Source organism: Rattus norvegicus, chromosome 16 (genome assembly GCF_036323735.1).
Source record: "Rattus norvegicus strain BN/NHsdMcwi chromosome 16, GRCr8, whole genome shotgun sequence".
Classification (NCBI taxonomy): Eukaryota; Metazoa; Chordata; class Mammalia; order Rodentia; family Muridae; genus Rattus; species Rattus norvegicus.
Genome location: NC_086034.1, coordinates 74151704 through 74223249, shown reverse-complemented (window position 1 = coordinate 74223249; position 71546 = coordinate 74151704). Strand labels below are relative to the sequence as shown.

The 71546-nt window shown below is 46.4% G+C and overlaps 1 protein-coding gene and 1 long non-coding RNA gene across 7 annotated transcripts in view; one reads left to right on the top strand and one right to left on the bottom strand.

Moving 5' to 3' along the window:
* The window catches only part of LOC134482409 (uncharacterized), an 11258-nt gene extending 11097 nt beyond the window's left edge, over window positions 1-161 (top strand). For both annotated transcript variants that reach the window (XR_010058468.1, XR_010058467.1), the window contains exon 3: window positions 99-161. This is a non-coding gene — a long non-coding RNA (uncharacterized LOC134482409). The remainder of the gene's footprint in view (window positions 1-98) is intronic.
* Window positions 162-22598: 22437 nt separating this feature from the next.
* Window positions 22599-61489, bottom strand: Ido2 (indoleamine 2,3-dioxygenase 2). Of its 5 annotated transcripts, none has more exons than XM_039095215.2 (10): window positions 61278-61489; window positions 49449-49544; window positions 44904-45023; window positions 42366-42448; window positions 40409-40423; window positions 38516-38615; window positions 37545-37662; window positions 31687-31738; window positions 26218-26366; window positions 22599-25045 (listed from the first exon to the last, which is right to left on the bottom strand). In XM_039095215.2, the coding sequence occupies exons 1-10, from the start codon at window positions 61374-61376 to the stop codon at window positions 24696-24698; spliced, it is 1182 nt and encodes a 393-aa protein (XP_038951143.1). In that variant the 5' UTR covers window positions 61377-61489; the 3' UTR covers window positions 22599-24695. The 5 variants fall into 5 exon arrangements, with proteins under 5 accessions (XP_038951143.1, NP_001406603.1, XP_063131794.1 ...); NM_001419674.1 differs by having other exon boundaries at window positions 42366-42484; window positions 61278-61470; XM_063275724.1 differs by lacking the exons at window positions 49449-49544; window positions 61278-61489 and adding an exon at window positions 45802-46819.
* Between the last annotated feature and the right edge of the window lie 10057 nt (window positions 61490-71546).

Below are 71546 nucleotides of genomic sequence, written 5' to 3'. Positions count from 1 at the left end.
GAAATTACCCAAAGTATGGGCCTACTTTCCCTTCTTATAGTAGCTTAGTAACATGTATGTGTGCCAGGAAGATTAAATCTTTTCTCCTGTGTTTATAGGGCGGTTGGAATCCTGGATTCATGCTTTTGTCTTTAGCTACAGAGAATAAAAGTTTTGAGCTGAAATGTGCCCAGTTCTTGAGAAACGAATCCTATCCCACCTCACTGGGGGGCTGGCGGGGGGGGGGGGAAGCTTACTTCAAAGGAATTCTACAGAATACTATGCAAGTAACACCAGATTAGGCTACGCAGCTTTGCTCTTAAACATAAGTTCCAGTTGGGCATCAGGAACTGAAATAATAGCTCTCTGGTCATCCTGTGGGGCGGCCAAACATGTGGCAGAGTACTGGCCAGTCGCACTCTCAGAGTAAAGAAGAGGCAACAATCAGGGACTTCTGCAGCCATGTAGACAAGGTTGCTTTGAAATGTCACTAAATACCTCTGAAGGTCACCCTAAATTGGCTTAATCCTTTCAGAAAATAGTACCTGTAATGTCAGGGATGAGAGCCACGGAAGAGCTCGGCCACACCATTCCCCCTTGCCACACTTGAGGCTGCATCTGGCCACTGCCAAGTTTCCAGTAGTCCCTGACTTAGAAGTATTCAGTGCACACTCACCCCATAGAACATCTGCCCCACATCAGTGAACCAGTCGTCTGCAGTCCCTTCGCTTATAAAGGTGGGTGTGTCTTGATTTCCCTAGCAATGGCTCAGCTGTGTTGTTTCCCTTCTCTGTATTTGACTCCCCGAGTTTGGCTTTAAATGAAGCTAAATTTTAGCAGTGCCAACTTGACTGGCTTGATGGGGATCAGCTCTGGGGTTCTTATTTAAAATCCCCACGCAGCCACAGAAGGATAGTTATTGTAAGCCAAAGAAAGAAAGACAAAACCGTTGAGAGAAAGCAACAAGCGAAAAGCAGAATGAAGCCTATCCTGCCAATAATTGCATTAAGTGCGATTTTTAAGTAAATGTATCTTTATCGAGTTAAGCTACAAATAGGAGCATCTTGCAGATTATTAAGGAAGCCCTTCAAATAAACTCCTGCTCAGCCCCAAACTATACACCCCTGTGAGCTTTTGTACCGTTAGAATGCTCATTTGGAAACAGTGCGCTCTGTTTAGGCTTTTATACTCTAGCTGAAATTACCTTTTTATGCAGTTATTCATCTAAAACCCACGTACTCATTTCTAAATATACTGATGAAGAATGAACAAAGTTGACTGGTTTTTAAATGCAAGGCCTCACCATTGCCTCTGTGCAGATACAATAGCAGTCAGACAAGGCTCAAACCTAATGGAAATCGAGCACTTGAAAAGATAAATCAGAGAAAGCACTGGCTATAAAAGCAAAAGAGAAAGGTTTGGCTACTAGGAGAAATGGCTATGCAAAACCAAAACTCAGAGGGAAGAAAGCTTGGAGAGAAGCACAAGATGAAAAGGACAAGCTGCCAATCAGAAAAACTAATTATTGATGCCTCACAAGAAGACTTGCAAAACAAGTGAAGAAGAAGAAAAAAAGAAACCTCCTGGAACTGAACTGAAAATATCAATTCACAGTTTCGGTTGGAGGTTCGGCTAAGTCTGCATATAAACTGAAGTCTGCGTGTCACCAATGAAAGACACACACACACACACAAACTCTACACGAATGGAGACATGCTGCCTCTGTGTGTTCAAAGCCTCGATTTGGTAAAGGTGGCCACTCTTCCCAAAGTGACACATAGATTTAGTAAAATATTTATCGAAACCTGAGCCAGGTTTTCTCTGTATATACAGATAAATTTATTTGAAAATTGTATGGGGAAGAAAAGGAGATAGAATAATTTTAGAGCAGTTTTATAGAGAAGTGTAAAGTGGGATCTAGGCGTGAAGATGCATACTTATAAAGCCAGCATTTGAGAGGTTGAGGCAGGAGGATCATGGGTTTAAAGTTAGTTTGGACAACATAGTGAGTATACAGTCACCCTAGGATACACAGAAAAGCTATTTCCTTCTTTCTTTCTTTTTTTCTTTCTTTCTTTCTTTGTCTCTCACCCCACACTCCCTCCCTCTCTCCCTCTCTCCCTCTCTCTCTCTCTCTCTCTCTCTCACACACACACACACACAAGCAAACACAAATACACACACACACTCATTCAAACACACTAAGACAAGTGCATATATACACATCACACACAAAAAGTGAAATGCTTTATTTCTTAACATTTTCCATGTCATAGATCAACTCAGTGGGAGCGAGGAACAGACTAGAGAACCTAGGATCAGCCTTGCACAGTAGGACCAACTGATCTTCACAAAGCTATGAAGCCAGCTCAATGAAGGGAGGATTGTCCTCTCAATATACGATTCTGCAATCGTGAGACTAGGAGGGAGACAGGAAGTGTCTTAGTTACGATTTTATCTCTGTGAAGAAATGTCACAGCCAAAGCAACACCTATAAAAGAAAGCATTTTATGAAAAACTAAGCATTTGAATATATTCGCCGGCGGGGGTCATCCTCATTAAAACCACTACATTCCGTTCCCTGGCCCCATAGGCTTATAGCTGGATCCGAAGGCAAAATGCACTTAGCCCAACTTCAGATGTCCCCATAGTCCTTTACTGTCTCAACTCGGTCTAGGTCCAATCTCCTAACTCAGTGAGATCTCCTAACTGTAAATCCACACATACTAAGTCACATGCTACCAACATATGACGGCACAGGTATGGCGCATAGGGAGATAGTTCCAGACCAAAGCAAGAATGAAAACCAGTGGGGGAAACCCGCAACCACTCCAAGTCTCTGTCTGATGGTCAAGAGTTTCTTCCTTCCTAGCTTTGTGGTCCTCTGTAGGGTGATGTCATTATGCAGCAAGGCGGATCCAGGATAAGGAATAGCCTATCACTGGATGAGAAGGAAGGGTAGGCGGGGGTGGGGGTGGGGATGGGGGTGGGGTTTAGGAAGGAGGGAGGAGGACCCGGAGCGAGAGGAATCAAGATGGAGACGATGGAGGAAGATGATTCCGATCCAGGTGCTCTAGGTCGCTTTTATCTTGTCTAGGTGGGCGGTTTCTATCTTTCTTAATTGGCCGTGAATTTATTCTGTGGATGTATTGTGGATTGGGAATTTAACATATAAATCTACTTGTTAACCTACAAGTTTCTAGAGCTTTGATCTTACCGGGCTACAGGGGATGTGAGCAAGGTTCCCAGCCAGACAGCCAGAGAGAACGGCTCCTGCGGGCCTGCGTGGAAACACTTTATTTAATTTTTACCTCAACAGTCCTCAGCAGTACACTTCTGTAACGTGGGCTGGTTCTACTTTCTTTTAAGAGCCTTAACTTGGCAGGTAAGTGGTGTGGGAGAATCGTTATGGAACGTGGTTACAGCTTCCTGAAACAGTAAACACACGTTTGCCCTCCCTTTCCACCTTGTTCCTGGGCCTTATCCCAGAGAACCTTGTTCACACAGAAATCCACACCGCAATTTTCTCCAGCAGTTCCATTTGTAACAGCCCCAAGGTAGGAATGATTGACAGGCCCACAGCAGGAGCATGATTAAAACCGATTGCCTCCCAGTAGCACTGAATACTACTCCAAAGTCCAAAAGAGTGGACTATTGATAGGTCAGCAATACCGTGGCATTTCCAAGGCATTTTGTTGAATGCGAGGAGCTGATCTCCTACAGTCAAAGGCTGTGTGGTATAACTGCCTTGGTTTCTAGAGGCAGAGAGTCACCCAACTGGATCGAACCCTGGCCAACAGGGCTGGGAGCATTTTATCTCTTTCAGAACAGAGTCATTGAGAAAATACACTTTCTGTGGATCACCTCTCCTTTTTGTTTTACTTAAATGGCTTTGTCGTCCTATAATGCCCTTCTTTCAAAGTGACCTCATAGCCTAAGAGAATTGGGTCAAGCAGCACGAACCCAGAGCCATTATGCGTTGAGGACAACAGAGAAGCAATTTCTTTAGAAATCTGAGCCCAGCTGAAATGGAATACGCCCTGCTTAAAGAACACCCAGAAGGCTCCAAAGCCCTGAGCTGCCACATTGTGTGAAACCCCATCTACATTTCTCTTTAGCTGGAACACCATAGAATCTGTGTACAGTGAAGGGGAAACACCCACGCGGACGAGCCGGCACGGACGAATTTTGAGAGTCATTCGTGTGTTGCCTGGATATCTATCTAGTCTCCGCTGCACACCTGCAAAATGGTACTGAGCTTTGAGGCCAAGTGGGAATGGAGTACAAAGAAGGAATAGGGTGTTAGGCTGGAACGTCTTGATGGCTAATCAGAAGCAAGACTCTCGATAGCCAATCAGAAGCAAGAGTCTCGATAGCCAATCAGAAGCAAGACTCTCGATAGCCAATCAGAAGCAAGAGTCTCGATAGCCAATCAGAAGCAAGACTCTCGATAGCCAATCAGAAGCAAGACTCTCGATAGCCAATCAGAAGCAAGACTCTCGATAGCCAATCAGAAGCAAGACTCTCGAGCTCTCTTAAGCAAAAAGATAACCAGCGGTGTGACTAGCAGGAGAAATACACTGTGTCTCGGAGAGTTATAAAACCCAGGAGACTATGAGCATAGAAGGCTTAATAACTTTGAGGTCGCGTTGCTCAGTTAAGCAGGTGCACAGCCTGAGCAAATGCAGATAGAAGTTCATTGTATCTCAGTTATATCTGTAAATAAAATATGGCTGCCTGGCTGCCTGGCTTGGGTAACTGCTGAGTCTAAAGGCCAAGTTGGCTTTGGGAACAGCGATTCGGTAAGCGTCCTCTAAGTTGTCTTTCTCTCTCTCTCTGTCACTCTCCTGACTCGGTTTCCCTGTGTCTTGACTTTGTTCTCGGACAGGCTCCTTTTCTAAATGAGTTCAAACTTTATCAGCCTAACTCCAGCATCCAAATTTCCCGAGTCCAGGAAGCTTCCTATGCCTGACTGAGTCTGTGATGGTTACTGTGCAGTGGGTTCAAATGGAGTACTCTTTAAATGCAACCGACTTATGGGTCCACACCGACGCTCAGAAGAACTGGATTGTTCAGCGCCTGAAATATATGGAGCAGGCAAAAGCCATGCTCAGCCTGACTCTGAGGGATGATGCAGTGGGTGGTACCTTCAGTAAGAAACCACGGCACGTGCTGACCAGGAGCTGGGCGCCAAGCGGTGGGATGTTTGAGTTGGGAGCGTGAAGGCAAGCCCACGTGATAGAGCAGATTTAAGGAGTGTGGGTGGGTCCCACAAAAGAAACAACTGGACACCCAGCTACAGAGGTCAAGAGGGAACCTGGAAAGACTGCATTCCTCTAGCGCTACACTGGGCACTGTGAATTCACACTTCACAGTTACCCTGACAATTTGCTTGCTGGGAATGGAGAGTTCTATTGCCCAAGAAGGAAAGGGCAGGAAGGAGACACCCGTACCATTCCCTCCATGGCAGCAAAGCTAGTGCGGGTTTGAGGGAGCGGAGTAGTCATTGCTACCGGGAGTGCAAACTGCTGAAGCTTCTGTGGAAATTACTGTGGCGGTTCCTTTAAAACTAGAACCTAAACCTAGAATTACGGTAGGATACAGCCAAACCACTCCTGGACAGATTCCCAAAAGACTCCAAGTCAACACACCAGAGACAGTTGGACATCCATGCTTCTCGACGCACTCCTCACAACACCCAGGAAATGGAGCCAGCCGCGATGCCCGGCAGGAGACAAATGGACAGAGAACATGGCGAACATACAAGTGGGGTTTACTCCCCTGCCGAGATAAACAAAATCCTTTCATTTGGATAGAACTGGAGATCATGAGGTAGCCCAGAGTCAGAAACGTAAATATCACAGGTTTTCTTCCATATGTAAAATATTGACCTATGTATGTAAATGAACATACACGTATATGTATATACATATAATCACACCGACACATATGTGGCTTGAAAGTATAAGGGGAGTATAGGATAGAGGAAGTGGAACTGTGAGAGAATGGGGGAAACTTATGTGTGATGGAGTGGGGGGGCGTGTGTGAGCAAAGTGTACAATATTCACATACAAAGAAAAAAAACACAATGAAACGTATTCTGTAGAAGACATGGCTGAAAAAGAATCGACACTCAAATTTGTGCACGCTGGAGAAAGAACAGAGCTGCAGGCATCAATACCTTACCTTGTCTGGTATTATCCCACAGAGCAAAAATAAAGACCGTTTGGTGGGGACATAAAAATAGGCCAAAGGCATGGGCTAGGGCAGCTGGCGGTAAATCAACACCACTACGGCCATTAAAGTTTTGGCAAAAGTGGCTCCAACACGTAGTGGACAAAAGGCAGCCTAATTGACACTCGGCAAATGACAAGACTCAGTGCCCACGGGCAAAAGAATGGAGTAGATCCATATCTTTCGCACAGTATGAAAGTCAATGCAAGGTAGACTGAAGACCGTTATTTAAAACCTGAGATACGGAAATGCTGGAGGAAAACACAGTTCGAGACACTAGGCAGAGCAAGAGCTCCCTGAACAGCCCCAGCAGCACAGTCCAAGGGTCACCACATGTGACTACAGGACATTAGAGTTTCTACAACAGCAAAAGAAACCATTAGCAAAACAAACAGGAAGTTCATGAAACAGGAGAAGGCCTCAGCGGCTGGATTGCAGAAACCAGAGCTCAAATCCAGAACCTAACAAACACCTTAGCTTACGGTGTATACTCGAGTTCATGTAAAGCAGTGGTTCTCAACCTGTGGGTGGCAACCCCTTTTGGGGTCACGTGACCCTTTCTCAGGGGCCACCTGAGACTGTTAGAAAATCCAGAGGTTTACATTACAATTTATAGCAAAGCCAAAATTACAGTTAGAGAGTAGCCAAGAAAGCCATTCTGTGGTTAGGCAGCCCCACAAGATGGCCGAGTTGGGGAGGTTGAGAGCCACGTCGTAAAGGCACAAGTGCAGGTAAAGTCTGAGTCTGAGTTTAACAGGAAGCCAAGAGAGAGGGAGAGCTAGTGAGGAAGGTGGAGAATAAACGAGAAAGAACACAAGAAATAAGACGTGAAACGACTTTGCCCTAGTTTCTTTAAACCTTGTGACAGCTTCTGTTTGCTATGATGATGTATGAACTGGACTTTCTGCTATTGGAGTAGCAAGAATCATGTTTGCAAAATAACCCAGCACGTGCTCTTCCCTTGGGGCCGTGATTGTGGAATTCGGGCTTTCTTTTTCATCCCATTGGCCGCCAATAGGAAGTCACATAGGAAGTCAATAGGAGGACCCTCATCACATTGTCCCAGTCAGAAAAGGGATTGAGTTTGGTCCGGTGGACGGAGGGCTTTGTAGCCTGAATTTTTTTTTTCTGTTTAAAATATAGCAAGGACTGGGGAGATGGCTCAGTGGTTAAGAGCACTGGCTACTCTTCCAGAGGATCTGGGTTCAATTCCCAGCACCCGCATGGTGGCTCACAAGCAGTCACAGGAGATCTGACTCACACCGAGTGTCAGACCTGTACACAGTGAGTGCACTGGCATATGTGTGAGCTAAACATCTCTATACAAAAATAAAATTAATATAACCTTTTTTTTACTTTTTCTTTTTTTTTCATCTTTATTAACTTGGGTATTTCTTATTTACATTTCGATTGTTATTCCCTTTCCCGGTTTCCCGGCCAACATCCCCCTAACCCCTCCCCTTCCCCTTCTCTATGGGTGTTCCCCTCCCCCTCCTCCCCCCATTACCGCCCTCCCCCCAGCAATCACGTTCACTGGGGGTTCAGTCTTGGCAGGACCAAGGGCTTCCCCTTCCACTGGTGCTCTTTCTAGGCTATTCATTGCTACCTATGAGGTTGGAGCCCAGGGTCAGTCCATGTATAGTCAATAAAACCTTTAAAAGAGGAAAAGTCTATTTAATTCTATTGTCATATTATCTAGCATGTAAATTGTGCTGCTGTGCATAGAGTGTGGACTTTTAGCCCACAAAGGACCCTTAAAGCCAAGAGTGAGGTAAAAAAATCAAGCGGACCAGCTGTCTAGCGTATAGGATAGTGATAGAGCATATCGCAACTTTTAAAATTTATTTTTTAAAAGATTTCCATTTTTTTTCTTCTCGAATGTTATGTATGTTGGTGCTTTGCCTGCATGTATGAGGGTGTCCGATCCACAAACCGGACAGTTTTGTGACAGTTACAGACAATCGTGAGCTGTCAGGTGGGTGCCGGAGATTGAACCTGGGTCCTCTAGAAGAGCAGCCAGTGCTCCTAACCACTGAGCCATCTCTCCGGCTGCTAAGATTTATTTTTTATTTTCTGAGATCTTGAGACGTTTTAACTTGCAGCAAATTAGGGTGTGAACTCGAGCACTTCCGGTTAGGGAGGGTGGACTGATACACTCTGTTGTGTACTTATGCATGCGTGTACTTAGGCGTGTGCGTACACATGAGCATGTGGACATGTGTGCTGCTTGTTTGTGCCTGCTCCAAACATTACGTGGTGATCTAGAGGGGATTCGAAGTATGTCTTTGGCCAGAGATCTGAGCATCTTGTCTCTGGTGTTTTTATCCTTCCGTAACACCAGGAAAGTCTCACACTGCGCATGTGCGTAGAGAGGCTTAGAGGCGGCCATTGGCTCAGCCGCCAAGTTAGCTATAGATAGCGCCCACATTAGGCATCCTTTTCCAGTATCGTGAATAATGTCAGTTTAGGATCTGCTTCTTGAAGCATTGAACCATCAATAAATCAACCCTCCCCTCCTCTCTGAACAGAGGGACAACCCAGGTAGGCATCTCAGTGCCATCGGGTTTTGTTAGGTCCTTGGATGGCTCTGAAGAAGCCACAAACCAAATTCCTGTCTGCTTCCTTAGCCAGGGAGACCTTTCTGAAAGCCGGAGAGAAGCTTTTAAGTCCCAACTACTCTGGGACTGGAGATAGGATGGCTCAGTGGTTAAGAGCACTTGCTGCTCTTCCAGAGGATCTGAGTTCTTTTTCTGACACCCGCATCGTGAGCTCACCATCACCTGTAACTTCTGACCCAGGGGAGCAGACTCTGTCTTCAGCCTGCACAGGCATCTGCATGCACTTAGCTTCCACTCACACAGACACAGACACCTAAATAAAGAGTGCGAGTATCTCTTTAAAAAACTCAACTCCTTTGCCATCACATCAACAAGGCTCTTGGTGACCCCATCTCTGGTTTCCTGAGCAGGACTGGTTACGAATGTCCCTTGCGGTTCCTCCTTTGAGAAACCCTACAGGCGACCTCACAGTTAGCGTGGCACTGTATGAATGAAGAGTCCCGCTGTCGTTTCTCAGGCTCCTCTCCAGCCATGAGGGAAGTTCTGAAATGGCTGCTCCTAGTGCCCTGACTCCTTCTGCCCAGACTTTTAAATTAAAGACCTCTGAAGTAAGGAGAACTGTTTATGAGTGAGAACCGAATTAAAGATTACAGTTAAGCAGCCTGACTCACTGGCCACCTGAGGGTGATTCATCAGAAGGGAATATCCATCCAAAGCCGTTATTGTAGTGACCAATTAAGACTCACGGTGGCTTCCTGTGTCTCAGGTTCTGCTTGCCAGCATAGCACAAAGGCTCAGATGTGGAACAGTGGGCCCGAGTGAAAGTTACCATAAACTGGCACTGAGTGATTATAGACCTCCACTGACAGAACCGGCCCAAGCCAGTTTGCAACACATTCTCTCTCTGTCCAGCCTGTGGAATTCCTTCTCCTACAATAGCTGAGTCCTGATGGAATAACCAGGGCACATCACTTATGGGACTACAGAGAATCAGACTCAACAACCCAGGCTGATTCGGGCCCTGTTTCTTGTGTACCGCAAAGCACAGGCTGGTCACCTCCCTCCCTTGAGTTTTATTTGCAATAAACTGAGATAAGGAGAGTGTTTGATTAACGTCTGTGGTAGAGATAATGAGTCTGGAAAGATCTAACCAGTTCCACATGCCTGATGTTCTCTTCCAGAACCCTTCTCTCAGCTGAGCAGGATGCCAGCTGGGCCTCGAGTTTCGGTGCTCAAAGCCTGCCTGATATAAATTTAAGTAAGAAGGTTCAGGTATAAAATTGGGTTGGAAGGAGGTTGACTCAGGAAGTCCTTTGCCCCAGGCAATTGGTAGACTTCGTAGATAAATGAGCAGTTCTTGTTTTTGTTTTTCAAGCGGCTCTTGCTAGCCCCTACTTAAGTCAGAAGTCTGAGTTGTATTTAGTGTTGACTAGACTCTTACTGAGGTCCTCCAAGCTCCTCTCAGCTTACGTCTGTCTTCCTTCACTCCACAAAAAGGAAGCCACCCCCACCTGTGCAACACACAGTGACATCTTGGGGAATCAGCAGCTAAGAAAGAAGCACAATGAAACCTGTAACTGAGGAGTGAGAGCAGGGGGAGGGGAGAACACAGCTTGGATACAGTGAGGCAGGGGTAGAGTGGCGTGGGGACATGGCTGGATGCTCATCAGAAAAAGATGGGAGGGAGCTGAAGGTGCCCTGGGCTCACCACACACCATGGTCCTGAACTGGGAGGCATTACAATAGCATGATCTCAGAAAGCTGCCCCAGATCCTCTAGGACAGGGGGAAGCCCTATCTCAGCAGCTTGGTTGGGATTCCCTGTTCAGGGGATGTAGGCCTTAGATTTTGAGAAATGGGGTATCCTGATGTCACTGCACGTTGCACAGGCATGTTCTGTGTAACAGTCCTTGTTAGGACATGGTTCACTGCTCCATCCTTTAGCGTGAATGTTGCTTGTGTTTAATGCAGATGGGCGAAGGTCAGCCTGCATGGCCAACAATCACAGCCAGGACTAGAATGAGTCCACCCTGATGTGAGCCCCTGACTACTCCCAGGCACTCTCACTGGTGAGCCAGCAAACGCCCAGGGGTAAGGCCGGGCTTAGTTTGGAATGGTCTCCTCACAGATGGAGAAATCGAAGTCCTATGATTAAGGCAGCAATGCCCCCTGGATAGGCAGAGCAGCAACACGGAAATTTCACTGTACAATTTCTACCTATTTGCAGGAGAATCCTGGTGTTTATGAAACATCTCCAGGTCTGTCTCTCCTCATTAACGTTTTATATTTGGAAGATAACTCTTATTGGATGGGTGTACCAAACCTGTTTGCTTTGAGGTGCCAGGGAGTCACCACTGACTTGAGAAATTTCCCATTTTGAGAAAACCATCAAGCCCTGTATCTTTTGACTCTTTATGTGGCCCTTTAATTTCTTGGATTTTAACAATTTTATTCATTTATCCATAGTATTACCTCTTTCCTAAGACTGGAAGTTCATCCTCTCTCTCCCTTCCCCTTCCTCTCTCCCCTGTCTCTGTCTCTGTCTCTCTCTGCCTCCTCTACCTCCCCCCTCTCCTTCCCTCTATCCCCCTCCCCCTCCCTCCTCCTCCTCCTCCTTCTTCCTCTCTCTCTCTCTCTCTCTCTCTCTCTCTCTCTCTCTCTCTCTCTCTCTCTCTCTCTGTTGGAGCTAGAACCTGAAGCATTTTTTTTTTATATATCTTAACAGTTGTGTTAAAGTTGGGGCTGAGTGCCTGTCACAGAAGCATAAAGATCTTAGTTCTATCCCAGAATCCACATAAAAAGAGACAAATGCAGACGCCAATCACTCATAAACAGAGACCAGCAAGTCTCCAGCATTCTCTGACCAGCCAGCCTAGTCTAAATGTGGATCTCCAGGCCAAGGGAGAGACTCCGTTTCCAAACCAAAGCGGACGGTCCTGGGATGGTCCTGGAAGACTGATATCCAGGGTTGACCTCCAGTCCCCTCTCATTATTATCATAAACATCTCGATGGGTTTTCAGAGAAAGGGAACCGGAGCTAGTAAACAACCAAGACCTTAGATTCTGATGACCAAATATGACTAAAGTCTTCCCCTTCAAGAAGCAAAACCCCGTTCATTCAACATGAGATGAATCATAGGAGTTAGTCCACAGAGTTCTGGAGAACAAACAAAACAAAGGGGACCCACGAGTTGCGGTCTCTCAGAGCCCAGATGTTAACGACATCGCATGGCAACTAGTTGGGAAAGCGATCCCCGGGCTGAACTCGGGGCACACTGACTCAGGAACCACCGTGAGAGTACCCATGCCACCACGTCTTCCCGTGAGGTCACAGCATGAGTACCGGGCTGCAAACGGGATTGCTTCCCAGTGATGACGAGTATGAGCTGTCCCCACCACGTGGTATTCACATTCCCCAGCTGGAGTGCTGGTGTGGGGCCCGTGGACCTTTAGAAGCTGGGGCCTGGCTGGTGGATGTAGGTCACTAAGGGTGAGCCTTTGAAAGTCTAGCCTAGCCCTGGTTCTGTGTTCTCTGAACTACCATCGTGCTCAGCCCCCTGCCAAGGCTGCAGCTGGCACGGACTCTGCTGGACCTTCCCTCCCGCCACAGGCCATGACCCTCTCCAATTAGGAGCGGAAAACGAAGTTCTCTCTGTCTGCATCGGAATGTAGGCGGGGCGATGTAAAGCGAACTAGTACAAGTCCTTAAGAAATCCATTGACACTGTAAGGAGTGGGGATGCTCTGTTCGTTTTGACAGCAGCTGTTCCGGTAGGACAGGGTTCCACATTGGCACAACTGCAGGCTGAAGGCTGGCTCACAACCCTTCGCATGCACTGGCGGGCCAGTGCGGAGGAAACGGGACTCCACGTGGCCCGGTACTGTCTTGAAATTCCCTGAGTGGAGTAAAACAACTACATTTAGTTTTCAATCCCATCAAAATGCAAATGCAGGGGGCGATGTTAATGCCTTCCACTCGTTGCCCATCTCTTACACAACACTATGTGCTTTAGATTCCTATCTGAGAAAAGGGGCTGAAAATATGAAGGGCACCGAGAAACTGAACTACATGTAAACTATGTAGAGCTGGACATAGCAACCGGTACTTGGAATTCAAGGTCTTGAGAAGCTAAGGCAGGGAGATTTTTCGTTCGAGGGCTATCCCAGGCTACATATTGAGTGAGACTCTGTTTTATAAAAACAAAAGGAGGAGAAGGAAGAGGAGAAAGAGGACGGGAAGATGGATTGAAAATGGAGGCTGGAGAGCTGGCTCAGGGATTGCGAGGACTGCTCACAGGGGACAGGAGTTCGATTCCCAGCACACACTTGTGTCCCCTCACAAGTGCCTGTGGCTCCGGACCCAGATGACATCTCTGGCAGCAGCTGACACTTGCACTCCTGTGCACGTACCCCACCCCCAAAGATGCATACATATATAATTTAGATTTTTAAAAATTTAAAAAAGAATAAATAGATTTTGCAATTCAACATCTCTCTCTGTCTCTCTCTGTCTCCCTGTCTCTCTCTGTCTCTGTCTCTGTCTCTCTCTCTCTCTCACACACACACACACACACACACACACACACACACGCACGCACGCACGCACGCACAGGCACACATTTTAAAACTAATAACGTTTTTCCGAGTATATGTCTGTTCTCTTAAATGATTACACTTACAAGTCTCCCTGGTAGCCATGAAGTCCTCGAGAGTAAGAAGTGACAATGCAAAATAGATACAAAGAGGTCTTGGAAGTCTCTTCAAAACAGAAATGATTGTCCCCCCTCTAATTTTTCCCACTGCCTGGGGTGTAGACAGACATCGAGTTTCCATAGCCTTGGCCCATGAGAGGAGAAGACACCTTCAAACTCACCAACCACCATGAGTAGTTAATGGTGCACCTGGTGTAATGGTGCACCTGGTGTAATGGGGCACCTGGTGTAATGGGGCACCTGGTTATATACAAGCCCAACACAAGGTGACAGGGGGAGGGAAGGAGGCTAGAGGGTTGAGGTATATCCCCAGAGTAGATTGGCCAGACAGCCTAGCAGATCCATGTTCCATGAGAGACCTTGTCTCAAATATTAAGGTAGAGAGTAATTGAAGAAGACACCCAGGAAAACCTAGCCTCCATACTCACATGAACACACATGCACACACACACACACACACACACACACACACACACACCACAAAATAAAAGTAAACAAACAAACTGCTGGGCACGATGGAACACACTTATAGTCCAGACTCCAGAAATCACTGGTCGGCCAGCCTGGCCCAATTGGTGAGCTCCTCAGATGCCTGAGATCGTAGATCATCCTCTGGCCTCCACTAGACCAACCTGCATGCTCATTCACTGACCCGCATGCGCCCCCACATACACTCATGGATAATTTATATACTCTGGAACGTGACATCAGGTGGACGAGCCCTCCAGGGTGGCCAGGGCAGTCATCAGTGTCAGAAAAACACATCCCTAGAAATAAAACCGAGAAAGTGGCAGGGAAACAGGCTCTGCTTCCCAAGGCTTGCAGACTGCAGCCTTTCTTGCTGACAATCTGGGAGTGTAGAAGCACCGGGCCTCCTCCACTCCATAATGCCCTGATTAAGGATCCAGCTTTCCTCCCAGGCTCCTAACAGTGAGTCCAACGATCCCTAGCAACCACAGCAACATAGCAACCAGTTACACTACATTCTGCACACACGAGTCCATACAGGTTTGTGACACACAGCGTATCCTGCTGTGTCTCCTTCGTGATTCCTGCCCCAAGCAGCTCCCCACACTCCCAGCGCTCCAACTGTGTCCCGTGGAGGAACTGGGACTCTCAGCACGGTGGGCGTCACAGACAAGAGGCCGGTATTCCATGTCCACGTGGGCTTTATACTGTCTACCTGCAGACAGGAGGCTGAGATTGACTTCTGCCCCATGGCTACATATCAGAGCAGGGTACAGTCTGGACGAGCTATTTTATTGGTTTTATATGAGAATTTTAAAATTCCTGGTCACTGTCCGTATTGATCACTGGGTTTGAATTGTCAAAAAAAATAGCAGGGGTTCACCACACACACACTTTTGTCTTCTTTTATGCCTATTTGGTATTTTATAAGAAGGTTGGGCTTGGTGATAATGAGATAGGGAACAATCAGGGCAACCAACTCATTTCCTGGATCAATCAATGCCTTGGACCCACCCTGAGCCACAGTGCGGTTCAGGACACCCTTAGGGGGAAAGGCTTGGCATACACTGCCTTTTATAGTAGGAGGAGGTCACATGCCCCACTGAGGGGCAAAGAGAGAGCAAGGAGAAGGAGATTTCACCTCCCTGGCACGATCTGCCTTTTGTTTCTCTATTTTTTTTAAAGACAAAATCCCCACCATTTGCTCTCTAAGCCTGCCAACCCCAACCCCGTGGCTTCTGCCATGTGCCTGACCGTCTGTGGGTTCTCTCCAGTGACTGCCCCTGTTGCTAATTTCCTAATTTGTCTCCATTTAAGCTTCCTGGACAGTGAGAGAACACTGATTATGGAGACAGGGAGAACTCCTCTCCAGTCAAAAGGAATCTGTCAGGGCATTCCTTTATCATATCTATTGTATGTCATTAGAATTATTAAGCTCAGCTTTTACAAATAAACTGTCGTTTGCTCTTGGGCCCAGAGAGAGCCATCTGTGCTGATTTAATGTGGTTCTGGCTGAAGGCATCACCTGGGGTGAAATAACTTCTCAAGGTCTTCCCAGGGCTCCTGTGGAGAAAAGACTTCTAAAAATATGTATATTTCGCCCCGTGACAGGCAGGGAATCTAGCGCCTTGGAGAGTGCCATAAAGATTTGTAGGTTGCTACTGCCCTCTTGTGGTCAGTAGCCAGATCTGCAGGCAAAAACTAAACACTGGAAAGCCAGTCCATCTCTCTAATGTTGGTTTAGGCTTGGGGTCAGAGTGCAAAGGGATGTTGGCCTACAAATTCTACACCGTTACAAATCAGCAGCGTAGCAAATTATTTCAGCAAGTTATGTGACTTTCACCATGACCCCAAGTCCACATTCAAATTAATATTCTCAGATTATACGCTGGGAGTTGGCTCAGTTTCTGCTTAGCATGACTGTGGTTCTGTGTGTATTTCTTAAGGTTTATGTGGGAGAGGAAGGTGTATATATCTATGTGTGTCCATGGAGAGGCTGTGGGAGGACTATGAGTGTCCTCTGTCAGCCTGCATATTGCATTGAGACAATCTCATTGGCCTGCTGGGGCAAGTTCTAGAGATCTTGTCTCCACCCTGCCATTCTGGGATTCATTCTCTCTCTCTCTCTCTCTCTCTCTCTCTCTCTCTCTCTCTCTCTCTCTCTCTCTCCCTCCCTCCCTCCCTCCCTCCTTCTATTTCCCTCCCTCCCTCCTTCTCTTTCCCTCTCCCTCTCTGTTTGTCTGTCTCTGTTTTACACACACACACACACACACACACACACACACACACACACACTCCCAGCCATTTCACGGGTACTTGAGATTCAAAGCCACAACCTCATCCTTACATAGCAAGTGCCCTTAGCCACTAGCTGTCTCCCTAGTTGCTTGATCTTCACCAACACAAAATAGCAGAAAAGGTAGCAACAGGAGTGAGACGAAAGACAGTTCACAGGGCAGGGCTGTGGCTCAGTGGGAGGATCCTTGCTTGGCGCGTGCAAGGTCTCTGCACTGAGTTACAGTCCTGACTTCCTCAGACTCCGTGCCCAGCAGGAGACACAGATACAGTTGGTCCTGGCTCAGCATCCGCTCTACTCTGCTCTGTTTTGTTGAGTGCAGGGGCCGCCTCGTTGACCCTCCCCCCACACTCACTGGATCAATACAAACTGCACAGTCAGGAATGAACCCAGGAAGTGGACTGTAAAGTTCAGGAGCTTGATACCATTCTAGCCAAGAATTCCAATCTTCTATGAGCACAACCTAGAAACTGGTGGGTGTGGGGTACCATGGGCTCTCCAGACAATTAGGTATCCAAGCCAGTTTATTGGGTTTTTCTTTTGTCAGCATGCTAATGCCCTAAGATTTTTTACTGCAAAGGGTTAAAGAGTCTACAGCCTTAAAAGGAGGGTTAAAAGTGCCCAGGGAATATTGTATGTATTATCCACCTGCAAGGTCCTTGTCATCCTTCCCAACCGCATTGGTGTTGACTTGTGGTACCCAGCAGTGGTCCATGCATTGCCCCCTGAGGGAGATGACTACAGCTTGTCACTGTTGTGCAGGGTGGTCCTGGCCTTCCACTCTGACAGAGGGTTCCCCTCTGTGCTGCATTGAGATGCAGTGAAGTTCATGGTTCACATTGCGAATGTGGTGGTTACCTTTTCCAGATCTTCCCTCTGTGGTTAAGTGACTGAAATGCCAGCAAGCAGGTGCATGTGTATTCTATCTGTATCTTTGATTAGTCACACTGTTAATGACTACTGTCTGTGTTAATTGGCAGAAGAGATTCAAATAGAAGTATTTGTGTTTGGGAAGTCACATGCGTAGATGATAAAGTGACATGTATGTGTATAATTAATAAGTAAATTTGGAGTAGAAAGACTGTGTGCCTCGTTGGCTCTAAGGGAAAGTCTTCGGTTCAAGACTCCTGGCACAATCAAAAGCCACTGCCATCTCTAATGCTGGTTAGGCTTGGGGTCAGAGTGGCACATAAAGTCTACATACATTTCACGGTTACAAAGCCGGGTAGCCCAGTGAGAGGATTGCAGCCCAGCGAGGAAGAGAGGTGACTCAAGCTCCACACATGTTTTCTCACAGAGCAGTCAGATGGCCCACAGGTACCTACCTATCTGTAAGAGGGATAGAGCCACGTGAACGACTAGAGGAAACGTGGGATAGGATTGGCGTACTGGTTCTGCAGCTGCCACAAAAGCACACAGCCCCAAAGATTTGTGACTTTATAAACCAAATGACTTTGCAAAAAGAAAAATTCATTCATTTATTTTTTTTTGATGATGCTTACGCTCAAGAAATCAGTTTTTAATGTTCTTTAGGCCGCAGATGCTAAACTGCAGGCACTAAATAGCAATTGCTCTCAGAAAGCAGTAAAACCGACTTCTCTACTAACTTTACTGTTAAGTGAGCAGGGGAAGAGACGAGTGTCTCCTCCATTAGCAAAGCAAATACAACATCTGTGTAGGAGAAAAGGCAGGTTCACTGTCTGGAAGCAATAGTTGACAAGCAGGTACCAAACATTTTATCTCAGGTCTAAACATTGGCTCAGATCTGGAATAAAATGTTGAAATCCTTCCCCCTCCCCTTTCCCTTTTTCTTTCTTCCTTCTTCCCCCTTTCTTCCTCTTTCCTTTTCCTCCTTTCTTCCTCCCTTCCCCTTTCTTCCTCCCTCCTTCCTCCCATGCTTCCTTGTTCTTCCCTTTCTCTCTCCCTTCCCCTCTTTCTTTCTGGGGGGTCTTTAATTTAATCCTTATTTGGAAACAATGGACGACGATTGTCAAATGAACCAGAGGACGCTCGTTTGGGCCTCGATTTGAACTCGCTGCCTTCACTTCGCACTGAGAAAGGTGAGGATGCTGCGTGCCCCTCTGGAAGGCCAGTCCAGGAGTCGAGGCAGACTAGAGCAGCTGAGCAGTGTCATGCACCTTAGCTTTATGACTTTAATGGTTTTGCTGTTTGGCTATTAAAAGCATATCAAGTCTTTACTGCTCTTCTTAAAAATAACCAAAATTAACTCTACCTGTACCCAAGTACACAACACAACCTTGAAAGGAACCAATGTCTTTCTGCTTCCTACATTGGTGACAGAGGCAACTTGAGCTAAGAGGGTCTCGTGCAAACAGCTTTGACCTTTGAGGGCTAGCCCCGCCCCCACAGATGAGAATTCACCCTTCATCAGAATCCTCAGGAAACAAAGTTTATACATTTGTTAAGAGACTGTATGCTCAGGGCTGGGATGCAGCCTAGCATTTGCCTAGAGTGCTTGATGCCCTGGTGTCTGCAAGAGTTTTAATGAGTTAAAAACAACGAACAGAGGCAGAGGGGAAGGAGGGATGGAGAGATGGCTCAACAACCAGGAGCACCCGTTGCTCTAGCAGAAGACCCGAGTTTGGTTCCAGGCACCCTCACTGGGTGGCTCAGGAACTGTAAACTCCTACTCCAGGGATCTGAAGTCCTCTCACGGCCTCTGATCACCAGCCCTCATACGGCTCACATACAGACAAACGGGCACACTACACACACAAACAAAAGAGGACATAATCAAGTTTAACAGTTTCACATGGCTCAGCTGGCACGGGGAGACTTTGGTTGTAAACTGTATCAGGTTTGCCTGAGTGATGTCCCCAACTTTCCATCAAGAGTTTCCACGCAGCCCCCAACCTTCCTTCCTGAGATCTCGGTGAGCACCATGTCTTAACTCTTCTCCATCCATTTGAAAGGAGGGCTCTTCCCAAATGGTGTGCAGAATGCACAGCCTTAACTTGCCCCTTTTCACCCTCTAAAGGGCAGTTATGCCAGGTAAAACTCCAGCTTAGCATTCTCTTGTGTCTGTGCTTCTGGGTTCTCTTTGGATGAGATTAATATTTAAGGTAATGGACTTGAAGGAAAGCAAATTTCCTTCCTTAATGTGGGCGGGCCTCTTCCACTCAGGGAGGGTCTTACAGAACAAACAGTGACTTCTGAGGCAGAGATGCCCTAGGAGACTGTCCAGGTGATGACCTTTGAACTTGAGGTGCAACATCAGATTTTAGACTTAGCTGTGCAGGCTTCAAACTTGCAGGCTTGTCTGTCTCTCTGTCTCCTTTTCCTTTCGTTTCTCTGTCTGTCTTTCTGTCTCTGTCTCTCTCTGTCTCTCTCTCTCTGTCTCTCTCTCTGTCTCTCTCTCTTCCCCCTTCTTCTCCCTCTCTCCATCCCTCCCCCCTCCTTTGCTATATATAAATATGATTTACACTATTTCAATCTCTCTCTCCTCCCCCCGTTTTCCCTCTCTCCATCTCTCCCCCTTCCTTTGCTATATATAAATATGATTTACACTGTTTCAATCTTATAGAAAATCCTAGTTAATAAACACAAGACCCATAAAACAAACAGTGGTTTTTTTCATAAAGCCCTTGAAGGAGAGATCTGTATGTAGGCATAAGCTGACGATCAACTAGGTACAGACTTTCTATGGAAACCTTCTGTACAAACTCCCTAAGGCAGAAAGAAAACACAGCTTCATCTCCACTGAGCCCCTGATAAGATGATGTATTGTCTGGAAATCATGTTCTCACGGGAACACGTGTGGAAGTCCCTTGGTCTGGATGTGGATCTAGTCCCTCCTATCCGGTTTCATCTGGATGTGGATGGATCCCGCAGCACGCGAAATGTCGAGGCGTGCTCGAGTCCACCATCGGCTGCGGCTGAAGAAGCAGCCTCCTCTTTCTCATCACGGGAACAACTCAAACCTGAGATCACAGGGTCTGGTCTAGATTGCTCGCCCGGACTGACTTGGCAATCTCTGTATTCTCAGTGAAACTCTGTCTTTTGCAAGCAAACGCCCTATTGTAGGAGGCCTGGATGGGACCCTGTCTGCCCCGAGAACTCATCTCCTCACGTGTGACAAGGACCACCCATCCGCTACTGCTCATTACAAAGGGCATCTAACCTGTTCCCTCCTTTCCTACCAGGCTTACTACTGACAAAGCACACCTGGCAAGCTTCTGCATAGCAAGATACTCACCCCTCTCGCCACCCATGCAATGTCCCCAGAATCTGCATTTACAGAGGCTCTGTGGTCTCTGAGTGGCCCTTGCTTTACCTGGGCCACTTTTTCAAACCTGGAACAACCTTTTCAATCCTGTCACACTGAGGGACAAAGTAGGATTCTGTTCAAGACAGGCCTAGGCTGTAAACCCTCTCCCCCTGCTTCCCATATCCCTCCTCCATTTCTCTCCCCCTCCCTCCCTTCCTCCTCCCTTCTCTCCCTCTCTCTCCTTTCTCCTTTCTTGCCCTCCTCTCAGTTTCAATTTTTGAGACAATGTCGCATGTATACTAGACTGGCCTTGAACTCCCCGATCCTCCTGTCTCTGCCTGCTGAGTGCTGGGATTACAGGAGTGCATGCACCTGGATGATATTATTTACTCAGAGTCGAAGGCCTTCCTTGTCACTAGCCAAGTGTCTATGAGATTTTGAGAATAGTCCTAGGTCTACTCCACGGGGCTGCTTGTTCAAACATACATCATTCCTCTTTGCCCGACACGGGGAGACAGATACCCAGTCTTACTTTGTCTGAGTGGCAAGAAAACCGAGACCCCCTTTGATCACTCACTCTGACTCCAAGACCCCTTAGCTTTGGGACAGCAGGCTCTTAAGCACCCCCTGGTCGACTTCCTCCCCATGCAGACATTAGGACGTTTGTTCTCACCGTAGTGCGAGTGCATACAGCCGCTAGAAAGCACACTCTGAATGCTACTCTTGCTTTGCCTGGCAGCATGCCGCCGCTGGGTCTTCTCTCCTTATGCTCGGCAATATGGGTGGCAGCAACTCCTGGGCCACCCCACAACCACAAGAGGGTGATGTCCACTCCCCACAGGGCACCAAGCTATGCGTTGGGGTGTCCGGGATAGCAGTACTAAGGCCAAAGAGCATTGTCTCAGCTTCATACAGCAGTAAAGACACCGCACTTCTGCAGTGGTGGAATCATGACTTCAAAAGGCTCAACAGCATGCCTGCCAGTACAGCACGGGGCATGAGCTGAAGGGACTCCAGACGCGTCAGTCGGCCGTATCAAACCACACCCTTGCTATTGTCTGCCTCCCAACACCCCCAAATGAGGAACACACGCGAGAAATGTGCCTAAGCCCCACTTTATAACAAACTTTGTCCCAAGGTGTATCTCTTCTCTTAGAGCTACCCCAGACTGCATAGCTTCACTTGATAATAAACAAGAAGTCGAGGATCCGCTGCCTTCTGGGGTGGTTTGAAAGCCATATTGTTTCAAACACTGAGAAGCAGCAGCATTGGAAGCCAGGTCTTATCTCGAAGGTCCCACTCTTTGAGAGAAGCAAGGGGCAGGGGCAGGGGCATGGAGGCAAATGGGCTTCACTCCAGACCCTTTCTGGACCCTCACACATATGGTTCATCCCAGAGAAGAATTGAAACACGTAGGCACACCTCTGCCCTTATGCTGTGGTGTGAAACAGACTTCAACAGGAGACAAGGACACCAGGTAGAGAGGGAAGATTTTCTGCCGTGTTCTAATCTCCTGGGGGACACTGTTGAACCTACACCAGAAAGAGGACCAGTGACAGTATCGATAGAGGAACGCGATACTGGGTCTCTGAGAAGCCCTTAGCCTGGTCATGTGTACCCCTCCCCCCATATGCCAGATGGAGCCCAGAGGACCCAAGACAGGAAGAGTCCTGAGGCCTTGGTGCAGGACCTGGCTGAGTTCTCTTTTGGAGTTCGACTCCTCTCTCCCCCAGGCTGTAAAAGCAAAGAACCTAAGCCAGTGTCATGTTGCATTATGGTCACAGGGACAGTGGAACGACAGGGCTATGGGGCTGAAAGGCTTTCTGGGTAGGATGAACTGGCTTGCTAAGTCCACCTTACCTGGCTCCACACGGGAGACAAACATTTGGAAGAGGCCAGGCAACAAGCAGATGCCCTCACTGATGCTATACTCCTAGACAGGACCGTGAGACTAGTGCCCACTGCAGGTGTGTGTGTGTGTGTGTGTGTGTGTGTGTGTGTGTGTGTGTGTGTGTACACACATGCGTTTGCAGAGTGGGGAAGCAACAACGGTTGGAATTTACTTTAAACTGGTGAGGCTGGGGTTTTCTGCAGCCAGGTAGGAAAAGGCTTTGAGCTAGAACTGTCCAATATAAAAAGCCACATTTATTTTTATCCTAAACATGTGGGCTTACTATTTATTCTGGTTTGGCTCTCTTGCTTTCAAGGGGTCAATTAAAGCATTTTTCACATACAAATTTCCAGTGTCACCAGGGGGAAAGAAAAACACAGTCCTAAAAATAGAGCAGAGAGAATTAAAATAGAATCGGCGATGTCTACACCCTGTGGGGGAGTCACATCGGTTCCAAGTCAGTAGCCGGTCGCTCCCATGCTGGTGACTTCCAGGTCTGCATGGAGAGCAACCTCACCTCACAAATCTCCACTGAGCATCTGACCCCTCCTCCCCACCCTGTGCTGAATCCAACCTGGGCAGGGAGGAGAAGGCTGGCCCAGGTCACGGACAAGAGCACAGTAGGGCCTTGGTGAACTGAAAGAATCTAGAGCCGGCCATGGTGGTTGCATGTGTGTAATACAAGCACTCGGGAGGCTCAAGTAGTTCAAGGCAACCTGGGCTGAAGGATAGTAAGATACTGTCTCAAAAAACAAAACAAAAAATACCAAAAATAAACAAAAAGAAAGAGACAGCCGTCAATACCATCTCTGTCATCATTGTGGCCACATTGTCATTATCATCATCGTCGTCGTCATCATCATCGTCATTATCATCATCGTCGTCGTCGTCGTTGTCATCATCATCATCGTCATCACCAACAGCAGCAGCAGCAGCAGCATGGCTCAGTGTCTCACCCCTGTACAGCTCCAGCCTAAGTGACTCATCGAGACTTTCTCTCAAAGCCAGGGACACAGAGAGCAGGAAGCGTATGGTGGAGCAATTGGCCAACGTGTGCAGAGCGTTGGGTGTAACCTCCAGGAAGGCAAAACAAAAGAAACAAAGCTTCATACCAAGCTACTCACACATGGCGCATACACATAAGCTCTGAAGGGTGAGGCAGGGGGATCACAGTTTGAGGCCCGGAGAGAAGAGGCAGGGAGGGAGGAAGGGAAGAGGTCTGGGAGAAGAACCAGTGACACGTCCAAAAGCAACTTGATTCTTTTTAGATTGAGCTTGGGTATCTCTGACTTGCCCACAGAATGAAGACACGGTGGCAGCTCTCTGCTGTGAGGCAGGGGGATTGGGCAGGGCAGAAAGGTTCCTAGCAAGCAAACTGGCTGGGGTAGGGTTGGGGTGGGAGCCACAGTTTACTAACAAAGGACATGGTGTTCTTTGTGGCAAAACTATGCTTGAGTCTAAGCAGAGACCCTGGTTCTGGCTCCCACAGGATGCTAAGCACAAGGATGCAGGATGAGAACAGCTAAGCACAAGGATGCAGGATGAGAACAGCTAAGCACAAGGATGCAGGATGAGAACAGCTAAGCACTAGGATGCAGGATGAGAACAGCAAAGTTCCAGGATGCAGGATGAGAACAGCTAAGCACAAGGATGCAGGATGAGAACAGTGAAGTTCTAGGATGCAGGATGAGAAGCTAAGCATTAGGATGCAGGATGAGAACAGCTAAGCACTAGGATGCAGGATGAGAACAGCTAAGCACAAGGATACAGGATGAGAACAGTGAAGTTCTAGGATGCAGGATGAGAACAGCTAAGCACTAGGATGCAGGATGAGAACAGCTAAGCACTAGGATGCAGGATGAGAACAGGTAAGCACTAGGATGCAGGATGAGAACAGCTAAGCACTAGGATGCAGGATGAGAACAGCTAAGCACTAGGATGCAGGATGAGAACAGCTAAGCACTAGGATGCAGGATGAGAACAGCTAAGTTCCAGGATGCAGGATGAGAACAGCTAAGCACTAGGATGCAGGATGAGAACAGCTAAGCACTAGGATGCAGGATGAGAACAGCTAAGCACTAGGATGCAGGATGAGAACAGCTAAGCACTAGGATGCAGGATAAGAACAGGTAAGCACTAGGATGCAGGATGAGAACAGCTAAGCACTAGGATGCAGGATGAGAACAGCTAAGCATTAGGATGCAGGATGAGAACAGCTAAGTTCCAGGATGCAGGGTAAGAACAGGTAAGCACTAGGATGCAGGATGAGAACAGCTAAGTTCCAGGATGCAGGGTGAGAACAGCTAAGCACTAGGATGCAGGACGTGACTGCTAAGCGCCAGGACACAGGATGGCCTCCATGGTCTTCTCCCTGACACTCTTCAAGAAGCTCAGCACAGCAGTGCCCCCAGTGCCCCTGTCTTCCAAGGCATGGGGTGAGAGACGAGTCAGCATCCTGCTCCTGGCCTTGCTGGCAGCGGAAATAATGTATCTGGCCACCATGTTGATGTGGTAACTGCGCAGCTCTCCCAGGGCCTCCACACACTGGTTATAGGCCATCAGGCAGCCCCCAGGGCCAGAGTCCAGTATGTAGTCTCTCAGTGAAGGGGCTGAGTGGAGGTCCTCCAGGAAGGCCTTATGGGAAGGCGGCATGTAGTCCCTCATTCTGTGTAGAAAGTCAACTGAAAGAAAGCAGCCGGGAGTAATACCTTAGCTCAGGGGAGACATTCAGGAGGGTCTGCCCGCTGTTCCAAACACTCAGGTACCAGAAATGCTTGATGGGGCTCTCTCCCTCAGCCTAGACGGGCTTTTGTTGTAGCTGTCAAATGCTCAAAATGTACATTTCTGGATGTTGACAGGAGATGCAGGGGAGAAAAAGAAGCAAGCATCTCTCAGATAATAAAGTTGGACAGAAATCTCCTAGTCAGTGTGCATGATGTGGTGTTTCCTGCTGAGGACTGAGGCACGTCTGTGAGCGTACACACAAACCCTTACGCTGACTGGCAGAACACCCCGGTGAATTCTGTTTGCTAGATGCTTATAGCTGGGGGGGGGAGGGGCAGCCAGGAAACGGAAGTTACCATGCACCTTAAGAAGACAGGTATTTTAGTAAAAACCTAGAGAAGCAAAACACTGAAAACTCAGTGTTTTCTGTAAAAACATTACACCTTTCACTGATGTTGTTTGGGTTGTTTCTTCTTGTTCTTGTTGTTTGTTTTGTGTTTGTTTGGTTGGTTGTTGAGAATCAGTGACTAAAATCAAAACAGGCTCCTGCCGGAGAGTTTTGGTTCATTTCGCTTCTGGTCCAAGTTAAAGTTTGGTAGCAATAAATATCTTTTGTAGCCATTAAGGCCATAGCTCTATGCTGCCAGGAAAATCAATAACAACTCTTTTCAAAGGTTTCCAAGTGATGGGCTCCCTCTTCTGGTCCACATGGAACCAGGGGGAAGTTTCGCCAGGTCCTGGGAAATGCTTTAGCAGTTTTCAGGCCTATTTCTTGCTGCTTCCGACTGGGCAGCACAAGGTCCTAGCCCTTGGACTTGACATTACCACCTCTTTGTAGAACGGGGAATCCACACATAAAAGACCTAAGCCAACACGACAGTGAACAGCCCAGGTCACAGCAATGCTTTAAGACTTGGAAGTGAACCCAAGACCCTGATGAGGTCTGATTCCATGTTACTGACTAACACGATGTAAGAGAAGCCACATGTGCACAGCCTCCTGCTGGTTTAGGCAAGTGTAAACTTCAGGACATCTTCATTTATACCTGTTTTAATCGGTTGCTAAAGATGGCTCCCCATTCTGCCTAACTGTCCCGTCAGAGCATAGGTGAGATGGGACGGATGCTCACCACTTTCCTTGCAATGCTGAATGCCCAGGAACTCATCAAAGGCATGAAGCACGGAGCTCTGGGCTGCACTTCCGCCAGAGTACTTCAGAGGCTCTGTGGAAACACCCTCATAGACCAGCCCCACGGGCATGACTGGGTTGTCCTTCCACCTAGACAGGGGCAAAAATGATGATGATGATGATGATGATGATGATGATGATGACGATGATGATGATGACGACGATGACGACGATGATGACAGTGATGAGGAGGAGGGGGAGGGGGAAGGAGGAAGAGAAGGGGAGTAAGGGAAGAGGAGAAGGAGAAGGAAGAGGGGAGGAGGAGGAAGAGGAGGAGGAGGAGGAGCAGAAGAGGAGGAGGAAGAGGAGGAAGAGGAAGAGGAAGAAGAAATAAAAATGGGGACAATGCTTGCCAGAGTACCGAAGGACATATTAGATTGACTTTATCTTTACATCATGCCCTGGTGGAGTCTTTCTCTGCTCCACTTAAAGGATTCTTCCAGAGAAGCAAGGGTAGGAACTTTACGTGTTGGTCTTACAATGATTTAAACAGTTCTATCCCAGGCGTGCACGGGTGACATCACCACCATTGACAGGACAATTTAAAGGCTCTGAACAAGACCCCACGCCCTCTGCTTATCATGAACACTATAGCCCGGCACTCAAAACCCCACAAGTACAGATCCCCAATTACACACAAGCACACACAGGCACTTAACAGTTATTCCCCCGTAACTCTTGGACACGTTCGCAGTGTTAAACTGGTGATTGGCTTTTAATGCTCCATGAGAACTGTCATCAAGTGGTTTGTAACAGCAGTGATGACAAGCATGATGAAGGAGAACAGTGGTGTAACCAATGTCGTGGGCACCAGAGCCTATGGGAGGCTGGGAAAAGAAAGCCTGGGGCTCCTGCTCACGTGTGACCTTTCCGTGCCTCCCCCTCACCATCCTCTGTCTCTCATTTTCTGCCTCTCTCTCTTCTGTTCGTCTGCCCCCCATGGCTTGTCTTCATCTTGACCTGTTAGCTGAAGCCTAGCAGAGCACAGCATACCATACAGACACCTGAAGGGTTTACCCCTTATGAACGACCACACACTCACTCTCACCCTGGCTATTTGGCAGTAGATAGGGCCTGGCAATTTTTACCTTCTTTCCCAAAGAAGCAAAGACTTGAGCTAATTCCTAGATCCCCAGCATTACAGGACTAACACACACACACACACACACACACACACACACACACACACACACACTGCATTCCTAAGTTGCTGCTCCATTTGTCTTTATCCCATAGATGTCTACTGTCACCGAGAAGCACACTGACCTCTTTTGCCAACGAGCAAACCAGCCCCTGGGTGACAGGATAAGTGGCAGGTTTACACAGCTATTTCCTGTCAATCAAAGTCTGCATTCAGGGTAACTCCCCTGCCTGCATCCTAGACCTTCCCCAGACTCTGCAAACGCAACAAGGAGCTAGGTTGCCAGATTTGGTGACTGTTTGAAGCCAACCATTCCATGAATTGCAATGGTAACCAATTGGGGAGTCATATTCAGAAAAGAGGGACGGCATAAGAAAGAGAAAGAGAGGATACACAGGAAGAAAAGAAGATCACGCAGGCTATGGGACAAGGTCTCTATTCTGGGCAGATACAGAATTTAAGCTCAGCTTTGCTCGGCACTGGCCATTAGCCCTGGGTTAGCACATTGAACCTCTCAGAGCCTTGGCTCCCTCGACTGAGTCTGAGTAGTGTTAGTACAAACTGAAGTTCCGGCTGTAGGGAGGGTGTGTAGTGGGGGAGGCCATGCCTATGTTAAAGTTTCTACAAAGCTGACTGACTGATTGTGGAGACTTGGAACATTTGAAGATGCAGAGCCCAACAACATTGAGCTATCTTTAACTGCCTCCTGCCTGACCCAATACCTTTGTGACAGTTTGGAATGCACTGACCTGGTAGACAATAGGCTCCCACCACCTTGAAGCTGAAAATGCTTTCATTCATCATCCGCATGCAACTACTTACAGAGTTCCCCCTGTTTGGCTGAAAATGCCTGCCCGGGGCCCCCACCAGTGTTCTCGAAAAATCCCTTGAATGGTGACTTGCTTTGTCCTTGAACTATGAAAGCCCCTCCATTTCCACACTGTAACATGTTAATTTGGAACAACTGGAATCTGTGTTTCTGGGCACTAATGTTTGGCCGAAGAATGGACCAACTCTGCTCCTTTGAGATAAGAGCTATGTTTCGCATTGACATTCATACTTATCTTACGGGTCATTGTAAGAACCAATTCAAATACCATTTGCCAGGTGCCTGGGACTTATTAGACGCTCACTAAGCACTGGCTATTTATTGTCCTCGCAACCCTGGAGGCTAAGAATGCCTGCCGTTGTTTTCTCAGCCACATTACACAGCCTCTCTGACCCTCAGTTCCCCTGGTTGTAGGGGATCCTGCTTCCTGCACCTGTTTGAGGATTTGTTGGGATCCAGAGAGGCCTGTGAACAGCCCAAGGGATGGAGTTCGGGGCTACTGAAATTGGAGAATGACATCTATGAGGAAGCAATGATGCAGACGTGACAACTGTGTGGATAATAGACCTGGTCCACACCAGTGCACAGGCTGCCATCTGTGTCAAGAGCAGCCAAGGGCACACGCATGCTCCCGTTGCTCTGTGATCTGCCTTAGGACCCACAGGATGAGAACCCTCCCACTCCTCTCTCATCTTCAAGATGCTTGACACCCATCTCCATCTCAGCGTCTTCTCTTTGGGTCCCCCTCTGACGCTTTCTCTGTAACCTTGTTCTCTACCACCCTACCGGATCCAGCTGGTGTACGGACAACACACAGAAAGGAAGCCTTCCACAACGACAGGCATCCTTCTCGTGCACATCTGGGTCTGTTCTCCATGCCTGCTCCCTCCTCCAGGTCACAGCAATCGTTCCCTTTGCTCAGAACTGGAATTCTCTTCCACGCCCACTCCGTTGCCCGTGGGTATCTGTCCACATATCACTGGGGATGTGGTATTTCGAGATATCAACAAACAAGAGACCTGAGCCACAGCACCCAGTGGTCCCTCCCTAGTTCCCTGCATCCTACCTGGCATCGCCTCGTGCAGCCTCTTGTTGTAACACATACTTTAGGATGTTTGCTTTGATCGGGTTTGCTCCATCAATATCTTCTCTCCCTCCTCCTCCCCCTCTCAGGCTCCACAAGGACCACGTGACTGCTTTTCTTTACTGCTGTTTCCAGCTCATTCAATGGTGTCTACCATGTGGTAGACCCTCACAATGGATTTATTTGAATGAATGAATGAGTGAGTGAATGAATGAAATGGATGAATGAATGAAAATGAATGAATGAATGCATGCATACATGCATGAATGAATGAATGAATGAATGAGAAACAAGCATTTCAGTCAGTATGACACAGCCAGTGCTCGAAACAGCCCAGCTAGCTTAAGGAATCTATCAGGTATGATAAAAGTCAAGAATGCCATCAGGCAACGTCCTTTCAGCACTTACTGGCGTGCCCTCGCTGAAGCCAGCTATGCTGACGGTGGTGCGGGAAACACCAGCACGGAGGTCAGATGATGAACTCAGGTCTGTTTTCACATCCCATGCCCGGCAGCACTGGGAGACAAAAATGCCTCTTTCCCCAAGTAGGTGAGCAACTCTCACAGGCCGAGCTGTTGTTTGTAAAGGAATGGGGCTATTTCCATTTCCGGTCTCTAGGGTAAGGTTTAGACTTGCTCCTGGTGTGATTCTAGCAATGCCAAGGAAAGAGGAAGTTGGAGGAGAAAGGACTGCTTCCCTGCAGAGCAACCTGGGACCCACTCCTGGCCTCTCTGAGAACTGTGATGGGCTGGGAACTGGAGGGAATACATCTCATGTCCACATGACATCCACTCCTAAATAAAAGTTAAAGAAGCTAATGAGAAGCACAAGATAGATGCAGAGTGGTGAAGCTGACATTTTAAATTCAAGTCTACTGGAAACTCCCAACAACCCAGATGTCTGTTGAAACTGTAGCTACATTGTTTAGGCCACTGAGCGGCACAGTAAGCAGTCTCAGCATTTGAAGTGGAGGGATGGCCTTTAGGCAGATACCAGATAAAAAGTGTCATTGCCTGGAACTTATTTTGATGCAAACCAAGTTCTCTTCCCATTCTTATCAAGTCTCTGACAAGAGGAAGTAGAGTGATTCCTTTAAAAGTCACCCGTGGGTAGGATTCTAAAAATAGTCCCCCAAGATTCCCAACTGAATTCCTTAAGACCAAGAGCTGTTCTGGTCACCATATTATAGGACAGGGCAGAAGGACTTTTCAGATGGGATTAGTCACTGATCAGTTTAGCCTTAATGTGAGAATTTCCCCAACTCATCCAACTTGATTGAAAGCAGCTACAGTTTCCTGGTGCTGGTCAAGACAGAAGTCAGGAAAATGTGTAATTCTAGAAAAATGCCAAGTGCCATGGCCGTGTCAGGAGTCAAATTAAGGGCGTGGCAGGGAGGGCAACATAGGACGACCCTAGCAGGCCACAAAAGCTTCAGGCTGATGATATGTACAAGGAGGCAAAAATCTCAGTTCTAGACACACACACACACACACACACACACACACACACACACTAGCATGGCAGTAATAGTAATAGATTCAGTATTTGGCCTGTCTCTTGCTCTGTCCAGTCACAGCTTGGATGCTTCTCTTGATAACATCACCGGCACCTCCAAGTCAACAAGACACAGACATTCAAAAATGAGTTGGTTCTGTTATTGGTGCCTTAGACGATAACCTGGTTAGAGTATGTCAAGGAAGGAATAAGCGGGTGAAGACATATGCTGGATGGGGGTGGTGGGATGGGAGGCAAGCAGACAGACAGACATGTACAGTCGTGAAGCAAAACAAGGGTATCCAGGATCAGTGAATAACTGTTCCTGCTACCAGCATAGCAAAATGCTTCAAGCTGAATCTAGACAATGGAACTTTATTTCTCACAACTCAGAAAGAGAGGAGGTCAAGGCATTGAAGGCCTGGACTTTTGTCTTCTGATGGGTCCCTGAATGCTATGTCCTCAAAGGTCAAGGGACAAAGAGGTAAACTGTGGCTATTACTTTCCAGTCTATCTCTCCTCTACCCTTCATTCCATCTCCTTCCCACACTCCTTCCCCCTGTCCATTCTCTTTTCAAATTTTTTTTGTCCCTGTCATCAAATTGGGGTTCTCTGAGGATCTATGGTCCCAGTCTGGTGACTGAAGACAATCCCTTCAGACTTAAGTTCCCAACCTTGGAGCCTTTTTCCTTCTGGTGGTTCTTGTGTTCTGTCCTCCTAGAGTGGGCCTGGGTGGTGACTTTGCCAGCTTGGGTCACTCGCTATACTTCTCCCTTTAGGAAGCGTCTGTCTGTCTATCTCCGCACACGTCTGGAGAACAGTACAGAGGTCCCAGGCAGGAAACCAGTTAAGCTGTACTTACCCAGAGAGGAAGATCCGGATGACCAAGTAAAATATTTCTGGGTCTACATAATCTGGAAAACAATCAAATGTGAACTTTACCACAGGCCAAAAAAAAAAAAAAAAAAAAAAGCAATTGGCCCCATGTGCCTGGCCCCTGCTGCTTTCCTGGGGCTCCCCACCCCTATCTGATCTTTGCAGAGTCCAGAATGGCAGCAGTAAGTACAGATGGAATGTTCTCTTGCAGAGGGCACGGGCCCTCATAGGGCCATTAATCTGTTCCATGTGCCGGCCCCCTCGGTTGACTGTGCACCAGGTTTTTGTACCTCACCACCAACAGTAAGATACTAGGACCATCCTTTAAGAAATAGTTTAAATAGACAGGATGTACAAGAGAATATGGAAAACTGAGAGAAGGAAACCAGAGAGACCACCCCCTACCCCCTCTTTCACAGGAGAGGCAGAGAAATGACTGACATCCAGACATCCAGAAGTTCCACTATCTCACGGGGTTTTCCAGGGGTCACCACAGGTCAACAGAGCTGTTAGCCCCAAGCTGCATCCAACCAGTCATGCTTGGGGAGGATGGATTCCACTCTGTTTGGGCTCTCACACCCTCTCTTCACCAGTGTCACTATGTCCTGTGTGCTACATTGTGTTCTGGGACCTCTCCTAGACATTGGTGTTCACTTCTCCAAATTGTTAATCCCTTTGCATAAGAAGTGGGATGTTCTTACTATTTTACACAGCTTAATGAATTAAAGATAAAGCCAAGTGTTCGTTTTGATAGATATAACAGAATTTACATGAAAATATAAAATATATTCAGTAGACATTTCAAAAATGATTCATGGAAGAAGAATCAATACTTTCATTTGGTACTGCATTAGAGCTCCTTTGCCAGAAGAAAGAAACAAAAGTTGTCAGAATTAATGATCAATAGATGGAAAAAATAAGACATTCCATGATAAAACAAAATTTAAGCAATATCAATCTATAAATCCAGCTCTACGGAAGGCACTGGAAAGAAAATTCCAGTATAAAGAGGTTAACCACACCCAAGAAAACACAAGGAATAAATAATCCTGGATCAGCAAATCAAAAGAAGGAAAACACACAGACACACACGTGTACATGTGCATGTGCATATGCATACACAGACACATGCACATACATATATACTACCACCATCACAACAACAACAACAACAATAAAATAACAGGAATTAAACACTGTTCATTGATTACTCTCAATCCCACAATAAATAAACACAAACTGACAGAACAGAAACAAAACCAGAATCCACATTTTTGCTGCATCCAAGAAACAGAACTCAACATCAAAGGTAGACATCACCTAAGTGCAAAAAGAATGGGGAAAAAAACATTCTAACCAAAATACCTAAGAAGCAAGCTGGTGTGGCCATTTTAATGTCTGACGAAACAGGCTTCAAACCAAAACCAACCAGAAGAGATAGGGAAGGACACTACATATTCATCAAAGGAAAAATCCTCCAAGAGGACATTGCAATTCTTAACATCTATGCATCAAACACAAGGGACCCAGGTGCATAAGAAATATTGTCACAGCACAGATCATATATTGATCTACCTCAAGATCCAGCTATACCACTCTTGGGCATGTACCCAAAGTTTTCAATTTCATCCTACCACAGGGACACTTGCTCAACCATGTCTGTTGCTGCTTTATTCGTAGTATCCAGAAATTGAAAGCAACCCAGATGCCCCTCACACATGAATGAAGAAAACGGGGTGCATTTGTGCAATGGGGCATCACTCAGACACTAAAAAAAGAATAAAATTCACAGGTAAATGGATGGAACTAGGAAAAAAAATCATCCTAAGTAAGGTAACCCAAACCCAGAAAGATAAATCGGGTATGTATTCACTTACGGGTGCACGTTAGCTATTAGGGCAATGATAACCAAGCTACAATCAGTAGAACCACAAAGGTTAGGTATCCAGTGAGGGACTGGGCTAGGGGCACGGAGATAGAGCTCCCTAGGAAAGAAAAGTGGAATAGACGGTTATGGATGGATGGGGAGATGGGACTAGAACAAGAGAATAGAGTGAGGAGGGGATAGAAGAGCTGGATGAGGGAGAAAAGGAATACAGGCAAAAAAAAAAAAAGAAAGAAAAGGAATACAGGGAGAGACAGCTAAAACTCAAGGCCATTTGAGGGCAAGGACGGAAACCTAACACAGCAGAAGCATCCTAAAATATATACACGTATGAAGGAAACCAAACTGAAATTGCCAAATAATGGGGGAGACGGGGCCCTACTTACACATCTCCTGTCACCAAATAAGACTTCTAGAACTGTGATTGGGTTGCATCTAATTGAGTTGTTGACTGAAGGTGTCCCATGGGGATACCTCCATGCCCCCAGACAACCCTGGCTGTTGCCAAGACTATTGGCTGCTCTTAACACACTGACAAGTCCCCCATTGTTGAAAACTGCAGCCACACAAGCCAGAGAGCATGGAGAAGCACAGCTGGTGACAACACAGGACTTCGGTCCTCCCTCCTAGCCTCTTTGGCACAGGGAGGCTCTCTGTAAATATATATATAAAGCCAGCTTCAAACACTTTGATCTATAATGGTATCCTGCCTGCAAGATATGCGAGTTCAATTGTACAAAGCTCGTGGGAGTCTCTCAGCAATATCTGATTTGACTTAGGTCCCGTTCCAGGAAATGGAATTCACGCCCAAAACTGGTTGGGTGACCAAGAAGCTGACACTAGATAGCCCAGGGACCTAGGGGAAGCTAAATAAAATTGATTTTTAAGGAACAAAAAGCAATGAAATGACTCTTAATGAGTGTTCTGCTATTTTCGTAGATCCGTGCCTTGCTCAGCCATCAGTCAGAGAAGCTTCCTCCTGCAGCCCATAGCAAGCAAATACAGAGACCCACAGCCAGATGTCACATTTTCCGAGAGTGAGAAACCTTGGAGTATTCAGTTCTAAATGGACTTTGATGTGTCCGTCAAATCCCTCCTCCCCCTTGGTGCTCAAGCAACCACGAGAGTCAGAGGGAATGAAGAACACCAAGAAAACAAGGCCTTTTCCATCAACAAGGCCAATGCATTACAAAGTCACAGCATGCACAGGGCCTGCACCGGTCTGCACCTCACAGGGTCCCACAGCTGAGAGGAGATGTGGACACACGCACCCATCCCTCACCCAGAAGCTATCTCCAAGTGATAGCTACTTGAAAATGAAAACTTGGTTTTCTCTGAGGGAGTCCCACTGGGGAAACAAAATACGCTAATCTTTTCCCCCATTAATTTATTACTTATTCATTTTACATCCTAATCGATGCTGCCCCTCCTGGTCCCCACCTCTTAGGGCAAGCTGCATCCCCAGGAGTAGACTGCAGCAGGAAACAAACTCATGGCATCTCTGGAGGTCCTGTCTTCATAATGTCATAGCACGGAATCCCATCCCCCTTGCATTTTCAAAACTGTATCTTATTTTTACTTTTTATTTTATTTCATATATTGTCCCGGTTATGGTTACTATTGCTGTGAAAAACCAACATGAGCCAAGCAACTAGGGCAGCAAAGCTTTTATTTATTTATTTTTTAATATTTATTTATTTTATGTATATGCGTACAATGTTGCTGTCTTCAGACACACCAGAAGAGGGCACCGGATCTCATTACAGATGGTTGTGAGCCACCGTGTGGTTGCTGGGATTTGAACTCAGGACCTCTGGAAGAGCAGCCAGTGCTCAGCTTCCACTGCCACACCACACTTCTTAATCACAGGAAGTCGGGACGCAAACGGGGCAGAACCTGGAGGCAGAGCTGATGCAGAGGCCATGGAGGGGTGCTGCTTACTGGCTTGCTCCTCATGGCTTTGCTCAGCCTGCTTTCTTATAGAATCCAGGACCACCAGCCCAGGGATGGCCCCACCCACAATGGGCTGGGCCCTCCCCCATCAAACACTAATTGAGAAAATACCCTACAGGCTTGAGAACAACCTATCATATGGAAACACCTTCTCAACTGAGGCTCCTTCCTCGTAGATGGCCTGTATGTGTTGAGTTGACATAAAACTATCCAGCTAGCTAGACAGGGTCTATCTCATGTCTCTGTCTCTCTGTCTCGCCTGTTTGTCTCTGTCTCTCCTCTCTGTCTGTCTGTCTGTCTGTCTATCTCTTTGTCTCACCTCTTTGTCTCTGTCTCTTCTCTTTGCCTGCCCTCCCCTCTCTCTCAAACACACACACACACACACACACACACACACACACACACACACACACTTTTTTTTTTACCCTACAGGTTTTTTTGTATATATAATATGGTTTCTGATTTTGTGTTTTGTGGTATTCCTGAGAGTGTGAGTGTTTGTGTACCTATATCTGGCTTTTTATTTTTATAATCGGGATATATTATGTGAGAGGAGATTATTTTTAAGAGAAAGAGAGAGCTCTTTCTAACTCTTTCATAACTCTGTGTATGAAAACACAGACTCGGGTTGGGGATTTAGCTCAGTGGTAGAGTGGTTGCCTAGCAAGTGCAAGGCCCTGGGTTCAGTCCTCAGCTCTGGAAAAAACAAAAACAAAAACAACAAAAACAAAAACAAAAACAGCACAGACTCAGACACCACTGCATTCACACACGCGGGGAAACCGGCTATCCAATGAAGGTTTGTACCAGGGAGGGGTCCCTGCATTAACACAGCATGAGGCAGAGAAAGACCACCCAGCAATGGTGACAAATGAAGGGGTCATCAGGAAATGCTGGCTAATGCTGGCTCATGTTTTATGCCACTTCTTGTCCCTCTGCCTGCTTTCCTTTCATGATATAACATGGCTACCATATCACAATCCATATATGACACAGCTTGAGCAAATCCCCAGTGGAGGATTTGGTTTTTGTTTTTCTTTTCATGGCTCCTGCTAAGGCTACCCTACAGTGCACATGAAGACAGGCAGGTCCATGAAGAAGAATGTGAGGGAGAGGAATGTTCCAGAGCCTGAGGGCACATGGAGCAGAAGGAGACACCCCCAAGGGGAAACAGAGCAGAGGCCACTGCATAAAACCCGCTCCTTTAACAAAATCTGACAAGAGACCATGTCGGTGTTACCTGCAGGAGGGAAACTGAATTCATTTCCTACCCCATAGCATATGCAGATGATAATGATAGATGAATTAAGAACTTAAGTACAGAAGATAAAAGACTTTAGAAGAAAATATAGGGGACTATATTTCCGATCTGCTCTTACTGAATCCTTTCTTACGTAAGAGCTAATGAACAGTCCTGTGACCATATTTCAGTGGAGAACCTTAACTTGCAAAAGGCATTCAACAAACCTTATTTGTACAACTATGTTATGCTGGGCAAAGGCTGGGGACTTGGCTTGCAAGGCAGTGGACTTCTGATGTCCACAAAAGGCATTTTTATGGATCCTACATGCCTGGGAAGGAATTACATGCTGAGGGAAAGAGTAGACCCAGGCAGGGTGCTTGCTGAAGTTGGACTCTGAGAAACAGTGATTGGTTATCTGGTAAAATCCATTTGGGGGATTGGGAGCAGAGGGAATCCACCTAGCTAAGCTCTCTGAACCACACACAAAAGCAGCCCCTGCAGACCAGACACCGTCCCAAGGACATGCACAATCCCCTTGCGACCCATCCAATCTCCCAGGCTTCGGCGAAAGTTCAGCATACCAAAGACATATCTGGACCCTGAAGAAGGGAAGCTACCCCATAAAAAAAAAGTCTCTGACTGGAGTGCTCAACGCCAAATAAAGGTAGAACACCAGCGCCATCTTGTGGAAAGATGGACCACCATCATCCACGTAGGGGCTGCCCAGGTCCAGGCCACTGGAGGCGCTGCTCCAGCATCTTACCGTGCATTTGGGCCAAGGCTCTGGTAATGTCCTGAATGGAGAGTCTCAGCTGCTGCAGGGCCTCTAGCAGGGTGTCCTGGCTGTGTTGCCGAATGGCCTCCACTCCCAGAACTAGGGCCTAGGAATGAGACTCACGTTCAGCTTCTGCGAAGTAACTTTTCATTAAAACCCACGGAGGAGGCAGATCCCTGGGGAGGAGCCTACTGGAATATCTCTGGAGTTTAAATTCTGACAGGAAGGGCCTCAATCCCAGTGTTTTCTCATTCTTTCTGGATTTCCCATATCACGGTCGTTTCTACTCTGGCATGGCCAGCTGGGCGTGACATCAGACATCAGATGCCCCAGGCTCACAACCTCATCTGTGTCAACACTAGCACTCCACTACAGAGCTGCATTGGCTCAAGCCATAAATCTCTATTAATCTAAATGTCAGATGCGAGTGATCACGGTTCATTGTCAATTGTCTTATACCCTCCCCTGCTATAACCTGTGGGAAAATGAATTTTGAGGACTGGGTCATCTGGGTAACTTTCAATGATGCCTGCTATCTGGAAGAGACTATTTCTTCCGTGTGTCTGCAGAGTTGATATCCTGAAAGAAATGAATGCCGCCCCCCTCCCTCAGCTGCCACTTCTGTGGGAGAAGCTTGCCTGCTCCTTCAAGCACAGATTTGCTTTTATCTGTCTTTTCATAAAACAGTCTCTTTTTTTGTGATCTATCTAACTTCTGCAGGACCATGAAGTATGACAGCTAACACAGTGGGTGTCTGTTGCACCCTGTGCGTGATGCCTGTGTGTAGATGGAGAAACTGGTTCACTCCAGACTAAAAGGGTACATCACAGGCTAGAACTCAGATCTCTTCCTTCATAGTCAACCCTAGTAGGAGGAGGCCTGTGTTTGAAAACCACCACAGGGAGAGGACAGGGTGAGTTCTTGACTAAAGATGAAGGTGCTATGAAGTCAGGAGATACCTTAATGCCAGGTACTGCCGCCTTCTCCACCAAGACTGTCACCAGTATGAAGCCCTGCAGGCTCTCTCCACCCGGAAAAGAGATGATGGTCTCCAGGTTACTGGGAGAAGAGGCCAAAGAAGGAAGAAGACCAGGTCAATTCGAGCCAAGGTCCTGTGACCTGAGGACTCTCACTGTTTTCCATGGACGCCATGATCCCAGCCTCTGCCTCAGTGGGAGAGTCAATGGGAACCATTCTTAGCAAGAGGTATTTGGCCTTTCAGGGTCACTTCAATCTTGTCCAAAGCTAAGGGGTCTTGGAGTCAGAGTGAGTGATCAAAGGGGATCCCACACTCCCTTTTATGGATCTGAAACTGTGGCTCAGGGAAGGGAGGTGATTTGTCTAAGGGCACAGAACTGGCTATTCACGGGGGCCAGATCAGGCGTGGGTTCAGAACTTAACCTCGCCTCCCTCTTTGCTTTTTGGCTTGTTTGTTTGTGAAGCGGGATCTCACTATTTATTGCATATTGTCTCCAAACTCACAATCCTCCTGCCCCTCCCTGCCTGCCGTCTGTGAACATTATGGGTGTGTGCCTCTGTGCCTCGATAGAGTTCTACCACAGGATGAAATGCTGCCACAGAGGGGGCTGGAAGCCTGTCAAGAGGGGTCATTCCACGGCCAAACGGTAGGCGGAGCCCCTGGAACCCTGGGGAAGAGGGTGAGGAAAGGTTTTAGTAGCAAGAGAGGGTGAGGGCATCATGAGAACACAGCCCATAGAATTGACGACTAAGCAGGGCTCATGGGGGCTCACAGTGACTACAGTGACAACCACAGAACCTGCATCTGTGGGGCCTAGGCCATCTGTTCATGTTATGGTTGTATGTAGCCTGGTGTTATATGGAGCTCCTACCAGTAGGTGTGGAGGAGTGCCTCTGAGTCTTTTGCCTGTTCCTTGGACCCTTTCCCATCCAGCCTTGATATGAGGGGCTGTTGTTTGTAACTTTGTCAGGCCATGTTTGTACATATATGTACATATATATATATACATACATATATATACATATATATATATATTGAAGGGAAAGTAGGAATGGATCTATGGGAGAGGAGAGGTGGGAAGAGGACTGGGAGGAGTGGGAGTGGGGGGAGGGGAAACTGTAGTTTGAATGTAATGTATGAGGGAAGAAAAAAAGAAAGAGAAAAAAAGGGGAGCCATTTCTAATCAACCTGCCAACTTCCTGTCTTTCCATCAGATCCAGATCCAATCTTATCTGATACGTAACCCAGATGAGCAGCCTCGCACATCTGCTTTGTCCCCTGCGTCTCAAGCACAAGCCAAGCCGAGACTCAAACCTCAAAACAGCAAAGCGGATGTGAGTCACACGTCACCACCGTCCAGCAGAGGTGTTAGCCTGGTGAATCCTTGCCTTACACCCACATCCTTCACAGAGCTGAGGAGACTGGGGTGTGAGCAGGGTACAACTGTGGCTTCCCTGCCAGCTCTGTTCCCCCCGGGAAGGTGGAGCCTATGACCATAGACTAGACCTGCTCACAAGGGCTCCAGGTCATCAGGTGAGAAGGGATTTCAAAAGGGACCCTTCTGTCGCTGTGACCTGCCCGTATCTGGTCTTTTGCAGACGTTCTACAGAGATAAGAAATCTCTACCAGTTTTCAGAGTTACGGTCTGTTGTTTCCTTACACTACCCTTTTTATCGTGGAATCCCTGCACCTCTACAAGTTGCCTCCATCAGAGCTAATGCTAGGACTACTGGCTTTTTAACACATTTCTTCAAGTTTTCGAGAGTCCATAGGGAGCTAATGCTGTGCCGTCCATACAGCTGGGCATGCCCCTCCCCGTTTTTATCGTGAGCCTTTCCAAGTATCAGTGGGCGGTTCTAAAGGGACTCCTTACCCGATTTCCAGTGGTCTGGTCGAGTTGTAGTTATTGGCGATGACGAAGAAAAACAAGAAGAGAACAACTCGGTTGATAACCAGGTATGATTCTTGGGGTCCCAGGTACCCAGGCTTCCCACACTCACCTGCAATGCCCGGGCACATGTATGCATCAGTGCACACCTAGGGTGTACAGTGAGCCACTGGGGGACAGCAGGAAGCAGATCTCAGCTGACAGCCAGGGCTGTACGCCTGTGCAGGCACACACTCATTCTTGCTGCTCTTTAGCTGCCTCTCAGCGCAGACCCCACTTCAGTTACTCAAATCCTACCCACCCGTTAGGAGTGGCCTTAGATCGGCATCTGTCCTGGCACTAGGCTCTCCCTGCTGTTCTCCTGGAGTCCTAGAGACCCTATTTTTGCTGTTCTTTGACATCTATCAAGGGGCTGCTTTGTCTCAAAACTGAACTGCTTGGGGGTGGGGTAGGGGCTTTGCTTCTATTCCCTTTCATTTCTTCAAAGCGCTAATAAGCTGGGTGGACATTTTAAAAGTCTCAGGAAGATGACCGCCCAGAAGAATAAAGGACCTACATCTGCGTCTCTGCGCCCTGTACTTCACTTGCTGGAGCATCCATTTCCTGTGGTTGTTTTCAACTCTGTCACCCCGGCACGGACATTCTCCCTTCAAATTTCCTTTCCTTCGAATCATAAACCCAGCTTTGTAGATACCCCAATTGTCCAGGCACATATATTTATCATCCCGCCCACTCCAATTCTAAGCTAGATTTAGTAGCTTTCAATGCAGATCAGTGTTTTTTGTTACTGTACAATTGGTCAAAGATCAAGTCAGGTCTGGTTGGGTATGCCATTAGTTCCAGATAGCCAAGGCACTGAGGACTGCTTATACTACAATGTGAATTTCAGGTCAGCTTTGGAAGTGTGTGAGAAAGTGTATCTAAATAAAGGCTGTGTGAGAAACTGTATCTAAATAAACACTGTGTGAGAAACTGTATCTAAATAAACGCTGACGTGAGGGATAGAAAGCAGGAGTGGACCACCTGCCTCATTTGCAAAGGTTCATTCAGTCCCAGTCACAAAAAAAAACTGAACACTAAGATATGATGCTCTCATATGATATCGCCATATGAAGCCATCATATAGCACCACCCTATAACATCGCCAGCATATGACATCATGTAACATCATCATCATCCTATGACATCATCATCCCAGAAAGCATAAAGCTCAGTGGGCCTTGGATGAGAGGAGCCCTCTTCAGTTCTTACAAGGAAGGGTCTCTTGGAAGCATCCAGAGCAGATCATAACCATCTCTTAAAACGCCGCATGGCTACCTACAACCATCATGCCAAGGAAGGTCCCTTTATGTACAGCCTCGGCTTCTCTTTTGCTGTTTTAATTTATCACAAAACTAAACGCCGCCTTGCATCGACCACCTGAGACAGATTTGACTGCAAAAATGAAGTTTCCGTGGATTTTTTTGGTTTGTTGAAAAGTCAATAGACAAATGATCTTGTATCCAAGACAACTGTGGAATGGTATCAACTAGATGGAATAGATGGTGCAAATCAGAATCCCACTGACCTGAAATAATTTATTCATAACCATATTGATCACCCCGACACCCAGTCCTAACCTGACTTGAATGGAGATCAGAACATGCTGAGAAAAAGAGCCCAGAGTTAATATTACAGCTGCAGGCTGAAGGTCCTATTGAGAATCCAGATGGGAGCTGGGAGCAGCAAGCCAGCATGCTGAGAGCCCAGGAAGAAGAAGGTCTCGAGTTTAAATGTGTGCATCCGCTTTTATCAGAACCCTAAAGCAAATGATGAATGGGAGCTCACGGCTCACTATAAACTAGCCATAAGATCCTGAACCTTTTCTGTGGGGACAGTTTAAGTCCTGGGTCTTTCTTGAACCTCAGTTTGTTGCTATCTGGAGAACCCTTCCCCTCCTTACCCTTCTGGGTTCCTTTTGGTCCAGTTTGTCAGAACCAGATCAGAGTGGACCAGGATAGGTGGGAGTCCCAGGCTCCTGGATACCTCAACAAAAGGAATAGCAAGTGTTCTTGGCAGCACCTTTAGGACAGGAATCCAAACAATTGGTACATTCTACTGGCAGAGGAAATCACCATGGTTGCCTGTGATAAGTGACCTGGAAACCAAGCCTGAATTCTCTGAGTGTTCCCCACCTGTATCCTACCCATGCCTCCTGGGAGAATGCTAGTTAGGAGAACATGCTGCAAGAGACACAGAATTCAGAGATGGAACACACTGTACACATGATACACAGAACCTTTGGAGGAAGGAGGAGGAGGAGAAGGAGGAGGAGGAAGAGGAGGAGGAGGAAGAGGAGGAGGAAGAGAAGAGGAAGGAGGAGGAGGGGAGGAGGAGGAAGAGAAGGAGGAGAAGAGGAAGAGGAGGAGGAGGAAGAGAAGAGGAAGGAGGAGGAGGGGAGGAGGAGGAAGAGAAGGAGGAGAAGAGGAAGAGGAGGAGGAAGAAGAGGAAGGAGGAGGAGGAGGAGAAGAGGAAGAGGAGGAGGAAGAAGAGGAAGAGGAGGAGGAGGAGAAGAGGAAGAGGAGGAGGAGGAAGAGGAAGGAGGAGAAGAGGGAGGAGGAGGAGGGGAGGAGAAGAAGAAGAAGAAGAAGAAGAAGAAGAAGGAGAAGGAGAAGGAGAAGGAGAAGGAGAAGGAGAAGGAGAAGGAGAAGGAGAAGAAGAAGAAGAAGAAGAAGAAGAAGAAGAAGAAGAAGAAGAAGAAGAAGAAGAAGAAGAAGAAGAAGAAAGAGGAGAGGAGAGGAGGAGGAAGGAAGAAAGGAGGAGGAGGAAAAAGAAGAGGAGGAGGAGGAGGAAGAGGAGAAGGAGGAAGGAAGGAAGGAAGGAGGAGGAAGAAGAGGAGGAGAAGGAGGAGGAAGAAGAGAAGAAGGGGGAGGGAAGGGGAGGAGGGATAAAAGGAAGAGGGGGAAGGGGAAGGAGAAGGAGAAGGGAAAGAAGGAGAATTATTTCATCAAAATGTTTAGTGAAAATTGAAGACTAAGAACTAGCAGTGTAAAGTGCTTTCTAGATAAATAATATGTGAGTGTGTGTGTGTGAGTGTGTGTCTGTGTGTGTGAGTGTGTATGTGTGTGTGAGTGTGTGTGTGTGTGTGTGTGTACAGGCATTGATGCACATGATGTAAAAATAGAAGTAAAGCTGTACATAGACAAAACAGAAGTGTGCATCTGTGTATACATGTGTGTGAGTGTGTGTGTCTATGTCTGTGTGTGTGTGTTTGTGTGTGAGTGTGTGTATGTGTGGCAAGAGGAGAGAGTCAGACAGACAGACAGACAGACAGACAGACAGACAGACAGACAGACATAAATGTAGGCACATTCCTGCCTTTGTGAGTGTGTGGAATCCAGTGGACAACTTTGAGTGCTGATCTTCCCCATCCACCTTGTTTGAGACAGGGTCTCTCTTGTCCCCTGCTGCCTGTACCCTGCTTTCACATGGGTGACAGGGATCTTCGCTTCAGTGTCAGGCCTGCTTACTCCCAATTTACCCACTGGGCCATCTCCCCAGCCCAGGACTGAAGAGTTTAAAGATCTGGGTCTCCCATTCTTTCTTCCTCAGAGTTAGGAAAGAAGTGTGTTTTAGGTAAAGACAATTACAGGGCATAGAACTATGCTAAGCATCTACAGAAGGCAGGACTGGAGGAGGTGTGGGGGGAGATGTGAGGTAGACAGTCCACGGGATGGAGGAGGTCAGGGAAGACTTACAAAATGAGGGTTGATGAGGCTTGGGTGGCCTTGGGGGGTGGACATTGCTTCCCTCCTCTCCTCCCTAACTCATAATTCAGTAAATCATCAGTTTGGGGAGCATATGCGGGGGACCCATCAAGAGGTTCTGCCTGGCCTGGGTTTTAAACCTTCCAACCGCAGACCCTAGACACTTGAGTTCTTAAGATGAAATGTGATACAGTATCCTGCTGGAATCTGAAGGGGCAGGAGCTCTGTGCTGTCCTTTCTTCTCCGCCTCAAGTATTTCTGTGTGGGACAATAGGTGAGATGAATCACTGAAGCACTCCTCAGGCTTCTCACGCCTTCTAGAATAAGAGCGGCACCGTGGTTTCTGGGAAAGAGAAACTTAGGGAAAAGGAAGAGGACATGGAGGTCCGGTTGAGTGGCAAACTATGAACTCAGGACCAATGTATTTGGAAATACATAATTCTGCACGGTGTTTTAGGAGTTCTTGGGATCTGAGGAAGCTCCTCCCATATTATTGGAATGGGAGGGGCAGTGCCAAGAATCTTTGAAAGTGGCCATTCGTCTAAAAGAAAATCAGCTTGGTAGCGAAAAAGAAAAGAAAAACCGGAAAAACAAAACAAAACCAAAAACCCCTAACCCTCTTTCCTAACCTTCCACTGATTTTTTGGAAACTGGGCAACGGAACCTGGAGCTGATGTCTTAATTCCCCGTGCAGGGAGCCCAGCAGCACTGATAGGTCTCTCCTTGCCCCTCACCTTTTGGGGTTGGGCCTCCCCTTCCTGCCAGACGAATCCCATAGTGATAGCGGCCAGCACCAGGTGTGCCAGGCGCTGCTCGCGGTAACTCGTTAGGAACCTGCAGTCCAGGAGAGGCATCTATTCAAGAGATTAAAAGGATTAGCATCTGAAAAAACGGAACGACCGGGGACTAGGACCCTGTGACTATTAGACGGCTCTTTGGCTTTCAACAGATATCTAAAGGACTTCGTGCACAACCACTTAAACCAGCTCGTTAATGCAGTGTGGGAGGTCCCACGTCCTGAGGTCCGCAACCTAGGCTGTGCGTTGTTTGTGCCATACACTGGTCTCCATCTATTGCTTTGAGGATAGCAGAGTAAGCATGAAGGTAGAGATAAACCCCACCCCCACCCCACCCCCACCCCACCCCACCCCCACCCCACCCCACCCCCACCCCACCCCACCCCCACCCCACCCCACCCCCACCCCACCCCACCCCCACCCCACCCCCACCCCACCCCACCCCCACCCCACCCCACCCCCACCCCACCCCACCCCCACCCCACCCCACCCCCACAAGCGCCCGCGCAGCAGCATTTGGGGACTCGTGATACTTGGAAGCCCCCAGCTTTACGAACCCTTTAACTGTACAACATTTCTGAACGCAGAGAGACCCAGTGGGGTTAGGGATGTAAACTCTCCACAAAACCCTGGCTCAGCTGGGTGTAAGTCTTGCTCGGATCCTCGACAAACAACCACAACCCAGTCAGATGAGGTGGCGGGGTTTTCCACCCAGCCTTATCCCCATGTCGTCCCCGTGGGAAACCACGGCTCCTGGTGGCCCGGAAAGGCCACCCTGAAAAACAGCATCAGTACACAGTCCGACCACACCAGCTTCCCTGTCCTGCCTCATTACCCCGGGCTCCTCGCTTATTCCTTCAGTTCTCGCCACTTTGCTCCCTGTGCTCGGCAGGCTTGCCTCAGAGGGCAGGCGCGGCTTGTAAACTGCTGGGTAGGCTGAACCATGAGAACAGAGGTGGTAGCACAGAGCCCTTCCTCCTCCGGCCGCTAGAGGGAAGAGGATGACCTGGTACTAGAAATTTGAGGCTAAATGGGAGCCTGAAGGACAAAATTGTCTCAGAGGCATTTGCTAGGGTCACAGAATCAGGAAGGAATGAGACAGTTTTGCGGACTGACCACAGCCCCGATCACTAGAATCATGCATGAGTCACTGGTTCTGTTTGAAAATTTCCAGCAACCACAGTTTTTTTTTTTTAAGGCAAAAAAGAAGTAAAATTAGTCAATGTATAAAAGACATTTTAGCATGCAATCAATATAAAAGTCTTTCAAAGTCTTCAAAATCTAGTCTGTGTCTTCCCATGCTTTGTCCCTTGTCACACCTCAGGTGTTGACAAAGGTCACCTACAGGACAGGATGCCTCAGGGTAAAGGAACGAGGTCCACAGATGAGTGTTCTCTAGAGAGTCCCTGCACATTTCCGGATGGCTGGCCTCACCTTCTAAGCATACATGTGACTCAAACGCAACTATAGTGACTGAAAAGGAAACCATACCCTCGTAGTTAATCATTTTGCCTACACAAACAGCTGGTCGGGAAGAATGCCACACACCCTTTATCCCCCTGACATTAATTGGTTGTGTACTTAACCAGGGAAAATTAATCTCACTCCTCTTCTCTCAGAACTCCGTGAACATTCAAGGGTTCTCCGAACCAGGTGAGCCATCCCGCTGACTTCACTAAGGAGCTGAGTATTCCTGACACACATTAGGTGCTTGTGGACACCACTTCTTGAACTTGTTGAAAAGTATAATTCGATACAAAGGCGACTACACAGAAAACAGGACATTTGTCTTCATACAGAAGGGCACGCCTATGATTCCAGCAGTCTGGAGGCTGAGATAGGAAGACGTCCAATTCAAAGCCAGCCTGGGCTATACATGTTAAGACTCTCTCAGAGGGTAAACATGTCCATCTATCTCTACCTTTATCATCTACATGCAGTGTTTTATATATACACATATATGTGATATGTTTTATATATAAACATATATATGTTTATATATAAATATAAGTATATATAAACATATATATAATATATGTTAAGTACACATTCACATGTAGTAGATGTTCAATAATTCTGCCTATGGATACTGTCACGCACTTCCTATCGCTCAGTAAACTACAGAGCAAAGACGTGTCACATGGCTGAGAAATGCAGACACATGTCTACATGACCACTTAATGGCTGCCCATTTTCATTTATGCAACAGATATCTTTATGGATGGAAGTTCATGGGCATCTCCTCCTGACCTGTCTTCTGTTATCTTGTATTTGCTGTTGCTATGTCTATTCATCTGCACTTTTTTTTGAATGAATGTTTCTGTGCGATCGGTTCACACAATGGACTAGCTGTAGGAAAGTGTGTGCCTTTCAGTATCTGCACTAATGCTATTCACCTGCCTGTCACCCAGAGCCATCATAACTGCTTGTCCCACTGCATCCTGGCTAGTAACTCACTCATCAGTGTATAAATAACAGTGGCTAAAGACAGACACATGGGTTTGTGGGAGAGCCTCTACTGACCGTTTGCCTTTCTCACTGGTACACAGCTAACATTTTTGTGGGTTCTAGACATCAGTCAGAGAGAGAAGGAACTTTCCCTTTGAGGGTGAAACACTTAGTGAGGAGTTTTGGGGGACAGTGTGTATGTTCTTCCAACTCACAGCTTGATTCAGAATAGTGTGTTCACTGTAGGTTTTGTGTGTGTGTGTGTGTGTGTGTGTGTGTGTGCATGTGTGTGAGTGTCTATATGCATGCATATGTGTTTGGGGGTATGTGAGTATGTGTGCCGAGTATGTGGTGATATGTTTGTACATGTGGTACATGCGTGTGCCTATGCATGTACACATGTGAGTGGCGATGTAAGTGTGTATATGTGTCCTGTATGTGGTGATGTGCTTGTACATGTGTGTGTGCGCACCCGTGTGTGGTGGTGTGTGCATGTGTGTAGGCCATAGGTCACCGTTATTTTCTTCTACTGTTCTCCATCTTTTTTCCCTTTGATGTTTTTGTTAGTGTCAACAGCGTGTATAAACCACCTTTGTGGGGCTTTGTGTGAGTTTTGTGCAACAATTAACCCTTTTGGTTGCACTTTCTTACACGGGTCTGTTTCAGTCCTCAGCCTCGGGGGGTGGAGGGGGTTGGGATGTATCTAGAGTATTACCTGGGCCAGCCGCCTGTCCTGATTTCTGAATAACCTGTAAGGATCATTCAATGAGCATTTTCTTTTTTTTTTTTTTTTTTTTCAATGAGCATTTTCAAAATCAATTAATAATTAGACATCCAGCAAAGAAGGTACTGGAATGTGGAGTGCCTTGCTTGAACACCTGACACCTTGTGGCTTGCTTGTGACAGGCGAAGATGAGCCAGCGGTGGGGAAGTGATATGCAAATGATGGGTGCTGTTACCCAGCAGGAACTGTGAAAGGGTCCTTATGAAAGCCATTAATGCACACAGCCATGAGGTGAGGACTTCTTCCATTTCTCAAAGAAGGAAGTGAGAGTCTGAGGCCACCTCTCTGTTTCATGCTTACTCTAAAATTCCTGAAGCGGAGTATGCCTGCTGTGGGGGGGGGGTCATATTTTTCCTATTCCTTTTTGAGGGAAATTGCTCTGTCACACATGTCCGTCATACACTTATGCGCATAATTCTAACGTGATGTCCGTGGACTTCATTTTTCTACCTAGCCAAGGCTGACTCTGAGTTTATAAATCAGAGAGACGTTTGATTCAACTAGTATAAAGGCCAAGGTGCCCACCCAGAGGTAGCAGAGCAGTGACCATGCGGCTTGGGACAAGCCCACTGAAGGTCTGTGCCGGTCCTGCCAGTATGAAGTCGAGCTGTTCTCTGGGGGGGGGGGGGGGGTGAGGATGATTATAGGAAAAGCAGAAAAGAAGACTGGAGACAAAGGTTAGGATCAGGAGGGCTGTCCAGTCAGTACTGCGGCAGCCCCGAGTTTAATTCTCTTGGGCTTTATAAACTTTACAGCATCGTGGGAAAGAAAGTCACAAGCCAGCAGAGACCATGGCTGAGGTACATTCGTTATCTGTATCCGTCTGGAGGCCTCCCTATTCCTCCTTGTTCCTTCCTCTAAAATTAATAGAACATTTAGCCCCTTGCCTTGAGGCCAGGAAGTCTACCAGCAGACCCTGGCCTGACTTGACTCTGCCTGACAGGCAGGGTTTCACAGAAGTAGGCGAGATGGCTCTCGCCAATCTCCATATGTGCCTTCCTCATTTCCCCACACTTTATTTTCAAGTCTCATCTAGCATCGTTTTTTGCACAAACACACGATGAGGACTTGATGTGTCTCAGGTGTTGCCTGTGCAGGTTAAGGAAGACAAGCTTGGTCACAGTGACGATAGTCAGTTCCCACTGCCGGGTCAACTGTCAACTCCCAGAAAGCTGAGAAGGAAGGGGATGTGGAAGTGGAAGGGGTGTCGAGAGGAGGAACATGAAGAGAAGAAGAAAGCGACATCGTACCTCGTACACATGAGCTTGGAGCTGGTGGCTCTCGATTAAGTGAGGAAGTCTGTGGGCAATTTCCATCCAAGGCTTGTAATGGTCGGGAAGTTCTTCCTGCATTTCAGATAGAAACAGCTCAGAAAGCAGGTTTGGAGTATTCTTCAGGAGAATTCAAGTCAACCCGGGTGTGCAAAGAGAACTTACTACAAGCCTGACTTAGACACTGTGACTAGAATACAGGTGACTAGAATACAGATCTCGTATCATACAGCATGGGAGGGAATAAATGGAGGCAAATGAGTCCCAATGTAAGCCACATGCTTCATGCTGGAGTGTGTGTGTTTGCATTTGTGCATGTGAGTGTGCATGTGGGTGTGTATATGTGTGTGTGTGTGTGTGTGTGTGTGTGTGTGTGTGTGTCTATGCATGTGTGCTTGAGACTCTCAAGAAGGGGAGGAGTTAATTCCCTATTGTTTTCATTCCCTATTGTGGGAATGAAAAGGAAATATTCCCAGAAACATGACAATTGGCCCTGGTTTTTGAAGTCTGAAAGTAACTTCTCTTCGCTTTTAGTTTTGTATTTTCAGTCTTTTGAGACAGACTTTTGCAGCGTAGCACAGGCTGGTCTTGAATTCACAATCTTCTACCTTAGTCTCCCATGTACTGCACTGTAGACGTGGGTCTTCAAGTGTATAGCTTTATTTTTTTATTTTGAGACAATCTCTGTGAGTTCCCCCAGGCTGCCATTGACCTTGAGATCCCCCTGCTTCAGCCTCCAGCATAGCTGGAATTAATGGCTTGAGCTGCCCAGTCAGGCTGCAAGTATTTCTGTGAATCGATTTATACTGGAATTCCTCTACTCCCATTGTCTGTGTCTACTTTCTAATACAAGCAATAGACCCCAGCAGTCATAGCAGAACGAGGTATGCTATGCAAAAGAAGGTTATTTGGTCTTTCAGAAAATGTTCACCAAACATGGATGGAGCCCAGTGGCTTTTCAGTGACCAGGTTGTCCAAAGTAATGTATAACCTCAGAGTTACAGAGAAATGGGATGAAAGCCATGACCATATTTATGAACAGAGTGGCTGTCAATGAGTCAGAACACATAGGAAATACAAGCAGAAGTCTGAGTAGGCAACAAGCTAGTTCTCAATAAATCCGGCTTCCACTTCTGTAGAAATTCAAATGCTGTGCCAAGAAGTGTGAGGCTCAGAAAGAAGTCACGAAAAGCAATGGAGTGTGGCTGGTACTTCTGAAGGTTATGCAAACCGAAACATCAAGAAAGCCTAGATTAGCGCACTGGGAGATATTTACAAGGGAGGCACAGGAACTGATTCCATCGGCACAGATAAGAAGAAGGTCGATGAGCCATAGAGAAAGACCACATGGCAGTCAAAACTTAAGATAATTTTGTGATAACCATGAAAAGATCAAAGGCATCAATATAGATGTTAATAGCAGGCTACCCCTTAGAGACAGAGCAACACAAAGTGTGTGCTGGTTTCTCTATGCCTTTGTTATAGAAACTGGGGGCAGGGTCTTGGAAGCTAGGTTCCAACGCTCCCATGCTGAGGAAGTGTGGGTCGACCGGATGGACTTCTTAGGAGAGACATCAGTGTAAAGGAGCCTGCATTTACAGAGGTCTTCTAGGGAGTCTGCTGCTGTAAGAGGAGCGGTGGGAAGAAGAGGGGGTGGAGGACACAGGGGCAGCAGGGCATGAAGAAGGGGAGGAGAATCCAGAGGGAGATGCACCTGGCAGAAGCAGAAGTGAGGGGCTGGAGGCTTGGCTTCCCATGGACCCAGTTTCTCAGCTCATTGGAGTAAAGGTCAGGCTGTGAGACCAGAGAGAGGGGTAGCATTATGCTAAGAACTAGGGAGAGCAGAGAGGAGCTGACCCTGAGCAAACACGATGACACAGAGGGACAGTGAGAAGCCAGGAAACTTGAAAGTCCACTTCTGGAGAAGCAGAGATCAACAGGAAACCCACATGTCACTTCTTGCTGCTGTTGGGGTGGCTGGGGTGGAGGTGGGGGTGAAGGTCATGACATCTAAATTTCCTGTGATTCTGGACTAAAACTCTTGGTTAATTTCCAACCCTGGTATTTCCAACATCTTGCCACAAAGTGTGAAGTTTGGAGCTCCATTTAATCTTCTCCTTTCTTCCTTTGGCTCTGAAGCAATTCAGGACGAACTGGAAGCCTTGAGTCAAACTATATCTGAAAGGGTGGTTGTGGTTCTGGACAGGTGGAGGTGTCCCTGGGGAAGAGCCTCATCAGACTCAGTCTTTGGTCTCACGGCCTGCACTCACCCCGACCCTGTCCCCTCCCAGCCCACCCAGCCTTTGTTCTGGAGAGAAGTCATTGATGGTGTCATTTTGCAGAGGCTGCCCTGCTGCCTGGGAGTAGAACACTTGCCTAGTACTGTGAATCTTGATTCCTATCTCATATATATATATATATATATATATATATATATACACATATATATATATTTGTGTGTGCATATATATGTATGAGAGAGATAGATACATAGATGTATGGATAGATAGATGGTTGATAGATGATAGATAGGGACCAATAGATGATTGATAGAAGATACATAGATGATAGATAGATAGATAGATAGATAGATAGATAGATAGATGATTGATTGATGGATAGATGGATGGATGCAAGCTGTCATATCTGTGAACCGTCAACTTACTCAGTCTCACCAGTGTACATTTTAGAATATATTTGAACATAGTGACTGAAACACCGGACTAGAACATCCCACGTTTACTTTGAAATAGAAAACTGTGCATGTAAAGTCAGTAGAACTGAGATGCCTCCTTGAGTGGGTGGGGCTTAGAAAAGAGGCTGTCGGTAACCATTACCTGTGCCCTTTCCTTCTTTGGTACCTAAATAAGGAATCCTACTCAGAATTAAATTAAACCTGACTGGGTTCCGCCCTCCTAGCCTGTGTGAGAACTCTTAAATGGTTCGTTTCTGAGAACTGAGACTCTAGGCTGCAGTCGATTCTTTTCCCTTAGATCCCAGAGGAAGGCTGCCCCCTTCTTTGTTTCCAGTGTCTCGTGTTTGAACTCCTGTAAACTCAACACACAAACTCAACCACAAAGCATCTGAGTCTGGTCAGTGTCCACAGTACCTGTATCCCTCAGGTACTGTTTAACCCACGGACTCCTGGCCCTCACCCCAGACATCTGAAGCTGACACTCTGGTGGAACCCTGCAGCCAGTTATCCATCAGTTATCTAAGTGCTTGACACAGCCCGAGTTTGACAAGCACTGACAGGGACCAAGCCTTGCAAGTGATCCAGAAGAGAGGAGAGCAGTTTGAAAGGTTCCGTACAACCCATTTAAGTAGGAGGTGTCACCCCAACTACAGGTATTGTTAGGCTCCAGGGTCTTTTTGATTCTTACTCAGAAGATTGCTAAACTCCCCTCTTATACAGAACTACGACTCGTTTAAAATGCATTTTGCTTTTCAACCTTTCCTCTATGTCACTGGATCCCACCCTTCCTAATACTTCTACCCTTTAATACAGTTCCTCACGTTGTGGTGACCCCCCCCAACCGTAAAATTAGTTTATTTTGCTTCTTCACAACGGATATGCAACTGCCAAGGGATCTCGACCCACCAGTTGAGAATCACTGCTCTAGGGACTGAAGAAAGTGCAGAATTATATTGATTACTCTTCATTGTCAGGTTTAAAGCTGCCATGCTAGAGACAATAGCATCAGGCAAGTTTCTCGTTTGACAGCATTCATCTTCTTTGATGTCAGTTCATACATGTACCTACCATGTCTATTCACTTAATTAATTAATGAGGTCCCCCCGCCAAGGGGGATGTGCCTCAGGCTTTTGATGTCTGCATTCTGTGGTCTCTGAATTCTTAAACACCAGCCATTGCTCTCTCCAGACTGGTTATCTAGGAAATTTGTCTGACAAATTCAAACAGGTTGTTTTACACCTCCACATGTGCCAGGACCGGCTATGAGGGCTCTGTAGGGAGGACGGAGAGCTGCAGGACCTCTGAGATTTAGTATTTTCTGAAGTTCAGAGGGGCTCTGGAAGTTGGTCAGAGTCCTACAAACTTCCTATGGTGGGGTCTGCTAGTACCTGTAAGACAACATGGAAATGTGGTCTGCTTAGCTCCTAACTCAAACTCAACATTTGTACGATGCTAGCTAGGCCTGATGGGAAATATTAGATCATTGGAGAGTGATTGCCTAACACGTGCAACAACCAAAATACTACAACTACAACTACTACTCCTAGATTGTTATTATTATTGTTGTTGTTGTTGTTGTTGTTGCTGCTGTTGTTATTGTTATTATTATTATCATTATTTCAAAGGTACATAAATTAAAAAAAAAACAGAATGTTTCAATCAGCGGGCAGGAGAGTCATCAGTATTCTTACTTAGCTTAGAGAATTTCTCCCTGACTTTAATCTGAGTTCCTTTTTATAGCAAGATAGTGTAGGCCAGAGGTTGCTCCTCAGGTCAGGTTGGTCAGAATTATCTAAGAGCCGAAGTGACTCCCAAACACCTTTAACTTCATAATATAGCACCTACATGCATGCTCCATGCCGACCTCAGGAACATCACAGTTATCTGTTGCTAGGGAGATGGTCAGAAGGACCCATAAAAGTTGGGAAAAGTAGGCTAGCCAGCAGGCAGGACTAAAGACCTAAGGTCATCCTGTGTCCCACAAGGTGGCAGGTGAGAACCAGTTCCTGAAATAGTTGTTCCCTGACCTCCAGAGAGACACCATGACATCAGCATTCTCTGTGTGTGTGTGTCTTTCTGTCTCTCTCTCTGTCTCTGTCTCTCTCTCTGTCTCTCTCTGTCTCTGTCTCTCTGTCTGTCTCTCTCTGTCTCTGTCTCTCTCTGTCTCTGTCTCTCTCTGTCTCTGTCTCTCTGTCTGTCTCTCTCTGTCTCTGTCTCTCTGTGTCTCTGTCTCTCTCTCTGTCTCTGTCTCTCTCTCTGTCTCTGTCTCTCTCTGTCTCTCTCTGTCTCTCTCTTCTCTGTCTCTGTATCTCTCTCTGTCTCTCTCTGTCTCTGTCTCTCTGTCTCTCTCTTCTCTCTGTCTCTCTCTCTGTCTCTCTGTCTCTCTGTCTCTCTGTCTCTCTGTCTCTCTGTCTCTCTGTCTCTGTCTCTCTGTCTCTCTGTCTCTGTCTCTGTCTCTCTGGGTGTGTCTGTGTGTGTGTATACCTTTCTCTCTCTCCCCCTTTCCTTCTCCTTTTCCTTCTCTGTCACTCTTTCTCTCTTCCTCTCCCCCATTCCCTCTTCCTCTCTCTATCTCTCTCTCCATTTCCCTTCCTCCCTCCTCTCTCTCCCTTTCACCCCCTCTGTCTCTCCCTTTCCCTCTACCCCTCCCTCTCTCTGTCTTTTTCTATCACTCTCTCTGTCTTTCTTTCCCCCTCTCCCTCCCTCTTCCTCCTTCTCTCCGTCTTTCTCATACATACCAAAATTAATTAGTGAATTTTTAAAAAGAGTTGAAAAAGACACATTGATGGAATTCCTGGGAAATCTCCACCTAGTCATAGAAAATACTTGTCTCCCAGTAACAAAATGTCTCCTGGTTACCAGCCTCTCCCTCCCACTCAGCTCCTTGATCCTATGCCTATAACTAGGACAGATCACGGAGTGAACGTGTGGTTTTGTTTCCCATGTCTCCTGTTCTTAGTCAAGAATAAGTCTTTGCTACTCAGTTGCTCTGTAACTGGCTTTCCAATACCTAAAGAAGAAAATGAGATAGTCTTCCGAGTCAACGTTGCTAACAGGGCATTCAAAAAAGCTTGAACTCTCGAAAGTAGACGAAAGAGCACCCCAATTCTTGCCCTCTGATCTAAGTTGACAACACTTAGGTGCCAATGTGCTTTGTCAGGTGGCCTATGTAGCTCATTATCAATGTGTTACTATTCTAGTTTTAAAATAGACCCCAAACGACAGACCAATGAGAAAGACAACCATCCATCTGTCTCTGCTTCTTGGCTGTGGGTGTGACAAGACCAGATGTTTTAAGTTCCGGCCACCATATGGCTTCTGCAAGTTCACCTTTCATAAGCTTTAGTCACTTGGTTTTCTTGTTTGTTTTAAAACCAAGTGTCCTTCTTTAGTCCAGGTTAGACTAAAATCCAACATATATCCCAAGTATGGTATCCTTTATGTGTATTTTAAGTACCTACTCCTAATGGAATAATGAAACAAGCCATATCTCACCAATTTTTCCTGGCCTTGAAGCATACTTAGAAAATTCCCCTTTTCCCAAAGTCACTTTTTAATATTGTTGCTAGTCTGCATACTGATGCTTGTTTTTAACCCGTGGGTGTTTGTGTCATGAGACTCCTATTTCGTTCTTTCCACACCGAAACGCAGGAAGTGTAACAGTTAGTATTGACTGCCAGTTTGACAGGGTCTAGAATGACTGGGAGGCAAACCTCAGGACACAACCGTGAGAAGCTATCTAGTTAGAATGGCTGTGGGTGGCACCATCGCATGGGATGGGACCTTAGACAATGGAACAATGAGAAAGACAACTGAGACCCACCCTCCATCGGTCTCTGCTTCTTGGTGTGGGTGCCACAAGACCAGACACCTTGAGTTCAGGCCACCATATGGCTTCTGCTGAACTGTGAACGCAAACAAACCCCTCCCCAATTCTGTCATTCTCAGGGGACACCTTATCATAGCATCAGGAACTGAATAGGCAGCTAAAACTCAGGGAGGTTAACTCTCCCTGTGTAGCACGTGTGCTTGGTGTCCAAGCCAAACCCCCTTCTGACACAGAGGTCATAGAAACTTTACAACACTTGTCCTGGATAAACACACGGAAGAGGGAGGGAGGTGGGATAAAGAGTGAGTGCCAAAGAAGAGGAAATTGGACATTTAAAATGTTGTTGAGTTTTCGCTTGTTTGTTTGTTTGTTGTTTTTGTTGTCTTTTATTTCGAAAACCAAAAGACCCAGAACTGAGGTGAATGGGAGTAATAAAATCCTTGGTCTTTCCCTCTCCAGCCTTCCTTCCCCTCTTGCCCTGGCCTCTAGAGTGCTGGGACTTCAGGGTCAGGCCATGACTCACTACCTCGAATTCCTTTCCTTTTACAAATAAATGTCCTGGTTTGTGTTTATCCAGGATGACAGATGGGTAAGTAAAACCCAGGGCATTTCTTTTCTTTCTCATGTACAGTTTTCCTTACACATTTATAATATAAATGAATATATATATAATAAAAAATTAAGAATAGATTTTTAAATTATGTTTTATAGAAATAGTAACCCTGCCCGCCGACCCCTAAGACAAGGACTAAGGTGGTCTGTCTTGTGTGGAAGGTTCTAGTCTAGGTTCTATGTTTGGCATGATCTTCATACATGGTTAGAATGCACTCAGTCACGGATGTCCCCAAGTCCCTTGGTGACCGCTGATATTTTACACTCGTGCCTGTCATTGTCATGGGCTCCCCTCCCACCCCCTCTCATTCCTGAAAGGTTAGGTTTGGGAATCTCAGGACAAGACAAACCCTTCAGTCCTCGCCCCTAATATTACACCATCTGCTCATACTTTTGACCCAAGTCTTAAAATACAAATATGTCCCCCTTAGGAACTAAGGACATGATACTATTTGAAGAGGGCTCTTCACTAATAAGGTTATCTGGGGTTAATTTGGGTCTTAAGAACCAATGAGCAGGATCCTTCTAAGGAAAAAAGAAAAAGAACATTAGGGGAGGAGACACTGGGCAGGAGAAGGCCACATGAGGAAGGGGTAGAATGGAAAGATGCCAGGAGTCAACAGCCAGGAAGCTGTTGAAGCTACAGGAGCCTGGGAAAGGCCTGGACAGATCCTGCACTGCAGGCTTTGGAGGGAGTGTGGCTGGCCCGGAACCTTACTTAATTCCCCTTTCCAGAATTCAGACTAAGTGACCGCAGGTTTAGCTCCCCAGTGTTCGGTTCATATGGAACTGTAATGTGATTTATCTTGTGCTCCTGGCCCTTTAAAGGGTCTTCAGTTGCTAGTCAACAGCCCTTTAAGAATTGTTTAGCTGTTAGAACGGCTTGACCCTATGAAGACCTTCAGCGTTGGTTGCTTCCTGGATTTCTGAGAACAGGGTAGACTATAAAAGAGCCAGCTGAGGCAGGAGATGAAGGGGATTGGGCTGGCAGAGTAAGAGCTGGGAGATATGAGAAGATATGGCTGGAAGATAGTTGAGCCAAGAGAAGCTGAGCTGAGTGGATGGGCCAGAGCAGTTTTCCTTTGGAGTGGCTAGTCTTGGGGAAATGGGAAGAAGGGATTGGTTAAGAACACTGTTAGGAAATTGAGGACGGGATAGTTGGGAGAAATGTTTGAAGCAGAGGGCTGGGAACTGCTGAGAGGGCTGGCAGGGAGTTAAGAGAACTGGCCACTGTTGTAAAGTAGCTCGCCATTTTATGGCTGTGCTAGGAAACCAATAAATACGTCTTGGAAGCCTCCTGTATCAGACACATTTTCCAGTGCTGATTTAAGCACCCCTTCTCAGGGCGTGTCAAGTCCCTGCCCCAGGGATTGTCTTAAGTGTCTTTTCAGCTTGGGTGTCTTGCTAGAAGAGAGAGAACATTTTCGGTTGTTTCGCCAGCCACCTTTTAAAACTCTGGTTTTCTGTAAGGCTTCCACTTGCTTTTGCTCTCTTGGTTTCAAACCCAAGACAAAAGGCTGTGGTGCTTACTTAACATATCAATGCCACCTCCAGGTTCTTAGCAACCCTCAGTCCCTACCTGTTACCCGGACCTACTGGCTGCCCCTTCCCTAAACTTCTCTAGCCTGGGGGCTGGACTGCCCTACCCTTACTCCCTCTCCTTACAAGACTCAGGGTCATGACCACGCTAGACTTTCCCACATGTCCTTGCCACCGGCTATTTATCTATAGTAAACCTTCTCCACCATAACTAGGAGCAGTCAGACCCTTTCTCCTTCCTTCCTCCCTCCTTCCCTCCCTTCCTTCCTTTCTGTCTGCCTTGCCTTTTTTCTGTCTGTCTTTCTTTCCTTTTTCTTTTCATTTTCTTTTTTCTTTCTTTTAAAATTCATCTGGTGCAGAAAGCTGGGACTAGTCGTGTTCTCTACCTGACTACCTGTTTCCCTTTTGTCTCTCCTCCAACTTTTTTTTTTTTTGTTCCTTAATACTGGCACAAGCATGAAACCCCATACTTTAGTCATTACACTCTCTCTTATTTCCATATACATTTTCCAACCTTGGTCATCATTAACCATTATCCAATCTGGTCTCCTTGTCCCTACTATGGACTCTGGATTCATTGGTTTCAGTCTGCCAAGTCCTGAGTGCCCAGAGATCATTGGTGACCACCTCACATTTCAGGGCAACGTTACACTTCTTCCTTTCTGTCTTGTCTGAAAAGTACAGCTGTCCGTGGTAATTGATTTTCTACCCAGTCTTCGGTCCAGCTGTGGCCTAATGCTTCAACCAAGTGCTTAGAATTTCTGAATGAGAAGGGATATATTGGTTTTCCCGAGGGTGTCCTTGTGACCATCCCTGTCAGTCTGATATCTACCCCTATGATATATGTGCAATGGCTCTCAACTGTCAGATCCAAAGGAAATGCTAATTTCCCAGACTCCGAACGGCAGTCCATCTATCCAGATATGGGCTCCACCTGGACTACAAGAGAGTTTCTGGGGGTTAGATAAAAGCCAGCACTCCGCAGGGACCTATGACGCTGGTTTCCCTCGACCTAAAGGACTGTTTCCCCTTACCCCTCGCAGAACGGACATATGGTCATTTGTGGCCTCCAGTCTCCTCCTGTCACAAGTTCCTGCTGTACATTTCAAAGTCCCTTCCAGCATCCCGACCCTTCTCAGCTCTTTCCCTACCCTACTCCCTCCAGCACACAGGCTCCCCCTCCCCAACCCATTCTTCCATAACCTGCTATTCTTGCTAACTTCTCTCCATCCCCCACCCCTGTTTTCTCTCACTTGGTTTTCTCTGTTCTCTGACTTCTGCTGACCTTCCTTCTCTCCCGGATAGCCTTGGTCACTTCCAATCTGGTGGCCATATTCAGTCTGTTATCTCTCTGCTATGGACTCGTCCGGATGTCTCTTGTTGCTTTCTTTGTTCCTCTCTCTCTCTCCCCCCACCCACAATGAAACTTTCCCCTTAAGCACAGCATGGAGTGGGCATGCCATCCATTTATTTACTTTGTTTTTGCACTTAAGAGTCTTCGCTGGGCCCTTCATGGCTGGTTTTGCTAGCTTGTTCCCTCTGTCCCACGTTCCCTGCTTACAGCTCTTGACTGGGCCTAGTATCTGAATAAACAGGGTGGGGCTCAGACATCTGGACTCTAGGTTAAAACTCCCCTAATGGTCTCAGCGCACAGCCCAGGAACCACTGCTCTAACCTGCTCTGCCCTTAGTGCTCTGGGAGGAAATGACTCAAATAGCAGTCACATTGTGTTTAGGAAGGGTGTTAGGTCAATTTCCTGGGGGAGTCCAGCTTCTAGGAGAGGTGCCTCCTCTCCTGCAAACTGATGTCCTTACATTCTTCAGCTGAAAAAGGTGTTTTGTTGTCCTCCCTGACATACACAGAGGACAGATGTCTTAACGAAGAATTCTTGTGGTACTTTTACAGATGTGAGGAGCAAAAGACACTAAAACTTGGAAGTCTTTGAATTGATAAAAACATCTGGATAGGGTAATCAATACCCTCGAACTCACTCGCCAACTATGTTTTCTTCAGTGAGACTTTCTGAAAGAGACGGTGAAGGTCTGCCTCCTAAGGCTTGCCCTTGGCCTGAGAGGAACAGGTCCTGGCTGTGCCGTGGGGCACTGGGCTGGGCCACACCGACTCCTCTTTCCCAACCAGTGTATTGTTGCCCTACTGTTTGTCCAGTGATGCTGAACTGAGTCCATTTTGACCTTTGGGGCAGCCAGGGCCTGATTCTAATCAAGGTTTTTTTTTCCCTCCTCCTTTACCAAAAAAAGACATTGAAAGCCCTGGCACCAAAGAAAGAAAATGGAAAGAGAAACAAAGAATCATATTGAAACCACTGGGCTATACATGAGTAGCTGGGTGGGCAGGGAATGTTTCCTTTCTGTGTGAGAAGCACCCGGAACCCATCCACCACACCATAGCGTAGATCCTTTCTCACAAACAGGAGGAAAACTTGACCTTGCTACTGTGTCTTATCTGGTCCCAGTGTTTACAAAGAGGAAAGCAGCCCAGAAAACCCATAGCTATGGTCTGCCCTGAAGGCTCCCTGCTTGGCAGTGTTATCTTTCCAAACTCAGTACACATGCAAGGCGATGACAAGGGTGTGTCTGCCATCAGCTCTTCCTCTGTAGGTAAACATGTCAGGCCTGCTTGCTTTCCAAAACCCCTTCCCTACATCGGAAATTCTCCCATAACATCTAATCTTCCTATGGCTCTCAAAGCACTGCAGGTCTCCCATTGTCTCTGCTGTCACCAGCAAGTAAGATGGTCTGCATCAACACAGAAGGCTAAGCCCTTTGACTACTTAGGTCTGCCTGCAGAGCAGATCTACCCTGGGGTAACTCCACTATTCTGTGTAATGCCCTGTGGTGCATGCACGTCTGCAGCTCTTTGCTGTACTTACAGGGTTCTAACTGTCCTTACGGCATGTCCCCACCCTCTCTGACAGCACCTTTGCTTCTGATGGTCAGGGCTCACTACCATATAGTTTAGGAAACAGCAGGGGAACACTGGCTTTGTGCTGTCCCCAGCAGCATGCTCTACTGTAGTCCCTGTCTTCCTCCAGCAGGTGACCCTTCTACTAACCACAGAGGGTAAAGGGCAAACACCCAGACACCTGTGCAGGCCAGGACAAGACCATTCTTACCAGAGGATTTGGAAGGAGAAAGCCATACTCCTCAGAAATGTGGTATTTTCCCAAGGATAACGACGATGCCAGCTTCCCATCCTGTCTTTGAGCTTCCATATTTTCGCTTGCGGTCTCTGCACTGGAGGAACGCCCAGGTTCGGGGAGCTACCCAGCTGTGTCTTCTGTGGTGGTTGTGGTTGCACAGTGCTTCGGGAATGGGGGAGAACCTTGCCCAGAGGTTGAACTCCAGGATGGCCACAGATCTATTCTGAAAGAAAGCCAAGTAGTAAGTCAACATCGAAGGTTAGGAATTGAAACACGTACGCAAACAAGCTGACTCCAAGAGAAGCCCCCCACCCCCACCCCTTCCCTCCTCACCCATAAGATATGAGAAAGTGGCTTTTAAATCCAGAGACATCAACTTGGCTCTCAGCTGTGGCTGCTCAGATGGATACCCAGCACGAGTTTGGTTCCTCAGGGATTCTGACAACATATCACAAGCCAAACTAGGAGTCAGTTTTATTGGCTTTTTATCTTGATTTGTGTTTATTTGGAGGCAATTAAACCATCCTTTTCGAAAACATATTTATTTACTGAAATTAAAACGTAATTATAGGGGTTGGGGATTTAGCTCAGTGGTAGAGCGCTTGCCTAGCAAGCGCAAGGCCCTGGGTTGGGTCCCCAGCTCCGAAAAAAAGAAAAAAACAAACAAACAAAAAGTAATTATATCATTCTTCCCTTTCCCTCTCCAAACTGTTCCATGTTCCTTTCTTTCAAATTCACAGCCTTTCTTTGCTTTCTTTGTTATCATTACATACACACACACACGCACACACACGCACACACGCACACACATGCACGCACGCACGCACACGCACGCACACATATTACACACATATGTATGTATAAATATCCGAATACAGCCTTCTCAGTCTGTTTAGTGTTATTTGTATATATAAGATTTCAGGACTGAGAACTTGATATTTTGTATACAAGGAAGTTAGAAAGAAATTGCCAATATGATTGCTCCGTGGTATGGTTAAGGGAAAGGGGAAAGGTTTCTTTTTTTCTTTTTCTTTTCCTCTTTTTCTTTTTAGATATGAGAGAGAAAATATTGAAAGGCATCAGACAGAGCCAGGGCTATCTCTGTGTGTGTGTGTGTGTGTGTGTGTGTGTGTGTGTGTGTGTGTGTGTGTGTGTGAGAGAGAGAGAGAGAGAGAGAGAGAGAGAGAGAGAGAGAGAGGAGAGCTCAGTAAGCTGAGCAGGAGCAGGGCAAGGTTAGCAGAGTCATAAGGACCAGCAGCTGAGGTAAGGGAAGCATGAGCTGGAGGAAATGGAAAGGAGAGGAGAGGTGGGAAGGGCTGGGATGTAGTAGATCCTTGTGATACTGAAGAGCCTAGAGGCCAGCATGGCTTCAGTATACTACTAGTCAGTCATTTGTCCCTTTGGCTGGAGGTAAGAGAAATGACTCCCTTTGGTAGAGGGAAACAATGTTACAAAGTCCTGAGGAGTGCTGGCCTTTATCTAACCACCAGGAATTCTCCCATAGTCCAGGTTGGACTTGTTTCTGGGTCTTTGGACTGCCTTTGAGAGTTTGGGTTTGGGAATTGGAGTTTTGTTTGGACACGAAAATGTTGGGTAGCCTGGTTAGAAGGCTTTCTCCTCAGGAGGGCATTTTTCCCATGCCAGACTAAGCTTTTAAAAGTAGATGTTGCATTGGGAGTGGGGGGAGTCAGGAGGAAGATCCCAACAGCATATTGGAACCTTAGGAAGGCATAGTGTGGAAGACCAGACCCAGGACCTGATTCCGTTTACAAGAGCACATAGCACTGAATAGTGCTTGAAATCTTGGATCACATTAAGAGAAGATTCATGTTTTTTTTAATTTTTTGTGATTTAAATAAATTTTCTATAGAAAATAGATTGCTTCATACAACATGTTCTGATTATGGTTTCCTGACCCCAAATTCCCCGCCCACCCAAATCCACACCCTTTCTTATTAGAAAACAGGCATCTAAAATAATAATAATAATAATAACAACAACAACAACAATAACAATTACAATAAGAAAAAAGCAAGTATCATAGGCTACTGCATATAACTTATGCCATCTTACAAAAGTTTCCCTAAGAATACTTTAAGTGCTAAAAGTATCTTGGGTAGAACTGATCTCTGGTCACTTAGACCAGCTCTAAATTCCTTAGGTTAACTGTTTCTGGTCCAGCCATAAGTTCCTCCAGACTGTGGCTCTGAGCTAAAGGTTAACGGCCTGCCATTTGACTACTGTCTCTCCAGTTCTGTAAACAGCGCTTGCTTGCTCACTGCAGCTCCTTTCTGTGTATGTCAGTGAATGAAAATGAGGACATGGCCCCTCCGAGGTATGGCTGAGGAGAAGGTTTTTATTGTAGATAGGAAGGGGGCGGGGGCACAGCCAGGGCATCTGGAAGGGTCCAGACTGAACCATGAGAGAGGGTGGCAGAAAGGGAGGGAGGAAGAGAAGGGGAAGGAGAAAAGGCCAAGAGCCCAGGACAAACAAAGAAGTCCATGGCCAAAAGGAAAAGGGGTTTATAGAATCAGAAGCTGGGGGGAAGGAAGGGAAGGGAAAAGGGAAAAAGGAAGGGAAGGGAAAAAGGGAAGAGGGAAAAGGGAAGGGAAAAGGGAAGGGAAGGGAAGGGAAGGGAAGGGAAAAGGGAAGGGAAAAGGGAAAAGGGAAGGGAAAAGGGAAAAGGGAAAAGGGAAGGGAAGGGAAGGGAAGGGAAAAGGGAAAAGGGAAAAGGGAAAAGGGAAAAGGGAAAAGGGAAGGGAAGGGAAAAGGGAAGGGAAGGGAAAAGGGAAGGGAAGGGAAGGGGAGGGGAGGGAAGGGAATGGAATGGCACAAAACAGAACAGAGACCCCAGACTGGAGAGTTTTAGGGGGGTTTGGGGTGAGAAGAGCCAGGATTCTGCTCTGTGACAGGTTCTTGCAAGGCTGTGAGAGCCTGGGGCCAGCATGGGCTTTGTGTATGCTATAGACACCATGGTTAGCCATTTGTCACCTGACAGTCACAATTTCATTTTTCCTTAGAACGAGCTGGTGGTTGGAGGCTGCCTCCCTCTAATCTGCTTGGGACCATCCTGCCGGCAGTCAGTAAAGACTCCGCTCAATTTTTATTGGCCTCTTAGGAGTTTTTCTCTTCAGGTACCCCATAAGACAAGAGCGGAACAGAACAAGCTGGGATGCATATATTCTCAAGTATACCGGAAAATTTAAAATAGCCTGAACTGATGACTGGATTTAATGCCCTGTTGCCTTAATTAGGATTTCTATTGCTGCGACGAAACACCATGACTGTGAAACACCATGACCAAAAAACAAGTTGGGGAGGAAAGAATTATACTTCCACATTGCTGTTCATCATTGAAGGGAGTTGGGACAGGAACTCACACAGGGCAGGAAGCCGGAGGCAGGAACTGATGCAGAGTCTACGAGGGGTGCTACTTACTGGCTATTTCCCAAGGCTCACTCAGTCTGCTCTATCATAGAACCCAAGACCACCAGCCCAGAGGTGGCACCACTCATAATGAGCTGGCGTCTCCCACATCAATCCCACGTCAATCGATAATTGAGAAAATGCCCTACAGCTGGATCTTCTGGAAGAATTTTCCCAATTGAGGTTCCCTCCTTTTGGAAAACTCTAGTTTGTATGTCAAGTTGACAGATTAGCCAGCACACCTGTATTTTTATCATATTAACTGACACATTGTAATTGCATGTAACTTTGTTGCATTACTTGTGTTTCCAGAACCTTCCTTTGTGCTGAACTATAATGTGGTGTAGAACACTTGCCTGAGAGATCTACCATCAAGAGCAGTGATTTTACATCCCATAATGAAACCTGTAACTAATATATGCCATTATAATTTAAATTTTTAGTGTGTGCATGTGAGTGTGTGTGTGTGTGTGTGTATGTGTGTGTGTGTATGTGTGTGTGTGTGTGCTCGCACACATGATATGCCTTGTGTTCACAATGTTGTGGTCACAATTTCTATTCTCAAGTTCAGCCAGTCAAACTAGAATGTCAATTATCCAACAAATTAATAGCAAGAAAACAAACAAAAGACAAAAATGGAGATTTATTCATTCTTTAAAAGGGGAACAAGAATACCTTTGGGAGGGAATAGGGAGCCAAAGTGTAGAACAGGGGCTGAAGGAACACCCATTCAGAGCCTGCCCCACATGTGGCCCATACATATACAGCCACCCAATTAGACAAGATGGATGAAGCAAAGAAGTGCAGGCTGACAGAAACCGGATGTAGATCTCTCCTGAGAGACACAGCCAGAATACAGCAAATACAGAGGTGAATGCTAGCAGCAAACCACTGAACTGAGAACGGGACCCCCGTTGAAGGAATCAGAGAAAGGACAGAAAGAGCTTGAAGGGGCTCGAGACCCCATATGAACAACAATGCCAACCAACCAGAACTTCCAGGGACTAAGCCACTACCCAAAGACTATACATGGACTGACCCTGGACTCTGACCTCATAGGTAGCAATGAATATCCTAGTAAGAGCACCAGTGGAAGGGGAAGCCCTTGGTCCTGCCAAGACTGAACCCCCAGTGAACATAATTGTTGCGGGGAGGGCGGTAATGGGGGGAGGATGGGGAGGGGAACAACCATATAGAAAGGGAGGGGAGGGGCTAGCGGGATATTGGCCCGGAAACCTGGAAAGGGAATAACAATTGAAATGTAAATAAGAAATACCCAAGTTAATAAAGATGAAGAGAGAGAGAGAGAGAAAAAAAAAGCATAAAGCTCACCTACCCAGGAATTCCAATGCGCTTTAAATAAGGCCTGCAAGCTCACTTGGCTGTCTCTCTGTCTTGGTAATGGGAGGCCCCAGCACGCTGGACATCTGCAGAATAAAACACTCTTTGCATTTATACACTGTTTGAGTCCGGGGAGTCATTCTTCGGTGAATCATGGACCCTGACACTGGGGATCAAATTCAGGGCCTTCCATGGGATAGACAAATGATTATCACTGACTTCTACTCCCCACCCTGATTTAACACTTTAGACCTGGCCCCCAAACCTTAACCAGCAGTAGGGAACCCAGGGCTATACTGTACAAACAAACAAATAACAACAACAAAAACAAAAGCGTACCAAAACCACTTCTGGTGACTGTTTTGTTTATCTCTTAGAAGTTACTCTAGTTGGCCATGTGTAGAAATATCCTCCTTTGGGTTCCAGAATCTGCATTTTCAAGACTCACAGTAGTCATGAGAAGTTTCATGACACAACAAGGCTTTCACTCCTTGTAGAGCACAAATTTGGATCTTTGGGAACGGGGCTAGTGAATTTTTAGGAAGTTGAAGAAAACTCATCCAGAAATGAGTATTGTAGGGCATCACTCCTGTGTTGCCTTGGAAAACCATCAGCTACACTTAACTTGCAGTTTCTAATTTGATGAATTCTGAATCTAACCCTAACGCTAACCCTAACCCTAACAGCCCAAGATTCAGCCCAAACAGCACTGCATGTTCTTTTCCCTTTTATCATTGGCTCTTTGTTCTCATGTTTCATGGGACTCTGTAGACTTTCCCTGACTAGATGTTCAGGCATCTGGCACTGTGGTTACTCTTTTTTGTTTTTTATAACCTTCCCTTTCAACACCCATTTCCTTCCTGTTTCATATTGACCCCTTCTTAACAATAACTCACCTCTAACAATCACTGGTTTGCCTTTTGCTAAGCCTTGTGGTCAAAATGACCTACCAAGATCCCACTTAACTCTCAACACAGCTGAGTTAGTCTCAGGTCTCATTCCCTCTCCTCTCCTTCAGATGAGGACACTGCAGCTCAGGTACACCACATTTCCTATAAGCAATAAAACCAGGACATAAAATCTGGTCTAGACCATCATCAGCCATCTTCTAGAGCACCATGATTCAGTCCTAACTTCCCATTTTTCCCTCTCGGACTTCATCAGACTTCTGCAGTCCTCTCTAGTCTGGAAGTTAGCAATGCTGGGCTTCAGTTGTGTTGTCCTAGCCCACGGACCACCCATCTACTGGACATTTTCCCTTGTATTCTCTAGAGCAGTGGTTCTCAACCTGTGGGTCATGACCCCTTTAGGGGTTACCAATCAGACACTCCAAATATCAGAATTAGGATTCATAAAAGTAGCAAAATTACATTTATGAACCAGCAATAGAATAACTTTATGGTTGTGGGTTATCACAACACAAGGAACTGTATTAGAGGTTCACGGCATTAGGAAGGTTGAGAACCATTGGATTTATAGAAAATATTTCAGCTCATGCACTGTTTACTAGATGTCTTCTCAGCAAGGCAGACGCAATACAGGAGACCCACAGCCACTAGCTGAAGGCCTGACTCAGGCTCACTGCTTAGTGACAGACTGGAATTAAAGTGATTACTTCCCACTTCATATCAAGAACAGAACTGTTACCTCTTTCAGATCTCAGTGGATAGTGTCTCTCAGAAACTTAGATGTGATTGATGGATCTCTGTAACAGCCCTAAGTTCCCGTGCTCTGAAGAATAAAATATAAAGACAAGGGAACCTCAGCTAAACTTTGAGATCCTGGACATGTCCGTGCCTACTGACTACCTGGAGCTGACCTGAAAGCCACCTCTTCACCAGAGCAAGGGAGTATCAGTCTTCCTAACCTTTCTACCTCAATAACACTAGTAATTCTCTGTTTCCAATCCACTGCCACTCTTCAGGACATGCCATTTACTGCTGAAGCAATACTGCAGTAGCTACCTAAAAACTACCTCCCTGGATTCTCCCTCCAGTGCATTCGTAACATCTCCCCATGTCGTCCTGAACTCGGGTTCCTGTACACTTCGGATCTCTCTCCCTGGGTTATTATTGGGCCACCATTAACCAACCCTTGCAAGCTTTCCTTCTAACTCCTGGAGAGTCAAATTACTTACTGTTTATATTTTGAGGATGATTATTTGGCTTTTATTCAAATAGTTTACTCAGATAAAGATGTTTTGTAAGTTAAAAGTTACCCCTTTTGTTTTGGATAAATGAAAATGATTTCATCCCATCACTCTTGAGCAGGTAGGAAAGGGTTCTGTGGATGTGATCAAGGCCCAGGCCCCACTCATCATTGGAGAAGGGAAGGGCCCAGAATATAATATTCTCCGAAGGGGTACTCTCATCAAAAGATGTGTAATTCTGGCATTCATGTTTCCTGAATTGCACTGTCTACAATGTAAAGTCAAGCTGAATTAGAGATTTGGTTTTTCTTCTACATGAACAGAGGGACTGGAGGACTAATGGATGTACAGCAAAATACTTCATGCTCTTAAAACATGGAAACCCAAAAGGACTTCTGATGTTGAAGTCATTGAGCTGGTAATAATTCTACATATATTCACTCTTGACCAGATGCTAGCTTTTTGTTGGGTGGGACTTCTAATATAATTAACCTAACCTCTCCATTTTAATAAATAAAACGTAAAGGTCTGCTGTGTGTTTGAATCTGCTATGTGCTGGAGACTGTAGCTGTACAGAACAGATCACATAGCTTAAGGAAATTAACCTAATAACAATTTCCTTCCTAAAAGACTATTCTATTTTATAGCACTCTCAGTTCCAGAACAAAATCAGGTGGATACAGGCCATGGGGCTTCAGAGTTTGGTATTGGAATATTTTCTGTGTACCATCATGTGTAACTCCCCCTCTTTCTTTTTCCCCCCCTTTTCACAGGAGCTCATTGATAAGAGTTTTTGTTTGTTTGTTTTTTAAGATTCAAAAGAGAATTTGGACTTTTGAACAATGGCAAGACTGTTCAGACTATGGGGGTGTTCGCAGTTGATTGCGTTTTGCATTATCTGATGGCAGAGACCTATAGGGGGTGAGGGAGGACTTAGAGGTGACATTTCCTCCATGGGCTCATGTGCTTGGACATTGGTCCCAGGTATTTGTCTTAGAGAAACTTTGGAAGATGGGGTGTCTCTGAAGATAGTGGGGCACTAGGAGAATGGACATGGAAGACATAGTCTGTCCCTGGCTCTGTCTAATCTCTCTCCTCTCTGACTTCTCAGTGACATAGACAGATGTCCCACATTCCTGCCACCAAGCCTTCCTCACTATGATTCCAAATAAGCCCCACCCCCACCTCCCACCTTAAGCTGCTTCTTTTGACGTGTTTGGTCACAGTGACAAGAAACATTGCACGATATGAAACATGACTGAAATGCAGTAACAGGATAAAAACACTCATACGACCTATACTTTATGTTTTCGCTGGCAAAACTTCACCACAGATGTCTACACAATGCTTTTCTCATGAGGTTTTAAGAGCAAAGATTTGTAGCTCACTCCTTTTTCTTCTGACTATTACATTACCGGGGCTAACATTTGCTTGTACTCTGCTCCCTCATTAAAATGAAGACGTTAAAAATCATCCTTTGGAAACATTTCTGAGTTAGGAAGGCATGTTAGACAAGCTTTAAAGCTACCCATTGAGCCTATCAGCTAAATTCAGATACTAAATCTACGAATGCCAGGTATGAATTGAAAACTGCCAAAGGGTTCAAAGGCGAATACCGCAGCTACTTTTTGGTGTGAACCGAGAGGATCTAATTTTCTCTAAATCTATTATCTTTGTGGGACTTGTAATTGACAGAAAAAGTTGCTCCCTTCAGGGTCAGCATTAATGCTAGGGTCGAAACGCCTTTTCTAACATGAATGTTTGTCAGCAGTTGTGCTGTTGTCGAATGACAATCTTCTGGGCTGTGGAAGAGGAGTGTGTCCCAAAGCCACTGTGCACACATACACACAATGTGACAAAAGAGCAAGAATGGAGGCCTACTTAGGAGACGCCGACCACGCATGATCATTCTGCAGGTCTCTCTTGCTCCATGACGGCGGAGATGGGGCACACAGTTGTACTTACTCCGTTTCCACCACTGAAATCATGGAGCCTGGTGCCCAATAATTGTCTGAGCCACGCACACTTCCCCTCCTCTCCCAAGCTGCTAATAATGTCTTTCTCCTTTCAAGGTGAAAGATTTCTCACTTTCTTTTTCCTATTCTTCGTCCTTTTCTTTGGGGGGATTTTCTCCGAGTAGCTTTGGCTGTCCTAGAACCCACTCTGTAGACCAAGCTGTTCTCAAATTCAGAGATCAGCCTGCCTCTGCTTCCCCAATGCTGGGATTAAAGGCATGCATACACCACCACTACCCAGCTTCACTCTTTGTTTTTCAATCATTGGAATTAAATTTCTATTGTTGGCTCTACTATAAAACCAAACCTCAAACGAATACCAAGATGGTTTTTCCATCCACTACATTTCCAGGATTTCATGAAACAGTGAGTTATGAACCAGACCTTCCAAGAGGAACACATCTGCAAACATTTTAGCATTTCCTCCAGATAATTTTCTGGTAAACTCTCAAACCTGTGCCCATTGATGCTGTAGGTTAGTGGGTATTCTCTTAACAAGAGGTCACTTCAGCCACCACTTGGTTAATACACAGTGATTATCTTCTGTTACTTGATATGTGAAGAGCTCATTTTAGAAGCTTCTCAGACATCTCCCTTCAATGAAGTAAACTCACTGCTATACTTTGGGTTTAAAGTTTAGTTTATTTTGACCCATAAAGAGTAAATAAAGATATGGGATCTCATAATAAATATATTCTTATAACCCAAGGGAGGCTTTCCATGTCAGGTTTTGCTGTATTCAGAAAAGAAGGTTAGTGCATCGTAATCTGCCAATATAACTTTACTTAATGTGTTGTTGACCCCCAAGATCAAGTGGTGTTCTTTCTGTTTAACTGATAAAGTGTTGGACTGGGTGTTAGGTATGTTTTATGTTTTTGATTTACAAAATGATAATAGTTGTGCTCAGCTTATATTTGAGAGAAAAGTTTTTTTAATTAGGCAGAAAGGGTGAAATGTAGATTGATGTCATTGCGCAGGTAAAGGCAGGTACAGGATAGAACGAGGCCTGTCATTGGACAAGGAAGGAAGGATGGTGGGAGAAAAATTTTAGAGGAGGAGCCAAGAGAACATAGAGGCGGGTGTTAAGATTTCTCTCTATACATTTACAGGTTGTTATGAATCTTCTAAAGGGGTGGATGTGTACAGGATTTTGTATGTCTAGATGAGCAAATTATATCTTATCAATTGGATCAGAGGTTATTGTGTTGTGTGTTCTTTCATGTGGCAATTTAATTGAGTTCAAGAGAGTGTGTGGTGGCTGGACACACTGGGCCACCACGAAATTGGGATGTGTATGTCTGGCATGGTGGC

What these genes read in the sequence shown, in the direction of transcription:
- Ido2 (NM_001419674.1), bottom strand. Translation starts at nt 61,376, where the DNA reads ATGGAAGCTCAAAGACAGGATGGGAAGCTGGCATCGTCGTTATCCTTG. An exon ending in AGCCTTGGCCCAAATGCACG is followed by an intron (nt 31,739 to 37,544) that starts GTAAGATGCTGG and finishes ATTGTTTTCCAG; the next exon opens with ATTATGTAGACCCAGAAATA. An exon ending in TCAGCATTGCAAGGAAAGTG is followed by an intron (nt 25,046 to 26,217) that starts GTGAGCATCCGT and finishes GCTTTCTTTCAG; the next exon opens with TTGACTTTCTACACAGAATG.